The sequence below is a fragment of the Genypterus blacodes genome, unplaced genomic scaffold (genome assembly GCF_046128005.1).
Source record: "Genypterus blacodes isolate CSIRO-AG114 ecotype Tasmania unplaced genomic scaffold, CSIRO-AGI_Gbla_v1 ptg000152l_1, whole genome shotgun sequence".
Taxonomy (NCBI): domain Eukaryota; kingdom Metazoa; phylum Chordata; class Actinopteri; order Ophidiiformes; family Ophidiidae; genus Genypterus; species Genypterus blacodes.
Window position 1 is genome coordinate 988887 of NW_027466954.1, and position 70459 is coordinate 1059345.

The 70459-nt window shown below is 43.1% G+C and overlaps 5 protein-coding genes across 7 annotated transcripts in view; 3 read left to right on the forward strand and 2 right to left on the reverse strand.

The window, feature by feature from the left end:
- Positions 1-1797, forward strand: part of cybb (cytochrome b-245, beta polypeptide (chronic granulomatous disease)) — a 6752-nt gene extending 4955 nt beyond the window's left edge. The window contains exons 11-14 of the mRNA XM_076165866.1: positions 1-42; positions 146-292; positions 376-500; positions 612-1797. The exon at positions 1-42 is cut by the window's left edge and continues 121 nt beyond it. Coding sequence (XP_076021981.1) covers positions 1-42; positions 146-292; positions 376-500; positions 612-729 — 432 coding nt within the window. The 3' untranslated portion in view covers positions 730-1797. The remainder of the gene's footprint in view (positions 43-145; positions 293-375; positions 501-611) is intronic.
- On the reverse strand, positions 1466-4212 carry dynlt3 (dynein light chain Tctex-type 3). Its single transcript, XM_076165867.1, has 5 exons — positions 4023-4212; positions 3658-3699; positions 3276-3399; positions 3033-3110; positions 1466-2909 (listed from the first exon to the last, which is right to left on the reverse strand). Exons 1-5 carry the CDS (start codon positions 4047-4049, stop codon positions 2836-2838), a joined length of 345 nt encoding a protein of 114 aa, XP_076021982.1. The 5' UTR covers positions 4050-4212; the 3' UTR covers positions 1466-2835.
- Positions 4213-17784: 13572 nt separating this feature from the next.
- abi3bpb (ABI family, member 3 (NESH) binding protein b) lies at positions 17785-46453 on the forward strand. Of its 3 annotated transcripts, XM_076165971.1 has the most exons (20): positions 17785-18035; positions 25404-25579; positions 29870-29938; positions 30062-30194; positions 30975-31156; positions 31347-31387; positions 33608-33647; positions 34350-34427; positions 36929-37003; positions 38798-38863; positions 42203-42265; positions 42357-42485; positions 42685-42774; positions 42916-43125; positions 43244-43349; positions 43584-43663; positions 43872-43901; positions 44071-44229; positions 44387-44509; positions 44666-46453. In XM_076165971.1, the coding sequence occupies exons 1-20, from the start codon at positions 17953-17955 to the stop codon at positions 44779-44781; spliced, it is 2049 nt and encodes a 682-aa protein (XP_076022086.1). In that variant the 5' UTR covers positions 17785-17952; the 3' UTR covers positions 44782-46453. The 3 variants fall into 3 exon arrangements, with proteins under 3 accessions (XP_076022086.1, XP_076022087.1, XP_076022088.1); XM_076165972.1 differs by lacking the exon at positions 36929-37003; XM_076165973.1 differs by lacking the exons at positions 36929-37003; positions 38798-38863.
- A 16583-nt stretch (positions 46454-63036) lies between these two features.
- Positions 63037-67706, forward strand: ftcd (formimidoyltransferase cyclodeaminase). Its single transcript, XM_076165865.1, has 14 exons — positions 63037-63144; positions 63577-63760; positions 63858-63986; positions 64113-64201; positions 64699-64878; positions 64972-65109; positions 65322-65453; positions 65940-66001; positions 66149-66275; positions 66379-66540; positions 66882-66925; positions 67103-67241; positions 67332-67427; positions 67522-67706. Exons 1-14 carry the CDS (start codon positions 63091-63093, stop codon positions 67603-67605), a joined length of 1620 nt encoding a protein of 539 aa, XP_076021980.1. The 5' UTR covers positions 63037-63090; the 3' UTR covers positions 67606-67706.
- Positions 67707-68035: 329 nt separating this feature from the next.
- LOC143012665 (protein NLRC3-like) overlaps positions 68036-70459 on the reverse strand; it is a 5241-nt gene continuing 2817 nt past the window's right edge. The window contains exons 3-7 of the mRNA XM_076165914.1: positions 69812-70459; positions 69547-69720; positions 69219-69392; positions 68913-69071; positions 68036-68788 (exon numbers count right to left, since the gene is read on the reverse strand). The exon at positions 69812-70459 is cut by the window's right edge and continues 1192 nt beyond it. Coding sequence (XP_076022029.1) covers positions 68725-68788; positions 68913-69071; positions 69219-69392; positions 69547-69720; positions 69812-70459 — 1219 coding nt within the window. The 3' untranslated portion in view covers positions 68036-68724. The remainder of the gene's footprint in view (positions 68789-68912; positions 69072-69218; positions 69393-69546; positions 69721-69811) is intronic.

The window sequence follows — 70459 nt, forward strand, 5'->3', positions numbered from 1 at the left end:
TACAAATACAACCAGAGCAACAAAGAAGTCTTCACCAAAAAGGTGAGGAACACCAGAACATGCTGGGATTCAGCTCCGGGTGTCAGCAGCTGCATCCTGAAGGTTTGGTACAGCAGCAGGTTAATGAAATGACTGTTTGATCCAGATCTACTTCTACTGGCTGTGCCCGGAGACGCAGGCCTTTGAGTGGTTTGCAGACCTGTTGCAGTGCCTGGAGGGTCAGATGGCAGAGAAAGGCCTGATCGACTTCCTCAGCTACAACATCTACCTCACCCGCTGGAAGGAGACAGAGGTACAACACGAGGAAGTCACATGACGCCTACAATGACTTTATTATGTTTTACTGTCGTTTATTGTTTTATCACGTCCCGTCAGGCGCGTCACTTCTGGGTTCAACATGAAGCAGAGAACGATCCCATCACTGGGCTCAAACAGAAAACCCTGTATGGAAAACCCAACTGGGACAAGGAGTTCACCACCATCGGGTCTAAACACCCCGGGTGAGAATCTGGAACACAAACAGATCAAACACAAACACACTGATACTATAACGATCACTTCCACTGACAGTTTGCTAAATGATGAAATGGTGTTCTTCTTCGTCTACACAGAACTAAAGTGGGTGTGTTCCTGTGCGGGCCAGCCAGACTGGGCAAAGACCTGGAGAAACAGTCTTTGTCCCACTCAGAGAGCGGAGTCAAGTTCATCTTCAACACAGAGAACTTCTAAAAAACACCTTCCTACACTGCCGGACCACACTAGAACCACAACGAACCAGAACACCGAACCAGAACCTCAACAACAAACAACACTGCAAAACACATAGATCCTTTCCCAGGAGGCAGAGGAGGTTTTGGCTCCTGAGGTCATTGGGTCAGACCACGCAGAATCACTATTAACACATGAATTAACTCATTTAGTGATAACAGAATGAACATTTGTAAAAAAAATTAAAAAAAATAAAAAAATCTTAACACTTAATGTTTTCAGCAGTAAGTTGAAGTGTGAGTGAAGCGATTTGCTTGAAGTCATAAATGCAAACACTCAAGCATTTATACACACGTCAGTCTGCTCTAACAAATGCGAAAATGCTGAAGTATGTTTGCTGTTAGGTCATTTCTTATTCCAGTTACTTCCAGTATCGGGGACTTTCATAACAGTAAACATTTTGCTGTTTAATTTAATTTAAAATAACTTGAGTAACTCCAGCTGTCAAATAAATGAAGTAAAAAAAGTTCCATATTTCCCTCTGAAATGTAGAGAATCTACAGACTGCACCTTGAAGCTGTTTGGTTTCAGTGTGACGGTCGGCTACTCGTCACGTTCCTTTCACATTGTGAAAAGATGCCATTGTTGCTCAAAAGTGGGGAAATCACCTCGCGGTGTTCCCAGTAGTGCCTCGTTCTCCTTTTGCGTTTCATCAACGATGCTTTCAAAAGGTTTCTTCCTATTTTTCCGTGGCACCACTCAACATTTCTCAACTCAACAAACAAGATGTTACTTTGAAAGGGCTACTGATGAGACTTTAGTATTATTAGTTAATATTTCTTGTGACTGAAAATGAAGATCAAAAGTTTTCGGATTTCACAATTTTGATTGTACTCTTATTGTTGTAATGTGCAATGCTACGCAGAGGAAGGATGATGAAGAGAAGAAACAGGAGTAAACATCTGTAAAGAGGGATGAAGAGTTCTGCAGGTGTTACACATGTGAAATAGTTTGACTGTATTTTTTATTTCTGTGTTTTGGGCGTTTCAATGCTTATTAAAGCTCTGCCACTGTTTTAGTGTATTTTCACTTTTTGAGTATTTTCTGAACTTTAAAGTCTTCTTCCTTTCATCATAAAAGCTCAAACTAATAGTTTATCTGTCAGCACGGCTGCTTTTGGAGAAAACCTGTAACATTTTGCATTTAATGTGGAATAAAACCTTTGTCACACAGAAACCTGATTTCTGAAGTGTGAGCTCCAGTTTACTGAGAGACTTTGAGCCTCTGAGATGTTTTTCCTTCTTCTTAAGTAAACTGAAGTCTTTTTATGAGCTCAGTTTACTTAGTGAGTTACATGAAGTGCTTAGTCATGACAGATTAGCTGTTTTAAATAAGAATGCTAATGTTTTAGATGTAATCATTCAGACAGTTTGGATTTCTAAGCACAAAAACACGTCAAAATCTTGTGCATAGAAGATTAAATAGGAATTATGAAGTTAATCCTGAGGTTTCCCTGTAAACTGCTGATATTCTGACTTTGCTTGAGCTGAATCTTTCTCTCTAAACCTTCGAGCCTTTCAGTAACTCCATGATCAGAAGGAAACCTGAGAAGTACAAAGTCAGTAAGAGTAAGACACTTTCACACCAGGTCTCTATGCAGCTTATATTTATTCAATACTTATCCTGTATCAGATTTCCTTAGGTACATTTCTTAAATAAGGATTAAATGAAATCATACATATTCACTAAGCAATACATGTGGCGTTACAAACAAATGACTTAAAGCTGCTGTTTATGGATAAAAGTTTATTTTCTGCCGTGCTGCCGGATGAACTCAGTCTGTGTATCTGTGATGTCATCCCCATGCAGATGAATGCCAAATGATAAACACACAAATATGATGATGTCACATGTTTCTGCCAGAAAAAGTGACGAAACAAAATCCAGCCGTTTTCATCCTTGTGCAGCTTTTTCCTTGGCCTCCCTGAGAGGTCAAAGTTCAAGCTGCTGTGAAAACACAAGCAGCTCATTATTGATTGGCGACTGTGGCAATTGGTCGCCACCTGCTGGATGAGGCTGCAAGCTGCAACCCCCGATCCCAATCACTGCAGGTGGAACGTGTGTGTCCTATGCGATGGCCACAGCGAACACGCTGACCACACAGTACATGGTCCGGTTCTCCCATCTGACTGTGCAGCTTCCTGTGAGGAGACAAAAAACAAACAAAGATGGAATCACAAGATAAAAAAACACAAGACAGAAAAGAGGACGAAACAACAAAAGAAGAGGGGGGGGGGGGGGGGGGGGGGGGGGGCTGTGCTTACCATCCATGTTCGTGTCCCAGTAGCAGGAGTTTGCTGTGTGGAGTCCTGCGCCGCTCTTCTGCATCACAGCACACGTCACTGCACAAACACAGACAAAGACACACTTTCATTTTCTGCACTAATTTGGCCTCTAGACTGTCACCTGCTGAGTCATGGAGTGAAGAATGGAGACCATCACTGGACTACAGAGGCACATTTGGTCAGAAGAGCAACACACACACACACACACACACACGCACACACCTATGTACTTGAAGGGTTTCCCAAGTTTGATCATCTGTGTGAGGGAGTGCTCCACAATGGCCGCCGTCCATTTGTTCACCTGACTTTGGTTGTAATCCTCTCCACCAATCGCCTTCTCTATACACTGAGAGACACATACACACACACACACACACACGCACGCACACACACACACACACACACACACACACACACACACACACACACACACCAGTCATGTGGATGTCACTGGTTTCTTTACCACCAGAGGCTTAAATGAATAAAAACCAACAACAAAACGAAACAATAAACTACTTCTTTGCCTTTTTATGTTTTATTTTTGACTTTATACATTAATATACAATCTGCTTTCTTCGTACTATAAACTTTATACTTTTGTTACCTCTTTGACGAGGTTATCCGCCTCCTCTGTGTTGAATGAGCCCTGGAAAATACGACATAATAACAGTTTGACTCACAGAAACATATTAGTGTTACAGGAATTTCTCTCACAATTAAATATCAAGTAAATGAAGTTACATGAGACGTAAACAACGTTTAAACATAGAAACAGAGCATCACAGCGTATATATGACGTCACACCTCTAACAAGCATAATAACGTTAACTCCATCTCACTATTAAGCACTTTGTAATCAATCAATCTGACTGAATAAACGTGTCTGGTTACATATTTGATGTTACTACAGTGAATTGTTGAGCTAACATGGGTGCGGCTAGCTACGTTAGCAGCGCTCGGGAGTCGAACCTCATTTCCGTTTTGAAATTCCTCCATTCCTGCCGCCTGCCGACGCTCCTAATGTGGGAAAAGTCTTTAACGTTTTAATAACAATTAGGAAATACAGGAATGTTGTCAGGAAACGGCCGGGACGAAGTGATGCGTGAAGAAAAACAGAGAGATGACGCTGTGTGCACTGACTCCCGGTGGTCTGTATCAACTGGAGACCGTTGTAACTGGTGATGCAGGTGTCCAATCCAATGCCTGTTTTGTATTTATTTAAATGGTATTTTATAGCAGAGGCGAATTTACGCAAACCTGCTAGCTTGGCGGTGTAACCGTTCTCTGATATTCTCTAACCCGACGTCTCTTTATTTCACAAGTTCAAAGTAGTTTTGTTTACATTTTAAATCAAAGAGAGTCGTTCAGGCTTCGACGGGGCTGTTTAATGGGTCTCTTGCTGCATCGCTTTCTAGGCGGAAGTCACCGGATATTATGGTCACTAGTTAAACCATAACATGTGCCAGGCGACAACAACCAACGACTGCGCAAAGAGAGTAAAGCAAAAGAGAACGCGATTCATATACACTTCCACCTGCTGGAGTAAAGATGTAACTATACCATCTTTCTTGCACTTCATTCCTTAAATGCTAAATGTTATGTACAACAACAAAAACACCGTAATCCCTTTCCTGTAGAGTTTGTTTCTTGGTTGGAATTATGTGGTTTTCCTTGTATGACAACACAATAACAAAGGCGTCACCTTCTACTTCTTCTCTGTGTAAACAAACAGAAAAGTCTCAACACACTGGCAGATTTTCACTTGTTTGAAATAATCTGACTTTCAGGACTCAATAACAGGTTAAAGGAAGAAAGAAAATAGAGTGAATCGTCTCTAAACAGAGTGTCAGAGTTTCTTCATCTCCTGTTTTTACAGAGTGCAGAGTGACGCCTGTCAGGCTTTGGGGGGCCTCGAATTCTTGTGGGCCCCAAGCAGCCGTATAAGTAGCCTGTTTATACAAATGAGCCTCAGCCAGGGGGGCTGTCGGGGCGCTCACCTGACTCCAGGCGTCAGACAAACCTATGTGGACTTTGCTGAAGGCGGGGCTTCTGTCGACACCTTCTGCTCCGAGCGAACGCTGAGCCGGCGATGAGGGAAGCGTGGACGGGCGAGCTCAACAGCCGTGACGGTCTGCTCCTCTGGCAGCCTTTACGTAACTCCTCGCAGGGAGGGATTCCACAATGAGAACCAGAACCAGGCCCTGCACCCGTCTATTAAACCCTCAGCCATCTTGCAGCATGCGCACGTGAATGCAGGCTTTACAGGCGTGTTACCTTTGATGGAGCCCTTGGGCAGGACAATTATATTTTAAAGATCTTTTTTGAACTAATTCTCAGACCTATAAAAGCGTGTGTGTTTGTGTGTAATTACAGCGGTGCAGCTCCTCCCCCAGCTCCAGGCTACAGGGATCGTCTTGCACAAGAAGCGTTGGACGCCTTTGTGCCCTAAACCTGGAGTCTGGAGGGTCCATAATGTCAGTGTATCCTCCAGCTGAGATGTTTACTGGCTTCATTGAACCACATGTCGTCAGATCTACATGTTCACAAGCCCGAGCTGTCCACAGGGGGAAGAAGAAAAAACTCAACATCACTTTTATAAACGATAATTACAACCACACACACACACACACACACACACACACATACACACACACACACACACACACACTAACACACACAGGCCGCAACCAAATGTTTTGGAAAAGAGTGAAACCTACACAGAGATGGTGATTCTTCCACAAGCGTACCTCCCTGCGGATGTCCAATCATAATTGTGAGTATAAATCCTGCCAAGGCGTAAGATTAAGATCGTCCTTCTGGGAATTTGTCTTTCCCATCTCCTCCCATCCTAAAAAAACCTTCTGCACTGCAAAAACTCCAACACAGAAAAATGAGAAAGTCCTTCATCACTTTAGCGTAGCAAATTCTCTATGTTGTTTTTGATTGCAGAGATAAAAAAGGAAACATTTTGAAAATCAAAACCATGCAGGAAATTCCATGCAGTGTTTTTGGTCTGTGCAACGATCAATGCGAAAAAAATGGGTGAAACATTTCCGCGGAGGCTTCAACAGATCACAAATATACAAGAATACACATGAAATGTTGCGTAATTGGAGACCGTGGATGGAAGGTGGATTTCATTCTGATTATAGTGCTTAGATGTTCGAAAAAAGGATTTATTGCCTCAATCAGAGCGTAGGAGCCAAAACACACACGTTGAATGAAATGTGATTTATTTGCTGACAAGTGATTGCACGTTTACTTGCACTGTTTTTGACAGAAAATTAGACAAATATTCAAATTAATTCCACGTTTTGTCATTCAAATGAAGCAAAGCAAACTTGTTGTTGCCAGTTTCATTCAGTCATTTTCACTACATATTACTTGCAGGACGTCCCAACTCCCATTCTAAACTTCATGAATGAAAGTGAGGCGGGGTGACATTTTCAGCCCCTGGGCGTGTTTGACCTCATGGATGCGTCCCAGCTGTATTCACACCTGGCTATGTGTGACAACGATCCAATCACAATGTGAGCCAAGCCTCGTGCACATGTGCTCTGGCAGATCAGGCAGCATTCCGATCACAATGTGAGCAAACGGAGCCTTGTTGTGAGAATATTTGTCTTGTTTTCTGTGATGGAGATTTTTTACAGTGCAGTTTCTGTTGGCAGGACTCGTTGAAATTCACTCTCTGCTCAAACAATCAGGTAGGAGACATTTGGACCCCGGCCCGGCCCGGCCCTCGTCCACCAGCTATGTCTGTTGGAGTAATCAGATTCCTGGAGCAGAGGGGCCCCGCTTGGACCGCCCGGCTCCCAGCGCCGGTCCCTGGTGGCGGATCCTGGGCCAGCGCTGATTAAGTGATGTCTTTTGGAAGCCCCGTTTGGTTGCGCTTCAGCCTTTTGTTTGAAATTTGAAGGAAAATCTCCATGAGAGCAGATGGCGTGCACGCAGGACCCAGCGCTGCTTTTCCTGCTCGCTCCATCTGAAATCAGTCTGAAAGCAATAATCCTCAAACCTTTTCACATGAATAAAAGAATGATTTGCTGCTTTCCATCAGCAGTCAGAGTGCAGCAGCGCTTTAACCTACAACCAACACACGGCAAGGCTTCATGTAAACAGAAGCCACAGCACACGTCTGTTTAAAATTAATGTACCAAGATAAAAAGAAGCTGCACAACATCAATAGCAATAAGATTTGATTGTTCATGCAGCAGCTCTCAGCATCACAAAGCCTTTTTATGTTGCACCTTAAATCAATTTGGCTTCATTTGTCTCCTAAAAAAGCTGCACTGCAAAAAAAAAATGACAGTACAAAATATTGACATTTCTGGTAAAAAAACAAGACCTCATAATATGGATGAATAATTATGAAATAATTATTATCAATAAAGAAGGGGTTGGTAACATTTTATCATTTTGCATTATACATTTTTTTGTAAATAACACTTTTGGTTGAATTTTTACTGCAGCAATTTTCTTTCTAGACTTAATACTTTTCTAACTCCAATATTTAACTTCAGCATTTCTCTCTAAGATGCAGTGAACAGTGAATAACCTCAGAATAGAAGCAATTACAGCACTTAAGATGATTTAATTGTTACTTTGCAGCTTGGCCTTTCCATCCATTATGAGCCACCACAGAAGAAGAGCAGGAAGTCCTAACGTCCCTCTGGTTTCATTTAATCCTAAATGTTGAAAGTGGAATGTGGGACTGTGTGTTGGGGTGCTTAGGGGGGTTTGGGGGGGTGGACTCGTGTTTCTGTCCTGGATTATGTAACCAGGTTTGATGGATCGCAGGCCTCCGTCAGCGACACGCGGCCGGCCGAGGTGGACTCTCTCTGGCAGAAACTCTCCTGGCAGGTCGGCGTGCAGGTCAAGGCTGGACTGCGGCTGCTTTTTAAAAACGTGTCTCTATTGTTTCGACAGGTATTTGTCGGTAACTGGACGTCCACATGGCGTCCTCCATGCCGACACGTGATTCATTAACTCGTCTCACAACTCTCAGCGGTCTGCGTCAAACTGAATCACTTCCCGTCTCGACCTCCCTCCATCTGGTTTTCCTCTCACTGCTGGAGGACCACCGCATCAACAAACCACAACCACTCTGACAGATTATGGCAATTATGGGAATTGTTGATTATTTTTTGATTTATCGTTTGGTTTATAAAATGTCAAAAAAATAGTGACAAATGCCTGCCACAAGCTACCAAAGCCAGAGCCCTCACAATATTAGATTCATAACGATATGAAACAGAAAAATCAGCAAATCCTCAAATAAGGGAAGCTGTTAGATGCTGCAAGGAGTCTGGAGGACCGTCTCCACGGGGCTCTTGGGGTTCTTGTGAGGATATATAAGTCACTGAAATTAGGTTTGACGCCACTGTTCAAGTACTCCAGCGATAGGTTGTTACATTGGTACTCTTTGGTCAAACACAGCAGACACAGGTTGAGACACCAAGACATGTTGGGAACAGCACATGATTGGCTACAATTGAGTTTTTTTGCCAGCCAATCACAGCTCATCTTTACTGAGACAAATTCACAAGCTCTAGTTGAAACCTTCAGGCTGCACATATTGAGAACAGCAGTGATTCATCCTCATTGTTATTATGATTCTAACAGTTCTAGCAACCAAACAGGGAAGTGCAAAATACCAAAACCCTTGCAAAAGTACACAGGTTCTGCTTAATTTAAGTTTGAAAATTTAAATGAATTTCTGCTCCAATATATCAGCTGAGAGAAGCTCAGACCAGATTATGGTTCAGGTTACGCAACAAAACCAACATTGTTATGGCTCTGGAAAGATGCAGTTCACTTCCTGTACTCTCTGGACCGCGGGACGTGAACACCCGTCTCTGGTGACTCAGTTTCAGTCTTGACTATATTCTGCAACAGCTTGAAGAGATTCTAAAGGTCTTTGCACAAGTTGTAAGAGTCCCTGAGGAGCTCTCTGGCACTGAAGTCCCGAACTTGAACATGCAACCATCCAAACAGCCAGACCGGGAGTTTCATTCCACAATGAGATATCAAACATCACAAATGTCTTGTGCAAAAATTGTTGCTGGCATGACGGTCAAGTGAATTATAGCTTAGTGCTAAACTTATGTAACATTTTAAGACCAGTGGAGGCAAACTGTTGCACTTAAGAGTGTGCAGTGTTTTAGAGAAAGTGACAGAGGGACTTTGGATGGAAATCCTCAACATTTGTCTCACAACTTGATTAAATCAGTGCTTAATCTTTTATTAAGGTCGGTGATTATTTCACAATTCAGGACCTACATGATTCAACACATAAGCCAAAGCGAAGCAGGAACAAACGTGATGCCAAAGGGGATCCAACAATTTGAAAAATTATGTTTTGGTCCAGCGTTGTAAAACTGACATCATAAAAATATCAGTATTGATTAGAATCAAATATAATTGTGTTATTGCAGTTTGACCGCAAACAAGGCTGTTTTACAGTCTCAGTCTTTATCTGGCCCAGCACCAGTTGGGATTTTCCTGGGGTGATTCCCCATCATGCACTGCTTCACCCCCAGCTTGGGGGAACCATCTGTCCACTGCACTCTGTCCCACAGCTCAGCATCCTTTCACGCTCCAAGGAGCTCAGCGAGGAGCTCAGCTGCACACGTGCAGCCAAACTGTACTGCCTTTTCCTCTCTGAATGTCAGCGACATCACTCTGGATGCCGGTGGTTTTCTGATGTGCAAGTCTGGCATGTTAGAGCTGGAGGTCACGCCAAAACCCAGAGCCCTGCTGCACACCAAGCTTGGTGTTGTTTGTAATCCGCTCACGCTGTGCTGTGGCTGCCAGAGCCATTCATCATGATGTGGGCAACCCTGGGAGCAGAGCGACCCACTCTGTGATACATAAGAGACTCCCAGAAAATAGATTTACGATGTTTGACCTCTGGCTGAGATTACAGCAGGCACGTCATCTGGGCACGCTGCAAAAACACAATTCAAGTGTGAAGATGTTGTTTTTTTGAAGATCTTGTTTCTTCTGGGAGGTAAATCATTTTATCAGGCAGCAGCTGCTCTTCATTATCAGACGCTTATAATCAGACGCAGATAATTGCTCTTCAAACCACATTAATTTTTGTCAAACGTGGTTAAACTAACATCTGTATTTGTGTCTACATTTATTTAATCACAGGATTCACAACAAATCACAAGAACGTTTGGTTGAGCACAGAACGCTACAGGAGGATGAACACCAACATGAGCACAACCAGGGGGAATCAGAAACACCATCTAGAGTCCGTTTAGAGACTTCCTGGTGGTAATCTGGGTTCTCACTTGTATGTAAACAATGTATTCAGCACGCTTAAAAGGTTTTATTTTGAAAATCCGACTGAGATGTGACATGAGAGTGAGACATGATTCACTCTCATGTGAATCATGTTGAGTGAGACAACTCTGAATCTCTACAGGATTCTTCACATATACCATAGTTGTCTGTCTTCACCTCCGGCCATTTGTGACATAACTTATCCTCCTCCTCTTCCTCAGCCACCAGGCCCAAACTAAACAGCTCCATTTATCTGTCTCTGCATCCACAAGCCCCCAAATTGACTCCAGGTGTGCTACGAAGGTCAGCCGAGTCTCTGTTTCCCCCTCGTCTTCCTCCGTCTTACGTTATCAGCCATTTAGCGGAGACACGTGTGTCAGCTTCATGTCCCTGCAGGTCTCGGGTTTGGTGATTTAAAGCAGCTGAGATTGATCCTGTGTGTAAATAAACACGAGCGCGCTGCTGTCGGATTAACCCGAGCCGGCTGAGGAAGACTTTATGGGATGAAGAATGAAGGCGTATGTTCTCACTGACGTCCATGTGCTTTTTGAAAATGTACAGCAGGCTTTTTAACAGCTCTCGTGGGCCAGCGGGTCATAAAAATTCACTCAATGTATAAATGAACACATAAAATTTAAAGTCAGGGAAAAGCTCCCAAATCCCAATTGTATAATTTATTGGATGACACTTAATGTTTCCAAAAAAATAGCTAATGCCTGTAAAGACGCTGTTAACAGCCATATGTCCCCTTTTTACTGATTTACACTAAGAAACCCAATAAAACACAAATCCACACACACAGATGTTATACACACAAACAGACGAGAGTTGTTGATTCCTGCTCTGAGAAAACACTGATGATTGTCATTTACAGTGGGCAATGATCGCAGCTTTTGAGATAAACATCTACAGATCTACTCTGCAGATCACTGACTGCTTTGGGGCTGAGATGTATCTGTGAAATGGTTAGAGCAGATGAAGATTACAGCTTCTCTGTGGTGATCAGGTGCAGATGCGTTTGTTTTTCAGAGAGTTAAAAGTCAAACAGGTTGAAACAGCCTTTAGCGATCAGGCTGCAACAACGTGGAGACGAATCCCAGAGGTCATTAGACGCTCTCCAACTCTAACAGCCAGCAAAAGAAACACTTGATTGGAACTGTCGCAAAACCCACATGGCAGATCCACACTGCACTGTTTGTCTTTAGTCTCTTTTGATGTCTCTGAGTAAGACCATTAGTCAGACTCAGGCTAAAATGAGAGCAGATAAAAGAGGAGGTCCAGGTGCAAATGGACCAACATCACCATCAGTGCTCATCAGTGTCTTTGTGATCTTTTGCTGCTCAACTCTGCGATGATTTCTGGTATAAACATGTAGGATTGCATGATTAGCGTTGCTAATGCTACTTCAGACTCGCTAATGAGGTAGCTAGCAGTTTGCCAAAGCTGTTGTAGATACTAAACACGTCAGACATACAGATATTGTAATATGCAGACTTTTCAGAAAGCTTTGGGACAGAACGCAGGCTGAGGGACGTGAGACTGACAACCAGCATGAGGGAGTGAATGGATACGCTTGAGTAGACGGGACGTAAACAGGATTTACAATTTATGAACACAGCTCATGTAAACATCTTGGTTTGGTCTAACGACTGTGTAAACACAACTACAATGAGATACACTGGGAAAACTGCTTGTCCACTCTCAGCTGAGACTGTAGACAGAAACACCAAATGTTTTCTCAGGTCAGCTTTGAGTCTGAATGTGCTACCAGAGGCTGAAGCGTGAATAAAGCTGCATGGAAACGGATCAACAATGTTCTGGACCAGGCCTGCCCTCCAGAGACTTTGGCTTTGGAAACCAGTTGCTCCTAATGCTTCGTGTTTTTCTTCGTCTTCCTCTCCCCTTGTCATGTTCTTCCCAAGGGCTGCCTTGACGGATGAGTTATGGCGGATAGGAAATCCCCCCTCCCCAAACAAACCTGGCCAGGGATTCCCTTGTTTGAGGAAAAGAAGACTTGGACGGCTGAGTGGAGAGAAAAGAGGAAGAAAAGAGAGAAAGAGGGGAGTCAACAGAGGGATGGAAGGAGGACATGATGGAGGACGAGGGCTGCTTGCGTTGGGGAAACCCTGGATGCTGCAGAGGTGAGAAGCTGGGAGATTGATGTCCTGCGCTGTTGGTGATGAAAGCGCTCACAGAGATCTTCCCACTAATGGATTCCACAGTAAAAGCAGTACCTAAATCTTCATGTCAAGGCTCCCCGCATGACCCACAGCTGACATGACCCACAGACCGCCGGTTTGAGAGGTGGAGATCACACGTAGACCGGCTTTGGTTGGAATGTGAGGATCAATGCCACTGGTACGTCGTGTGCTGACCTCACATCACCTTCATCCATGATTCTACACAGGCTCCTCATACTGTAGATACGATCATCACTTTTGATTTCTTTACGTCATACGTGGGAAGAGTCTGGCACGGAAGCGTCTGAAGCAGTGTTATATGGTAGAAACGTCTCTCCCCCCTCTTCCAACATTAAGAAGGTTGCTGCTTCCTCTGATGTCAAAGACAAATGGGTGTGTGGGCTGGCTGATGCTGGAGGAAGAGGTTCACTGCCACGAGAATTGTGTTCAAGATCATATCAAAACTTTCCATTTCAACAAAATGACATGTCAGTTGAGTGGACTTATTTATCAAACATATTGATCACTAACACATGGGAGGCAAATAAGTCCAAACATCATCCAGATGTCATGCCTGTGTCTGTGAGTGAGTCAGATGTGGACAGACTGAAGGTGGAGCCGAAGATTGGTCACTTCAAGACTGCATCTCTGCTTTTTGCAGATGATGTCGTTCTGTTGTTTCATGAAGGTCCAACACACACTGGATCTGTTTGAGGTTGAGATGTGGATCAGCGCTTCCAAATCTGAGGCCATGGACCTCTGCTAGAAAATGGTGTGTTGTCCTCTCCAGGTGGGGAGTGGGGTTGCTGCCCCAACTGAAGGAGTTCAAGTACGTTGGCTCCTCTTCACACTTCTAAGATCAGTAATTTCCTTCAAACTCTACATTTGGAATAAAGATAAGGTTGCGGTACAAGTGAAGAGTGATGTTGTCCACGGAGTGTCAGGACTCATCCTCAGAAACAGGGTGAGGAGCTCAGACATCAGGAGGGACCTCAAAGTAGAACAGCTGTTCCTTCACATTCCTTCACACAAGAAGCCAGCTGTGATTTCATTCTTTTGAAATGAATCGTCAGTGAAAAAGGTTGTGATGTTTGCCTGATGGTGTTGTCATGAAAAGCTGACTTGATGCAAATGAGGAAATGTTGTAGTAACACAGAACGAGGCGGTAGCAGGGCTTGAGATGACTGTGGGAACGTTTGCGTGACCCATCACTCTGTCCTGGCAGTGCAACCTCACTAGTTCCACTGTGAGGCACATTAAGATTTTCCAGTAGGATGAATGAGTTATGTTGATGGTCTTGTGTTTTTCTTCTCAGGGTTCGACAATGAAGAATTCCCCCAGAATTCCCCTGGGTTGCATTTTCATTGTAACCTTATTAGTGTTTTTCTTCTGAGGAACCAACCCCAAAGAATTCCCCAAAATTTCCCCACACAGCCTGAAAATGTTTCCTAGGAACAGCAGAACCTGGACTTTGCTGCAGATGAAGCGTTCTCGCCTGGATGCAGAAATGTTTCTCCCCTGCAACTTTGAGTATTTCCAGGTGACCCTGATCATCTGACATCTCTGTCGCCAGGGGCAACACACGTCTTCCTCTGCATAACCAGGTTTTTTTGGTATGTTTTTTTAAATCCCAGGACGGATGAGATGCAGGGATGGATTACAGCACATGTTTCAGAGCTTCACATTCATGTGGATTTCATTCTGCCAGTTTAAGAAAGTAGATCCAGTTTCACAGTTTGATTCATGTCGTGGTTGTATTTGCTTTGTCGTTGTTGGTTAGTGATGAATGTTTAAATTGACTCTTTACAGTGGGGGAGCAGAGGAAGTTTGCAGGTTCAGATTGTTTTCTTCTTCTCTTCACTTTAACTCTTAAAGCTCTTCAACTTATCATGACCCTAAAAAGCAGAATATTAAGTATTAAAGCAGGAGGGAGGATAAAGTTGTCAAACTGTACTGCAGTTGTTGTCTTGAGCAATATAATGTTGGTGTTTCGTTGACGTGAAGACGATGGCACCCTAGCGCGTCTTTCCTCCATTGCGTCTTTCCTCCAAAACTTCCTCTTATCCTTTCCTTGTTTCCTTCTTTTGTCCTTCCTCCTCTCTGTCTTTTATCCTTCATTCATTCCGCCAGTTCTCTCATCTTCTTCTGTCTTTCCTTCCTTTTTGTACGTTTCCTTTCACCTTTATTCTCCTCATGTCTTCATTTCTTTCACGTCTTTCTCCTGAGCTCAGTTATTTCCTTCCACATGTTATTTATTCCTCAGTTATCTCCTCTTCCTCCCTTGTGTCCAGCTGCTCTCTCCTTCCTTCCTTCCATTTCTTTCCTGTCAGATGATATAAAAACATGAAACACCGGTGGGATGAAGCACTGAAACTCTGTGGATGACCTTTTCCTGACAGGTGACACCGGAGAAGACCAGTAGCTTTGAATAGAGCAGCCATGCACTTTTATTTTGTAGGACGAAGGCGGGCACATTTGGCCATATTGTTTAAATTTCTACTGCAGTGGAGTGAAAAGTGAAAAATGAAAACAGGCTGTCAGTTTTCCCAGCATGCCCTGGCCTGACGGAGCGCAGATCTGCCAGCTGATGACGTAATGCAGTATAGTCCACTTTAGCAAACACACACACACACACACACAGTGAGAGAGAGAGAGAGAGAGAGAGAGAGAGAGAGAGAGAGAGAGAGAGAGAGAGAGAGAGAGAGAGAGAAGAGAGAGAGAGAGAGAGAGAGAGAGGTTTCATTTTGCAGAGGTTTGCTTCCTGCGAGCCAAACCAAAATCTTCAGTAATTAATTTGATTTTTTTTTAATATGGCTCCATTTGTAGACGTCAAATGCTGACTTGGCGTTGCCGTGGAAGCAAGGCCTCGTTTGTAGTCTAGTGAGTGTAGTTTTTAAAGACGTTTCTATAATCAAGTAAAACAAACAAAAAGTCAAGCTAGACAATTATTTTAGAATTTCTGAACCCTTTCACCATGAGTCCCTCGGGGCTTCGGGGCTATAAGTGTCTTACCCACATGCACACGATGGTTAAAAATGATGAGGAGAAAGAATGAAGTTATATTAGAAGTGTGTGATGATAATGGAGCTGATATGACCTGATGTGCTGCTCTGCCTGGTGTCATAGTGGAGCAAAGTGAAAGGTTCCTTCTCCCTGCAGGATTCTAACGTGGTACGTTCCCAACTTTCCAGTAGAAAAAAGTGTATTTCATGCTGTTGTTTTCAGATTAAATATGAACAAATCTCTTGGAAAGAAATGCTGCAGTCAAAGCTCCACATGTGTGGAATAAATACCCGTTTTAGCAGACAGTTATTTGTGTTATGTTGATGGTGTTTATATTTATTTATATGAGCTGTAGGATTCTTGTATAGTCTTCCAACCAGTCTAGAGTCCCTGTGATGTAACACAGCTCCTTGCACGAGGCCTCCTGCTCTTCCTGCAGCTTATTTACAACGCGCTGAGACCGGATTTCTCCTCATCTGATCCTCAGCCCGGAACATCGATTTACCAGCCGAACAGGCAAACCCAACCTCCCTCAGCCCGAAGCAAAGAAAGCCAGAAGGAAAGAGAAAAACTAATGCAGCGAAGGTCTGAGATGTTGAAACAGCTGCTGTGTTTAGTGTGTCCCATAGGTGCCTCGGCGTGGGTGGGTGAGACGGCACATCGTAAAAACACGTACGATTACAAAGACATCAGGTGTGACCGCCGGGCTGTTTTTAACATTTCTGCCTTTGTGCTTTTTGGCCAATTCACCTGCACAGAGTTTTATTGAGTGCCACTGCGAGACTGCACTGCAAAAACAGGATCTTACTCAAAGGACTCAATCTACTAATAAGCTCATCAAGCCCCGTGGGCACTACATTCTCTGTTCCAGTTGAGGTCAGTAAGGCTCAGTAAAGTCTTCAGTCTGTTTTTCAGAGTGGACTGGAGGGTTGACACATTCATACATTGATTTAAGAGTCAGACTTCAACTATTTAGCTGGATAAACCAATCATATAAAGTCATTTTCAGTTTAGTTTCTTTACATTACAGTTACTCAAATTTTTAGCTTGTTTGTAATATTTTTGGGTTTTTAGATTTTTTGCAGTGCACAGGCGAGTGTTTGAACACGTGCTGTCACACGCGACAGGATGGAGGGAAGGCGTGGCGCTGCCGTGTTAAGCTGCTTGGGGAAATAAAGGAACATTCATGATTTCTTTTGCTGCTCAGGACCATGGACCAGAACCTCTGACAGCTGCTTCGCACTCCTGAGCCCAGAGGAGCGCCATGGAAACAACGTGATGACTGGAGAGGAGGCGTTAACCCCTGAAACATGGACATACAGCTGATACATGCAGCCACAACGCTCCCCACTAGGGTCTCAGTACAAACATTCATGTATTCTCTCTAGTCACTAAAGACAAGAATTAGCACCCACATCACATATCTAGGTACGGGCTATGACTACACACCCCTCAGTGCACAACCTTACCAACAAAAGCATCGCTGAGGTCATTTGTCCTTGTACAGTTCCCTCCATGTCAGCAGATCACGCTCACTGTCTGCTTGGGATAATTGAGCAACTATAGCTGACGGGCTCATTTGGCCGTACACCATGGTTGTCCTGGTCGGCACACGCACATGGAACGCCACATGGTGCGCCACATGGTGCGCCACATGGTGCGCCACATGGTGCGCCACATGGTACATCCTACGCAACATCCTACGCAACATCACACAAAATCAAAGCCAAGTTGTGGGGTGTAGTGAACGTTGCAGCCTGTAGGAGGCGCTATCAGGGCACCAGACACTTGACCTTGAGTGAATTAACAGTAATTTTCCCAGAACCCTATTTTTAACATTAAAATATGGTGTTAAGAAGATTAAAAGACTTGAATGAATCCGTTCCTGAGAATAAAACTTGTTTTGTGTCATATTAGTGGCTGTTGTGGTTATTCTCCTTTTTTCATTTTGACCACAAGCAAACCGCAGTGGAAAACAACACTTTAAAAAAGAGGGAGGAGTGAGGAGAAGTGATGATGAGAGACAGACAGAAAAGAGAGGGAGTGAAAAAAAGAGAAAGAAACTGCATGTTTGGAGTCCAGAGTGAAAAAAAAGAGAGCGAGGGAAGACACACACACACACACACACACACACACACACACACACACACACACACACACAGAGTAAGGGTGCGTGAAGGAGTGTGTAGGGGCCGGATGATGTCGCCTAGGCCCCGCCCACCTGCAGAGCCAGGCCTATAGATGCCGGCAGCTCGTTGGTCCTCATCTCCACACCTCAGAGGACGTCCGACTGCTGAACAAGTCCTAAGACCTCCTGCCAGGAAGAAGCTTAGTGAAGTTGTCCAGCACCTGGTTGGTCGCTCCTCTTCATTCTTTGTCTTTGTCTTCATCCTCATCTTCATCTCCAGTGAAGCGTCAACCTCATGGCGAGCATCAGTGTCCTCCTCCTCGTGCTTGGAGGGACGATTCTCCTCAGCTGCATCCCTGCACAGAGGATCAGAGGCAAGTGCACTGGAGGGGAGGGGAGGGGAGTAAAGGAGTGACAGAGGGGAGTTAAGGGGTGATAGAGGGGAGTTAAGGGGTGACAGAGGGGAGTTAAGGGGTGACAGAAGGAGTGCAGGGATGACAGAGGGAATAAAGGAGTGAGAGAGGGAGTTAAGGGGCGAGAGAGGGAGTTAAGGTGTGACAGAGGGAGTTAGGGGATGGCAGAGGATGTAAAGGAGTGAGAGAGGGAGTTAAGGGGTGACAGAGGGAGTTAAGGTGTAACAGAGGGAGTTAGAGGATGGCAGAGGGGAGTTAAGGAGGAACAGAGGGGAGTTAAGGGGTGACAGGGGGAGTTAAGAAAGAAAAGAGAGGAGTTAAGGGGTGACAGAAGGGAGTTAAGGGAGGGAGTAAAGCAGGAATGGGGGAAATTAAATTGGTGTCACTGAAATAAATGTGTGTCAAAGAATAAAAAACATAAAGCATAAATGAGAATTAGATAAAAAGGCAAAGCTGCTGATGGTTCCACATCAGCTGAGCATCAGAAACTCTGACTAAGGGAAATAAAACATCTCACTTAACTACGGACAAACACACAGAGCAGCTTCATAGGGCAGCTAACATGAATGTAAATAAAGCACAAGTGTGTATCTGTGATGTAGATCCCACAGACACACACATGTATCGTGTCCATCACTGTGCTGCAGTGTAAGCCACAGAAACGTGTTCTGTGTGTAAGAGAGCACATTGTGTGTGTGTGTGTGTGTGTGTGTGTGTGACAAAGCGATTCTATACTTCTGTTTACAGCACATGTGGTTCCGTTCAATGCAGAGTGTGAAAACGTGAGCGTTCCCCTGCTGCATTTGTGCAACCGATGCGTTTGAATCCACTGTGTGTGCAAGAGTGTGTGCAGGCTGTGTGTGCAAGTTAGTGTGCAGGCTGTGTGTACAGGCTGTGTGTGCAGGTTGTGTTTGCAAGTGTATGTGCAGGTTGTGTGTACAAGCTGTGTGTGCATCTTGTGTGTGCAGCTTGTGTGTGCAGGTTGTGTTTGCAGGCTGTGTGTGCAATCTGTGTGTGCGATCTTTTGCTGAGTGTGCCCCTCTGGCTCATAGTTTCCTCCTGTTTTAATTACAATAAGGCGTGCTTGTTACGGAACATCTTTGGCTCATAGAAAATCAATCTAAACAGCAGAGAGGGGTGGGGGGTGGGGGGGAGGAGAGCGGTAGAGAGGGAAAGAGAGGGAGAGTGAGGGAGAGCGACAGCGAGAGACAGAGGGAAAGAGACAGAGAGGGGGGGTAAGAGAGAGGGGAGGGAGGGACAGAGGGAGAGACAGAGACAGAAAGAGAGAGAGACAGAGAGACAGAGAGACAGAGAGAGAGAGACAGAGACAGAAAGAGAGAGAGACAGAGAGACAGAGAGACAGAGAGAGAGAGACAGAGACAGAGACAGAGACAGAGACAGAGAGTCTCTGTGTTGTAAGCTTCAGGAAGGTGATGAGCATGTTGAGCGTCACTTTGTCTTCGTTGCAGAAAAAAGTTGGGTTTTCTTCAAACACGTGACAAAGATCAATCAGTTGTAGCTTCTTGTGGATCCTGCAGAAGAGATCAGAGCGTATGAAGGAGTTTGGTGCCCGGGGGCGGAAAAAAAAAAAAAAAAATGCAGTTGAGTTATGTAAGAGGATAAAATCCCCCTGTTTGGGACAGAAAGAGTCTGAGTGACACGGCACGCTGACAGCTCAGATGGCATTACCTCACGTGGCGAGGCTGGCCAAAAACAACAGAGCCTATAGCAGAGAGAGGGGGGGGGGGGGGGAGCTGTGGTTTATGCTGTACTCTATATCTTCATTTAGAGCTCAAACTCTACTGAAAGGATTGAATTTAGATCCTGATAGAGATCTTTGCATTTGGACGGATCATTTGTCAGTTTTGTTGAGACTTATCGGATTCTTCTTCTTGGTCTTTGGTTATGGAATTTCATTGAAGGCTTCAAAGTGCAGAGCCGCTGAGGCTACGCTGCGTCTCAGAGGTGTTCAGGGTCTGTGGGAAATCGAGTCGTCGGTGTAATCTTATCTTTCTACTGTCCCGCCGACATCCGTCCTCCTGATATCACACACAAACAAGCTGCTATCAGAGGGCGTCCTCCAGTGAGTGTGTGTGAGTGTGTATGTGATCAGAGCAAAGGTCGAAAGGTCATGTGCTCATTAAAATGAAAAGGTTTCACCCGCTGGGGCCCAGGCAACTTCAATGGAAACCTGATCAGTAGTTTTGTTCTGTTATTCAGTCATCTACTTGAAAACACACACAGACACACACACACACACACAGACACACACAGACACAGACACACACACACACACACACACACACACACAGGCATGATAAATATGCATTGAAACACGAGTCCATGCCTGCAGAACTGAGAGAGGAAATGAATACATGAATGTTTACACATCAAACACAACTGAGACACATGTAACCTGCAGCCCATCCATCATACAGTGTGTGTGTGTGTGTGTGTGTGTGTGTGTGTGTGTGTGTGTGTGTGCCATCCTGCCAGTGTGTGTGTGTGTGTGTGAAGATGTTGAAATGTGTAGCTGTGTTTGAGGTCATCCATCATAAGAAGAAATATGCATTTGTGTTTACACTCCAGAGCTCTAAAAGCTCAGCTGGCACCGGCTTTCAGTGCTCAATCACAGGAGAGTCGCCACAATTCTGATTGGTTGCTTATTGTTCAATAATTAATAGGCCACCATTTGATTCCAACAATAGTCCACAATCAGAACAATCAATGATAAAACACAGCAAAACCAACATACGCTCCTTAAAGAAGATTATGACATCCTTCCTTTCCCTTCCTCCCATTGGATGACGGGATGTTGGCTCATGGTTTCTTACTTTCTGTACTTCCGTCCTGCATTATATGTCTCAGTGTTGCTCATGTGCTGTTTTAGCAGAACTGACTATGTTCTGTAGAGTATTTTCTAACTCGGTTGTTACATTTTGAAGTATCTTGTCATGATTTAAACTGGGGACCAGATGGTGGCGCTGTATTAAAACTCAATAGCCATGAAGGTGCTTTCGTGCTTTCATGCTTACACACCTTTGTTTGATGCCCAAGCGAACTTACTCCATAGTTCGGAATCGCAGCTTGAGGTTTCCTTTTTTTGACTGAGTTCCATCTGCTCCATCTGTCTCTCTTTGAGACATTTCAGTGGGCGGATGTCCCAGAATCGGAGCTCAGAGACACTTAGAACAAGATTAATGCAACACAGGGTACTTAGACGAAGAAAAAACAACACGTTGGTAAGATCAGTAAGTACAGAGTAAAACCTTGTGGCGTGTCAGAATTGATTGTCAGACTTAAGGGAGCTGGAAACGTATCTTGTGGTGTTAAACGTTGTTACACGGCTGTGTTATACACACAGACAGAGACCACACACCTTCCAATAGAGGCTTTGGAATTATACCATGACAGGGAGTTGATTAAGAGATACACCCCGACATCCAAACCAAACATTAAAGAGTAAGCTCCCCGGAGGCTACACTATACACTAATATGTACTTATTAGCTTCAACTGTGAACGAGAAAAACACATCTATAGATAAACATTCCACAGCACGGGCATTCATTTTGTTGAATGCCAATTACGCAATTTTGGATCACGAGCCAAAGACAACGCGCAAATCATATGTCTCCCACACGAAGACAGGCACTGTGGCGTAGAGAGCAATCAGTGATTAAAAAGCTGAATGAATGGCCGCTGTATGTTGACTGAACAAGTCAACATACTCCATAGTTTCTTTAGCCAAAGCTCTTTCATCCAAGTTTTTGCTACAAACTAAGTCATGGTGGATCAATAAAAATGGTTTGTGATGTTGCTGCAGTAAGTGTAGCACCAGTTACCACTACATTAGAGAGTTCAAGCATCAAGCATGTTTCTGGATGAACAAGTGACTGAAACAGAGGAGAAAAAAGGAGCGATGGCTGGTGGTGAAAACATACAGATGTCCCCCTCAAACAGCAAAGTGAGACGTTAGCCAGGCTGTTAGCACAAAGGATTTTCTTCATATCCTGCAGGCTTTTTGCAACAGAGTTAAACCCTCTGTTCCTCTGCAGGCAATAGAAAGCAGACTGACACTGCAGATGGCTTTCATGTCGAGTTTTATCCAATCCATTCAATCAGCTGCTCTTGGAAAGCTCTCGATGGGCCTAACCGCGCTGCCAAGAACCAGCTAGCATGATTACACATGTCCAGCGTGCGTGTGGACCTCTGTGTAGGCTTTTCCCACACATTTCTGGAAGGCCTATGGGATGCCAATCTGCAAAACAAACAGGGACAGGGACCAACAGGATGTACCTGTAACACGATGCGTCTCTCAGAAAATGCAGGAAAGGTGAAAGACTGAAGATCTTTCTGTCACTTTGGTAGCACATGCTGTTCCTCACAGCGTCTCACATCCCCATTGGCTGGAAAAAAGGTCTCAATGCCTAATTAGACTTGATTGCTTTGCCATGCAGCAGCCCGGGGCTGCAGTGAAAGTTCATCAGCAATGAAAACAACATCTGATGGTCTGCGATGACAAAATGTACTGCTGATGGAGTTCAGCTCTGTTTATTTGACTGAATATTATCTCCTGTTGCAGCTTTCAAAGGGGAATATTATGGTCCAACATGCGTCTGAATTGGATTTGTGTCCATGCATCTGCAGGATCTGGAGTCTGAAGTGACTTTTTGTTGTTGCCTTTCATTCGTAACTTGAAAAGCAGCAAAAATCTTTCATTTGGCCTGTGAATTATAAACAAGGGTTTTGTTGGTGCTAATGTTGCACAGGCTGGATATTAAAGTCTTATTTTTCTTAATGAGTTCAATGTTGGTTGGATAGAAATCAATAAATTTTTATTTATTTTTTTGATTTCCGTTGTGTTAACAACAAATACTGAGAATCCCCATAATGCCTTGTGGAGAAATCAGGGGACGCAGTGTTGCTGGAAAATCTGTATTTTTACATTTATGCACCCCAGGCAGTCTCTTGTTATTTCTGGGAGACAGCAGTGAAAAAAAGATTATGGTCTAAAGTTCCAGTATCAGATAGGAACAGTGATAAAAAGCAGCGGTATCCTCCTGGAGCCGGGCGGAGCAGCTGCCTCGGGTTTGTTTGACTGCAGGGCATCGGACCCTCTGAATCCTGGAAAAATAAAAGTCTTTATAGCTCCTGAAAAACCTGGTGGGACCAAAAGCGCTCTGTACTTGTTAAATTTTTATAACATACGTGCGATAAAAAAACCCAAGCAAAACAGGGGTCAGGTTCTGCTGCTGTTGGACCCTGAACATGTTCATTAACGGCTCGTCAAGAGGCAGAAAATCATAAAAATGCACATAAAAGACAAAGATATGGAGAGTTTGACTCCCAAATGAGATATCCATCTTTCCAAATGATGGAAAACGTAAAAGAGAGAAATCAGTGGAAAATTGTGGAAAAGAACTGACCCTCTCTGAACTTCCACAGCCTGAATCCTCTTCAGATCACATTGCACTGATATTAAAGGCTCATTTTTACAAGCTGTCCCTTCTCCTTTAGTATTGTCTGAAGCACAGCCATCTGAACTCACTGCTACAAAGAAAATACAACTTGATAGTAGCAAAAAAATTCAATTTCTGGAAGACAGTATGTAAATATACTGCACATGGATATTGAGTCATTCAGTAACTGAGTAAACTTTGCCACTTTAGAGGCCTCTTAAAGCAAAATACTGAGAACTGCTGACATTTTCCACATGAACAACTGCTTATCCAACATTTTCCCATGATGACAGAGCCTCTGGGACATGATGAAGACATCAGTGAAAGCAGAGGTCATCCTCAATCAGCTCTTTGGGTCTCACTTGTTAAATGTCACCAACGTTTGGGCATTTGGGTTTATAACCCAACCATGCAGATGATTGATGTTGGTAATGACAAAGATTTTCACATGTTTTTTCCCCAAAGCACCCACAGCTGCATCATGCTGTTTTTGAAAGAAACCATATTTTTTTAGGGGAACTTTTAAAAGCTGTGTTAAGCCAAAACAGCAAGTCACATTGCAAAAACTCCAAAAACATCAACATCCAAACAAGTGAACACTGTTCTTCTCAAAGCAGTGCCTCCGTCTGTGGGAGAGGCCGTCAATCACACTGCCGTCACATTCACATCCTTACCTCACATGACCTTTTTGCACTGGATGGTTCAGTGTCAGCAGCAGAATTATTACCAGTATTTTTTATTATTATTATTAATAGTAGTACAGTAGGTAGAAGTATTAGTAATAGTATTAGTACCCTTAGTTGTAGTAGTAGAAGGATTAGTGGTGGTATTAACCGTTCTATCCTGAAGTTATGGTTGGTACATGTTGGGACCTTTTACAGTGGAGGTTGCAGCAATAACAGAAGGAGCAGTTTAGTATTATTTGTAGTACATTGTGACGATATATTACAGTACCTGTTGTTTCCTCAACTGGAAGTTTGAAGCTAATTTGAGCCAAAATAAACGTGACTGTGTGCCAAAGCTTAGACGCTTTGACAGGAAGAAGTGTTACAACAAGTCCCTGTGGAGTTTGTGCTTCACTCACTGATACACTGTTCATTAACCTTTAACTAGCCACATGTTATCACAACACAGTCAGGTAATGAGGTACTTTTCTTTACTTCCAAAGCACTTAACTACTTAAGCAGTGCTGGTGTACATTTACCTTTGTATTTCTCAATGTGGGATTGTCATTGCTGTTACTTCACTTCAGCTAATTCTTCACTTTAAGTACTTTTACTCAGGATACTACAGTACATTTTAGAGATAATAATAACTTTACATAATTTACTAATTTACTTAATAGTGAATTTCTACCAAGTTATTGTTCATTGTAATACAGGTGCTTTTACACCAGTTATGGACTTCTTTGAGATCTAAATCTGCAGTATTTGTGGTTAAATTGGTGTGAACTTGTTTAGTTAACATTCAGTTTCCTCAGCATGGAGCCGCAGGCCATTTGTCTCTTAAACTGTTTCTCATGTAATTTGTTGTAATTAGAAGTAGTTTGGCACTAAATGCTTCAGTTTGTACAGTGTTCACTGTAATTACAGCAGAAATAATAAAAACTCAGAAAAGCTGCTTGAAATCACAGCAACATGTGAAAGATTCAGGAAAGCGTTTCCAGATTGTCGGAGGAGGGTTTTGGAAATATAATTTAAAACCCTTTATTCCTGTAAACAGCCTAAATTTATTCGATTACTCGGCTGTTTCCACATAAACTAGAATGCTGTTCAAATCAAAAGGGTTCATCCTCAAGGGACATAAATACACAGAAGGCTTATTAGTCTTTTATGTCCATCTCAACTCCTCCCTCTGTTTTTTCGGCAGTGAGGAGACAGAACATGAAGGTGCGGATCAACGCCACAGGCGACACCATTGTGATGAAGTTTGTGCGGCCCAGCCCAGACGTGAAGTTGGAGGGTTACATCCTGGGCTATGGCGGCAGCATGTTCACCAAACAATTCATCCAGTTGCCTGAGAACGGACAGCCCTACCAGGCCGAGATGGGTAAGACATGCAGCTGTTCGTCTATGGAAGTCCAAACAGGACAATTGAGTCGATAATCAGCTTTAAATTAGCTTACAACTGATTAATGCCAAAGGTTTTGTAAAATGACATGGGTGGAGCCAATTTGACCTTGATCCAAGGACAGACTGAATGAGCCAAAAAGTGCCATATAAATGACCACATGGTGGCGCTAATATTCTTTCTCTATACCCAGTTATCATGCTCAGGGTCACAGGGGGCTTGGGCCTGACCCAGAGGTCAAAGGGCAAGAGGCCGGGGCCCCTGAACAGGCTGCCACTGATGGGTGTTTACACCAATGTTTACTGAAAGATGTAAAGTAGTTTTTTAAGTAAATGTCTGATAAAAAAAAAAACAGTGGATTTCAGTATTTTTATTAAACTAAGAAAGTAAACAAACCATCTTTGAGTAAATGGTAAACCAATTATGTGAAGATTTGCAGCAGATTTGTGACAGTTGCTGCAGGGCCTGAGAAATGCGGCCAGAGAATAATCCACTCAACCATGGTGAAACTGTGGTATCCGTGGGAAACAGTGAGTTCAGCAGAAATCCATTAGGGAAAAGCAGAACGTGAGAGGTTTTGGGATCAGGAGGATTCTCATAGCAGCAGGTGGTTGAGATCCATTTTTTGAAGCTCAGCCAACCAGTTTTATCCCAAAAAAGAAGGGAAAACTTAGGACAGTGTTTGAGGGAAGGCGTATCATTCTCCACACTGAGAGCATTAACAGCTTCACACACCCTGAAACCTGCTCCAGTTTGTCCATCAGCACATTTTTGATTTACTGTTCAAAGTTTGTTTTGCACTGCTGCAGATGTGAGAATATTTGGATTTAATCACTGCAGGACGTTTTCACACAAATGAGCGTGTAAATTTGAGCTAAATCCTCAAGTAACCGGAGAGTTTTTGGACGATTAAGCAATGTTGAGTCAGGCTCATCATCTTTCATAATCTTAATCTCTTTCCTTCTCTCTGTTGACTCTTGTGTCTCTGTTGTCTGTGCTTGTGATGTTTTAGCCACAGTAACTAGACAAACAGTTATGATACGTTGTTTCCACCACAGGGAAACTCTTTCCCGAGTCATTTCGTCTGACGTCAAAGGGCCAGATTCATGAAAATGTACACAGCTTTTGCATTTTGTGTCAAAATAAATTGGCAAGCATTTGGCAGCCAATCAGCTGCCAAATGCTTCAGGGGTCCTTAGGAAGATTCTACAAGTGCTTAAATAGATTTTAAGCACTTGAAAAAGGGTCCTCCAGGAGATTTTAGCGACGCTCTCTGCTTTTCGCCTTCAGTGGTAGGTTCTGGACTTCTTAAGGGAGATTCTTAGGGTCGAGTAGATTCTAGGAATGTTCAAAAAGGTGATAAATCCCAGAGGAAGTTCTAAGGATCCTTATGGAGCTTCCCAGGGTCCTTCTCAGATCTTTGAAGTTGTCCTTAGGTTGAAATGAATATGGGAAGGTTATAAACAATACATCAAATGGTCCTGGTCACCCCACACACAGGGGCACAGCGAGTATGAGAGTAAGATTGGGAAAATTGGCAAAGTCAAAAAAACTCCTGTGTAGTGTGTTGAATATCTTTGTTGGATGCTGGATCTCAGCCCAGAGATCCAACCAGAGCAAACGTTCAGAATACATACACAAGAACAATAGAAGAGATGGCTTTGAAAATGAACTTTGACAAACAGGAGCGCTGTAACGGCAAGTTACAGGGAGTCTGCAGATAAATGAGGGTCAGGAGGTGGAGGGGGGAGGGGCATGTTTGTGCCTGTCAAAGTTCAACAGAGGTACTGGGGTTTGAGCTTTGAAGGTCAGACAGGATCAGACACCTCCCTTTGAAAAGAGGAAAGAAGCTCCACAACACGTTTACTGCTATAAATGTCACGTGTTGAGTCTTTGCATCATAACAGAGGAACATTTCATTCAAATTTGTTCTTGAATCTGTTTGTTCTTCATTCAATTTGTATTGAATTCATCAGCTACAGAATCAATACTACCAAACAGTTGAACTGACTGAACTCTGTGATGGTATCAGCAGTGGTAAGTCGATCCAAGCTGTACCCGCCAATAACCTGCCAATCTTGGGAGCAACGCCCTTCCTGCTTGAATATCAGCTCCAGAGTCTGTGCTTTACTCTTAATCCAGTTAACCCGTTGGGATTTAACCCATAATGCACCTGTGTGCGTCACCTTTCCCTGCTCGTGCCCAGCAGGCGGTAGTCAAATCCTTTTCCTGAAGAGTAAATATTGATGCCATAATGGAAAAATACACTCATTAAATGTTCTGTTTCAAAGAACTAGCAGCAAAATGTTCAAAGGTCCCTTTCTGAATGTCTCCAAATTTAGTGTCAGTATCTGGAAATGAGCAGGAAGCTATTAAATGTCAGACAGCTCGTAGGTATAATATTGTAAGTAGCTGCGTTTATGAAACCTGTAAACAAACCCAATGTTTCCATATACAGGATTCACATTCCTTTATTCTCCGTCCCTTTGATGGGTATGAAAGCCCACGTGTGGTCCCTCTCAGCCTTTGGCTCTGGGCTGACTCACACACTGTCTGTATGGCTTATATGCATTCATGTGATGATCCACTTTGATCCACTTTTAAACCCAAAAAGCTGCCCGGTCCATGCAGACTTCCCCAAATACTTAGCGTCCTTTGACATCCAGCTCTTATTCCTTCATTGAGACGCTTAATTACACTGGACCATTTAGGTAATGGCTCCATGACATCACTGTGGAGTGAAGATCCTGGGGCTGGATTATGGTTCCATTATGTGTCTTCTTCTTCTGTCTTTTCTTTGTATGTCTCACCTGGTCATTCGAGCAGAGGTCTCTACACGAACTGTCTCTCCTAACTTTTATAGCATCATTTTCCTCACATGCTGAAGTTTTAGAGAGTTTTCCACCGCAGTGTGGCTCGGTAGAGGCCCTTCAGACTTTGCCTGTGATATTGGCACAATGATTTGACTTCAATAAAGGGCTGAGCTGAGTTGCTGCAGCTGATGAGGTTGCAGGTTAAGAAGGTGGTTGGTTCAGTATCTGAGGTCTGAGGCTTTGCAAAAGACCAGAAGGATCTCCAACCATGATTCTGGATCCTCTCGGTTCTCACAGACACCGAATTGGTCGTGTAGATGTTTTAGCAGCCTGCTTTTGTAACATTAAGCGGGGTTTTCCCTTCGATCTGTGTATGTGTGTGTGTGTGTGTGTGTGTGTGTGTGTGTGTGTGTGTGTGTGTGTGTTCCAGAAGAGAAAGCGCTGTAATGGTTTGCATGTGTGTGTCTGCTTTGTGTCGGCTTTGGGGGTCGTTTTAATAACTTCATGACTTCATCTCTTTACTTTTCCACAGGGCACTCCAGCATTCCTCACATGTTTCAGGCCACACGGCGAGAGTACATGGCTGCAGGACTACATGTACATGTACATCTATACACTGATACTACTGCCTTTCAATATTTCACTTTAATATGCACTTGCAGTAGCAGTAGTAGTCCTTACAGTTGTAATCGTTTCTGTGACTACTGATCAGAATTAGTAGCAGCAGTAGCACCTGCTGTAGGCATAGTAGCGAGGTTTCATTAGCAAATGTAGCTGAGTAATATTTGTAGTGCTTCACCTTCATGAATGATAATAGCAATATTAGAAGAAGTTGTACTATTTGTACATTAGTAGTAGCAGTGACAGGAAGCTGCAATAGTAGCATAAGTAGTAATAGTAGCTGTAGTAGTAGGAGTAGAACGACAAGCATCAGTTGCAGTAATTAAAGACGTGATAGTACAAACAGTGGTTTGAGTACATGAAGCAGAAATAGTAGAAGTAGCAGTAGTGGTAGTACTTGTTGCAAACATTGAATAGTACACATAGACTTCATCCAGGCTCCGCCTCCTCTCGCCCAACAAGTTAAAAAACGGCCCAATCCGAGAGCTTGCTGACAATACAATCCAGTTTACTGTCTGAAATGAAATTATATCAGCTCACGCTGAGAGTAAACAGATCAACCATAAAGTCACATATGACCCAACCAAAACCAGATTCAACACAGACTGCAGATGCCACCAGTTTGTGTGCATGACCAACTGTGTTTTAATAAATAAACACGCTCATTGTTTATTTACTCTCAGTGTATACAAACAGTTTATTCCATTTCAGGGCATCAAACTGATTCAAATTAAATCTTAAAATATTTATATGAATCAATATCTGATCTGACTTCACCTCTTTGCCCTCTCGCTTTGCTTTTATCATTATTTGTATTTCATTTCTTTCTATTTAGATGCAGAGCCCAAGTACCTGGTGGCCGTCCAGCCAATCCCAACCAACAATGTCAAGAAGCACTGCACAGGTACACAAGCCACATCCAGCTGGCGTTCACACTCAGTTCAGAGTGTGAACGCCATTGTGTGTGTGTCACGTGTCACATGTCATACATGATGCTTCATATGCACGTGTGTACCTGGGTCTACAGGAAAGGTCAACCTGGAGAAGCCGCTCCACCTTGTGATCGGCTCCATCAGCCCCTCGGCGGTGCTCCTATCCTGGGGAAACTACCTGAAGACGCCCTACGAAAGAAACGTCATGAATGAGTGTCTGGAGGACGGGTGAGAGAGAGATACACTGATTTTACTTTAGGAAATATGAAATGTAGAGAGAAAGAGAAGAAGAGCACTAATCAAATGTACTTTAGGGATGTAAAAGAAGAAGAACGCACCACATGGTCAGAGTTGGAGATTGTTTGGATCCACTTGGGTAAAAGACACTTTGACCCACAGAGCGGAGAGCAGCATGTGATCCCTCCAGATTAGAGAGAATTTAATTTGTGAGTAACCAAGTGAATGCCTGAAGACCTCGTCTGCAAGTTGGTGTTTGCCGTGTTGAGCTTCATTATACCAGCTGGGACATTACACCAGCCTCTCTCTCAGTCAGCTCAGGCTATGTGTTGTTCTGTTTTTCCCTCCACCAAACAAGTTGGAGGAACATGTGGAAAGCTTGATGTTCGTGCTGAACGCACGCTCACTTTAGGTGTCATTCCTCCCGGGAAGCGTTCTGGCTGTAGTGTGAAAAACATGTCACCGGGGCAGGCGGTGATCCACTGAGAGGGGACGAGTCAGCCAGTTCACGCTGCCCGCCAGAGTTAACAACATCTAATGGAGAAGTCTGTTACCATGGTGACACGTCCCCACAAACCACATGGGCTGAAGGCTTGTGCATGATTTGGCAGTAAAGTCTCCTGCACCTTGGGTCTTGTTTTCTTGTCAACTTCTACATTTGGCGATGTCACCAAACACAAAGACATTCTCCGATGTGTTCAATTACTTCCAGAGGAACTTTTACCCCTTTTAAATTATTTGTTTTACCTTTGTTGTGTTCTCTCCATCCAGGTTCTACACCATCAGGTACAGGGAGAGGAACAGGAATTGGAACTACCAGACCTGCCCGACCAGCGACACGGTCATCGACAATCTGAAACCCAACACACCCTATGAGTTTGGCGTTCGATCCAACAAGGACGACCGCAGCAGCATGTGGAGCAAGCCAGTCCACCACAACACCAACATGGGCAGTAAGGAAACATCAAAGTCTAAATAAAGCCATAGAAATCTTAATTATCTCTCAAGATTGTGAATAATCCTTGATTAGTTTGTAGAAAATCCCCAATTTCCTCACAGTTTTGTGGGTTGTTCATCAGTGCTTCAGTGTTCTGGTGTTCCTGCAGTGTATTTTGACAAAATCTCTTGTGTTTTCTTTTGCAGATAAGAATGTGCAGAAGCCTTACAAACTGCGTAATCCCTTGGTATGTACAGAATGTGACCACCCCAACTGTATGTCTAACTGTAATCAGTCTGATTTATCAGCTGTGCAGACCTGTGAATGCACTCAATAATGCAGCCTGTTAGACCCGACCGAGTCAAATAAGGTCCATTTAGCTTAAAATCCCATTGATTTATGTTTTGGTTAAATTACAAATGTCTTACACCTCACTTGTGGATTGTATGTCTGGATATAAAACAGCAGTCTGTCATCAGCCAATCAGAATTCTCAGTAGTTGTTCACATGTGAGTCGATCCTGTGAAACGATTGCAGCTCATTATTCTTTTCTTTTTTCTTCCTCACGCTTATTTTACTCAGAACTGAGGTTAAGTTTGTTGCGTAAGTCCAGAAAAGAGAAACATCTGCTTTTTTACCGCTAAACCACCGTTCCTTCCTCCCAAAAACCTGTGACCCCCATCCAATAACTCCCTCCATCCATTCCACCGTCCAGACGTTGCTTTATTACAGGTTAAAGAGGGGCATGAGCCAAAGCAAACACACAGGCAGAAGCTTAACCTACCAAAGCTGAGCAGCACAGGTTGTGAAACTCTTCCCACACAGAGACTCATTACAGAGCAGGTCTAAGCACGATCGCTGCTTTGATTTCATTCTCCATAAAGCACTTTAGATTACAGACTTAGTTTGACTGAATTCACATAATGCTAATCGTAATGGCTAAGAAAGAGTTCTGTTGATACTTTTAGGACGCCAAGCAAATACGTTCCTATTGATATGAAACATCAAAGCTGGTGGCTATGTGAAGATGTAACCTTGAGGGTGGAGATGTGTTTATGAGTAATCACCATTCTGCTGCCATTGCAAGAAAACAAAACACACAAATAATTCCACTCTCAGCCCATCTGGGTTTGGATTGACGGTTCAGGCAAACAGTCCAGATGTTATTTTATGCTGCAGCCTTAGACTGTGTTGAAGCTTTACATCATCGTGTGTTTGCGTGTGTGTGTGTATAAGATAACGTGCTGTTTGAAGGCTGCTTCAGTCTCCACAGAGCCAGAACATACATAACATTTCTATCACGAGTGGCTTCCTGTGGGCCCCTGTGTGTGTGTGTGTAGCACATGTATTTACCATGACATACATCTCCCATGTGGGCGTCCAGGCTGATGTGTGTGTTTTGAAGGTTCAGAGGTCGAGGCCACTTTAAAGTCTGCCAAATGAGTAAATGCTACGTCTGCAGACACTCAGGCAGAAGTGCCTAGAAGAATAATGACACATTAAGATTAGTCTTAATCACGCTGTAGTAAAAGCTATCATGATGGATGTAAAGTCATGTTTATGTTAATGGAACAAACTGCAGAGAATTCTGTATTTTCATGTTCCTTTGGGGCCTATTTTGAAACTCTTGCAATGCTTTAATGAGTAAAAAACACACTGATCACCTTGTGTTGATCACTCCAGCAGCACTGCTGTGCACACTGATACCCCTTCTCTCCACAGGGACTGGTATCACATTAAAGGCTTAAGTTTGGAAACCAGCCTTTTTAGCTCTTAGAGCTTATTTGTTTTCCAAGTGAATTTGAATTTCCTTGTGCAGCTTCACTTTTGTTTGCTGAGTCTCCAACTGTTCTTGACTCACATTGCCAGGAGAACGCTGGCATCCTTGACAGAGCGCTGTAATATTTCTATGCTTGTGAAAATGCTCCTTCTCGCTCACTGCTGGTTGTTTCATATAAACACCCACTGGTATCTCCACTCTCCTGACCCACAATGTTACCTTTCTCTTTGCACCAGACTGTAACTTGAGGACTCTGAATGGTCCGCGGTTTGGCGCCTGGTGGAGGGGAACTCTTCAGAGCCCCTCTACTGCAAAAAACAGTGATGCTCCAGCACAGGCCAGCAAGAAATCTGTTTGTGCGCCACCTTTTCAACTTTAAATACAAACGCTGTGCAGAAATGACAGAAAAATTAAGCTGGTCTGAATCACACAGTTGTTTGTTGGGCTTCCAAGCAATTGCAGAGCTTCAGTGCTGTTTGGTGGAAATAAGGCTTGAGTGAAAACAGTCTGGTTTCTCCTTTAGGCTGTAGCTGTTTGTGCCTCTGCATAGCACCTGACTTCTCTCCTAAAGTTGTAAAGTTCACAGTTTGTGACCTTTTTTAAATCATTGAAGCAGAGCTTATTTTGCGCAATAGAACATAATTTGTGAATCCAGAATGACACACGTATGACCTCTGTATTTTTCAGAAACCTCTGGGACCTCACGCTCTGTTCCCACCTCGTCTCGGTAAGATCTTTTTCTATCACTGCATAGATTATCGTAGCACTTGTTGAGGCAGCTCAGCCATTATTTCTGCCTGACCTTATTGAAGGAATCTGTGTAATAGCTGCACAGGTATGTACAGTCAGCATGTGCTGGACCGCAGTGTATAATCCACCTCCATCTGTTCTCCCAGGCTGTGATAATAAAAAGGAGAATAAACCGTCTGACAGCTATTACTGCATGTTCCAGCTGGTCATAAACAGCTGGAACACCTCTTTCTCCATTAATATTTCAAATACATACACGTTTTACACAATCACCACAGGTTTTCATTGTTGCCATGGTAAACATTCTCTACCTCATTTTCTATGCCTCAACAGTGCCCCCAAACCCCCAATGCTTCAGTCCTTTACACCAGAGAGGCAATGACAAATGAATGTGAACCAGCAAAGTGGGAATTCATACAGGCAAAAATTGGTATAAGAGCACTTTTATAACTTAACTCTGAGCTACATCAACTTATAAAACTTCAATGGTGGAAAGGAGAAATGTGAGGTTTTGGGTGCACCGTGAAGCAAAACTTCTTTTCTTAGTATAGACTCCACTGTGATTCTTCAAAGATACACTGCCTCTACTACAGCCCTCAAAGCAAAGACCAGCAGTTCAGCTTCCATGTTTTAATCTTTTATGATCCTTTTATTTTGTATAATCTGCGTACGTTTGCAGCTCTCCACAACCGGACGCAGTCTCGAGTACCTCTGCTGAAAACCTCTGCCTTCCCAGCTGCTCCCAAGACGTCTTTCGGTGATTATTTTATTCCTTCTTTCAATTCTTCACACCCATAATCTACAATGTTTTTTCCTCTCAGGGAAGCAGAGACATTTCCATTCATTTCCACAGCTACATACTGCAGGAGGGTTAGACCGATATTTGGATTTGATGATAACAACCATAATTTTAGTTATTCAGTGTTCTTGTGTGACAGAGGTGAAAGGTCAAATTATACTTCCTAAATGACACTGACAGCTGATGTAGAAGCGGTTCTTTACGTACTACATTTGTGTGTCTGCATATGCAAATGTGATCCACGTAGTGCAAATCATTCTGCTAATTTGCCCTCATGTTCACATCTATGCATGGCATGTTTAGAGTTTGGAGTTCACCCTGAAAGTTTTCGGAGTGCAGGAGGAAACCGGGGCACTCAGAGGAAACTAAATGTGTCCTGGTTTTTAATAAAGCCATGGAAAACAATCGACATTTCCCCCGTTTGTTTTCTCTTGGCATTCACAAATGTGTCTCCCAGATACTTCCACCTCTGCCTGCATATGTTCACCCCTTCCAAATTGATGACATTTATATAATGTGGACCCTAGTGGATCCGAGCAGCTCCGTGGATGTGGAAAATGAACTTGGCCTTTATAGCACACATGCTCACTGTGACTTTTGGCAGTCGCTACAACAATCCAGGGAAAACAAAAAGCTTAGGTATCAGCCTTTAAAAGCCACATATCACTCTAACCCAACTTCTTTATGTACCTCTGAACACCATTATCACTTTCAATTTTCATAAAAACGCAATTTTCCCCACAGCGCCACCTGAGGGCCGCCAGGAAACTATTCCTCTCCCTGGCCCTGCTGAGCCACAATGGCCTCAGTTGTCTCTGGGTAAAGAGAGAAACTTGTTTTTTTTTCATTTATGCGGCTTAATTCGCAGTCAGACTCCGCCTGCTTGGCTGAGCCCAGTCATGCCGCTGGGAGGGGGCGGAGTCTGTGGAGGGCAGCTGTTTGATTGGCTGCATGCTAGCATGTCTTGAGCACTGAGTTCCAAAGTCAAAGCAAAGCTCGGAGGTGATGAAGAGTAAGTTGAGTTTGCCCCGCCCACGCTGAGAACAGCATCAGCTAGTTCCTCTGTTTGATCCTGCCCTGTTTGCTAAAGGCCGACGCCATGTATCTGTCCCCCTTCATCACTCTTCATTCTGTCACTCCTCTTAACTGTTCCTGAATCCTTTAATTCCTCAGTCTATTCTCTCTGTCCGTCTTCCCTCCATCCTTTCATTCCTGAGTCAGTCTGTCCATCTGTCCTCAGTAGAATTGCTGCGTGGCTGGTTGGGTCAGTCTGCATGTCAAGGCTGCATGTTCAGACGCAGACGTTGTTGGATTTTCCAGCAAGGAAAGACAACACAAGTCGTTCTGCAAAATCCTCATAACGATAAAACCCCTGTCTTTTATTTATATGAGGGACAAGATTATGGGAACAAAAGTCAGGAGATTTCCGACAAACAAGATTTCTGACAAACAAGCCAAATTCATTTGTCATTTGTAGTGTAAAGGACTCAATCATGTTGCAAGCAAGTGAACTGACAATCCTCTGTAAATAACATAGTGTATCACTGACATCACATATTTCACAGCAGGTATTCACTTATTATAATGTCTTTGTAAGTTACAAATGCATTGTACCAGAGCGATGTCAGGACAACGCCACAGATAGGCATATTATGAACGAGTATTAAAGGACAAAGAGTGGAATAATTAAAAAGGAAATCCAGCTCTCTGCTAATCAAGAAAATCAGGAAATCTAGGAAATTCTTGGAGGAAAAACTTGTCTTGTCAGCTGATCTGGTTCCCATGATCGTGCTCCCTCTCTCCTCTTTCGCCCAGAAAAAGCAACCAGTGTTAGAAATGACTCCAACAAGCCGGTGGATCCTACTCCCGCCCCCACACAACTTCTGCCCACCAAAGTCCCTCCCACAACCACCACCACCGCCCCTCCCCCTACTAAATTACCCGCCAGTGGTGATTCGCGTCATGGGCACACTCAGCCCAGAGTGCCTAGCGCAACTGACAAGCCTCAGAACCCTTCCGGTAATTTCTACCTTTCCACCTTCTATTTCTTGTATTCAACCTTAATTTGTTGTCTTTTTTCCAGACGTTGAAACATGTGGAAGAATTTTTAAATCACCTGCATTCACAAAATGCATAAAAAATGTCCCTTTTGATTTGGACAGGAGGGATGTTATGGTGAACTTTGGAGGACATTCACGAAAACAACAGTGTCATCTGCAAACAGTTTTACATACAAAGTTACACTGCTGCTGATTCACACTTTGGAGCTGAAATCAGCTCACAAAGTGTCCCATCTGTTATTTTTGACTGTGTAGAGAGGTTTGAGGCTTTTATGGCACCTTCTAATTAGTCATTTTCACTTTACCACTAGCAGATTTTTATGGGAAATCAGGAGCAAGAACAAGACAAATGACAAATTCAGTTAAACTTTTCAATATTAACCTTATTTTCCCCTACAGCTTTCAGACAATCACAGGATGGATCATCACTGCTAAAATCAGCAATTGCCAATGAGAAGGCCAAAAATAAGTGGGGTAATGATGACCTCATCAAAGCCAATCTTGCTTTTCTCATTCATCCTTTCAGCTTTACAGTAAACTGCTGTGAAAGTTTTGTCCACAGGAATGGCAGCTCACAGCAAGAGTTACACTATTGCAGCATTTGCATGCCGCACACAATCTTACAGTCATGGACGCGTCATGCTACAAAACCTCATCACTGCCTCATATGACTGTTGTTTCCCGAGATTGTGAGCTTTATGTCATGGTGAACAGTTAATCTATTCCATAAAGACAATAAGGAATAGATTACATTTAAAAGATTCCAATGCAATGGTGGGGAAATACTCAAATTCTTTACTCAAGTAAAATTAGTGGAACCTATACTCCTCTGGAACCCTGGCATACTGAAAAGTAAACAAGTCTTAGCAGTAAAATATAGAAAAGACAGTACTCAGACTCTAAGAAAGAGGACAGTTTAATTTCAATCTCAATTGAAAACTTCTCATCTCCAAGACCTTCCTGTTTTCAAATCAAAAATGAAAATAAAAGACGAAAGAAGAGAGGTGCATGAAATAGTACTTAAGCAGAGGATTTGAGTAAAAGGCACTCAGACAGTGCATACCTCCGCCAAGTTTGAGTAGTCCTCCAATCATGACTTTGATGAATTCAAAGTCAACATTGAACTGTTGTTGCTTAAGTAATGACTGCACATGTTCCCCAAGTTTGGTTACAGTAGACCAATTCATTCATGAGATACAATGGGTGTAGAGTTTTGATTGTATTAGGTAAATAGGTTCAAATGTGACAGGCCAAAAAGTAAAAGTGGTCATTATAGCACTACAATCACGCTGACCGTTACCAAAATGTAATGGATTCTTCCCTGGATCATGTCCAACATACCCACCTGTGTAATTGGAATCTGTTAATAACTTTCTTTCAATGATAAACAAACTTGACCTCCTTGGCGGAGGTAATAAGCCTGTCACTAACATCGCTGCTCAGGCTGCTGTCGGCTCACAGACCCAAAAAAATCTCACACCTTAATGTAACAAAGGCCCTACTGCTGTCTTTGGTCTTTTAGGTCCGGAAACAAAAAGAAATCTTGCTCCATCACTGCCTTTGCGGCCCTTGGGCCCAGCTGACACCACAGTCTTCAGATCCACCAGGCCAACGTCCAGAAACTTTCCATTCAATAAAGGCTTCAGACAGCCAGCTAGACCAAATAAGTCGTCCCCGACCTCCGGCGAACTCGGGGGTAATCCTCCCTGTTCATCTTTTCACTCTTGATCTCAGCATTTCTGCTCTCTGCTGTCTAAACACAGAGCCTGATATGGTTATCCAAACAAGCAGCAATTTGTAATTCGAAGTAGCTTGTTGTCAAATATTTCCCCCAGTTGACATGAACACTAAATTCTGAGCTCAGATTTCACAGATAACAGGTTAGAGCCAGGTTCTGTAAGGTACTACTGACACTGAGTCTTCAATTGCTTCTCCTCTGTCTTAACACATTTATTGTTTTTCATTTCAGCTGAAACCTAAAATCACAACACTGTTTCGTATCTGACATCACCTTTGTTTACAGTGCAGTGCTGTTTTCACTTTTGCTGCTGTTAAATCCACTATGTGACTGTGTTTGTGAACTGTACCTTGTCTGCTACATGAATATCTCAGCATAACAACCATAGTGCGTATTCTTTTTCCAGAAATAGAAATCAGAAATAGCAGCAGAAACCTGCTCCTAAATTGCATCCAACAGATGTGTATGGTTGTTCTTCTACAGGGTTCAGATTCTTCTTCCTTCTTAACATTCATTCTTTTCACCAACAGTCAACAGGCAGCACCTCAGGGGCCTTTCCCCGCCTAAACCCGCCATCTGGTCCAGAGCTCGACTTGGTAAAAAACAACCGAAAGACCTTGTTTGTCTTTTTGTCGTCCTCATCATTAACCCACACTCGCTTTTGCAGCATCTTCACTTCCACTGCAGCTCATGTTGGTGTCTCCATCTATGTCGTTCATTAATACTTTTATGTCCGTCCATCCATCAGTCCATGAGTCTGTTCACCCATGCTGTCTTTTTGTCAGAGGTTTGAGCTTCAGCAGATTTTCAAACAAAGCTTTTAGCGACAACTACGTCAAATAATCAAATGGAACAAGGCTGTTTGGTCTTGATTATTTGACTAGAAGTGCCGCAAGAGATTATGTCAGTCTGTGTGTTCCATGTGGTGGTGTTGGTTGGGGATTCTACACTTAACCTCAGGTTTCTTAGGTTCTTATGTTTTAAGTGGCCTCTCTTCTGTAAGGGTTCTTTGGAAGCTGAGCTACAGATGAAATGTTTCTTTCAAGTATAGTATCAGACATATCTTTTGTCAAATGTAAAGATGAAACAAAATTTAATTCTATTTAAGACCACAAAATTCAGCCTGACATATTTGTGATCATTGGAAACTTTAGGATTTGTACAGAACACCCCCAACAGAATGTAATGCAATTAAACAAACATTTTAATTAATGAAAACACATTTTTAGTATAAATGATGATGTTTGTAAAATATAATTATTATTGTTATTCACATGGGAAAATATTGCAAGCTTTGGCATCTTAAAAAGGGATTTTAAAGGGTTTACATCTTGCATGATGTGCATGGTTGTCCTGTGAGCTTGAGCTGGTGTTGGGTTTTGTGTTGGGTTGTCTGTGAATCATTCATCCATTTTCCATTTGTGTCATGTTGTGATTTGTATGTCAAAGGTGTAGTTTCTGTTAAATCAAGGGATTTGAACAGGAAAGTCAATCACTGTGGTAACGATGATAATGAAAAACAGTGGAATGCTCAGTGAGGATTTGGTGTTGAAAAAGTGCAGGGAAAAAGCTGGGAGATGAACAGAAACGGGTTTAATGGCAGTGCTTTTCCTGCTGCAGTCAACAACTCATTGCTGAAGGAGAAGAAGACTGACATGTTCCCCGATGTGTTCCGTGACGTGTACGGTCGTTCAGGGTCCAGTGATGAAGAACGGTTTTATGGTTGGTAACGGCATGAATCGAGCATATGTTTGCCCCGCAACCTGCAAATGCCATGCTGAGACCTGCCAATAGTGCATGTGTTAATGGATAGGTTTGGATTTTTGAGTAAAATAGAGGTCTGTCCTACATTTCTTTACAGTACTTTTGTTTCTATAGTAATAGCCGTGCTATATCATCAATCCTCAGGTACTTTTGATTCTGTAGTGACGACCGTCTAGCACCATCAATCCTCGGGTACTCCCCCGTTCCTGCAGTAGTGAGTGCGTAGAGCTATCAGTCCTTGGGTACTTTTTCTGTGTCTGCAGTAGCAGCTGTGTAGCATCATCATGGGGACTTTTCCTTCTATGGTAAAATCCCTTTGCCATGGTTTAGCAATGAACAGTCCCAACCAAATAAACAAGGAATTTCCCACAAAAAAGATTGTAAAATAATCACTAAATTGGTCAAACTCAGACTGCTGAAGCTTCATTTTAGCTGCAGTTGAACTTTGGAACGCATTTTTACACAGACTGTGGATTTTGGCCCTAAATTTTAACGGCGTACTAGAGAGGGATGGACGGTTAGTACTGGAGGAAGGATTATAGCCACTAATGTCTCATCCAAGGTACTTATGAGCACTAAGTATTATACCAAGGCAGACTTTGAAGAATCCAAACCTGTCCTTTAAATGTCCAAAGTCAGATCCTGAAGTGGACCCTCATGAGTGAGAGCTTGGGTCGAAGGCTTCGGAGGAGCCTGTGGAAAAAATACTTTACTCATGGAAACTATTGGCTCCTCTGATCTGATCGTTAGCTTCTTTTTCAGATCCTCATAATGCCAAGCTTTGCGCTTTTTCAACCCACAGAAATCTGAAACATAAACTGTTCCGCATTAGCTTTGCCCTAATGAACCCGGAGGTTGGATTGGACCCTTTAAGTCCCATTTTTGCTGTCTATGGTCCACGTGCTTGAGCTTGTGCTTTTTGCTTGTTCGCCAATTCTGATTTTTGCGAGAGCACTGGATGAGCTTTGTGCATTGCTGCAGACGTGCCAGGGTTAAGACAAAAGTCAAAAAGACAAAAGAAAAACAAACAGCATGGCGTGCATTGGCCATTTTTCATCCAAATATGGAAACAGTTGTTTGCCTTTCATTTCAGTATACTTTGTCTGTATAAAAAATAAGCCATCCGGATATTTATTTCATTTTGTCTCATGCTGTGATCACAAAGCAGTCAGAGTAATTACAGCACAGTTTCCACTATCACTTTCCAATATAGAGACTTTTGATTCATCCTTTTCTAAACACTGCTTAACATCCAGTGGTTCCATTTTTAGGTGATACAGAACTCTTTATTTATGTCAAAATAATTGTATTTAAGAGAGAAATGTTTGGGAATAATAACCTCTTTTGCCAAGAAAACAGAAGAGGTTTGTGACTGAAGCCAAGCATGTATAATTTCAAACAAACTATATCCAAGAATAGCAAAATTCACCAAAGCAATGCTCCAAGCAGACTGGTGGTTTTTCAGCCATCGTAGCTATTTACACTGAGCTGATTGAGAGGAATGCGTCTGTATTGTTTCATGTTACGAGCTAACATGTTTCAGGATTCCATCATCTTTCATGTTTCGGGTTTTGCATTTATTCTATTTAGTGCTGGAACCAGATCAATTCCTTGATTGTGAAGAATTTTGGCTTCTCCTCAAATGAGAATGGGGGGGGGGGGGGGGGGAGAGAGAGAGAGAGAGGCAGTGTGGGGGATTTGGGCTGCATAATTGGCTGCAGGTTGCACTTGAGCCTTTGGTGGATTTCAGAGAACCAGTACCATTATAAAGTCGGTGGAATTACGCAGAGTTCTTCATGTTGTCAGGTTCATTTGAGCAGGCCTGATTCGTACTCTTGGTGAAAAAAAAAGAAATTGATTTTCCACTGCATTAGAGAGTGCCCACCTACAAAATAGAGCCAGAGCATCTCCCCAAGCTCAACTCTTTACCTTATTTAGACAAGAAAGATCCACACATCACAATCTGGTTTAGCAGAGACCAAATACAGCCATGTACCACTCAGTTAAGTTCTGTGGTGCTAAAAGGAGTATTCCACTGTTTTCCATTAAACCTGTAAAAACTTCTCACATGTGAGGAAAGATTTTTCTCAACAGCAAAGTTATTGGACTGGACAAAACCTAAGAACATTAACCAGGCCTATTAGAACAACACCCTGTGCTGTATGTTTCAGGATCTCGTCCATCCATACCCATCAACAAGAAACCAAACCTGGTGGGAAAACCTGGCGAAACAGGTAAAAATGTGACACACAGTCTGAGAAATCCATTTTTATTGAGAGGTCCTTTATAAAACAACTGTGTTTTGCATTATGTCTTTCACCCCAGATAAAGTCAACAATCTGAAGCAGACAGACAAGCTGCCAGTTCTGAAACCCAAAATCCTACCAGCAACTGCCAAACCCACCAAGCAAGAACGGAAAACGACCACGACCACAATCGCACCGACAATTACACGTACAAACATTTAGACATATAATTAAGAAATGTTCTTTTGTTAATTAAATTTTTTTTGTATCAAGTAAAAAACCTTCTAGACTGTGGTCTAGCCAATAAGTCTAACCAGGTTCAGATAACTATAATAGAATAGCTTAATTATCTTAAGTTGGTTATTTCTTCCTGCTATCTGACGAGTTGTTTGTGTGTGTCTTTGCAGCAAATCGTTTTGAGCACTGGGAGGAGTCAGACCTGTTCAAGCCAGAGCCCAACTCTGATATTGACGCCATGGGCAAGAAACGATACGTGGGTAAGAAAAAAAGGGTTTAATCATACAACATGAATAATAGATAAAATAGATTAGATAGATAGATTTGAACTGGGTACAAGTCCCTATTTCAAACTCAAAGAACTAAACCCAAACCCCACCCCAACACTCGTACACCCGCAGCACCTCATGTCGTCTACCAAACGGGGAAGAAACCAGACGAGCCATGTTCCATCACTTCCTCCCTCAACTACTTCCCTGAAGATGAAGCAGGGGAGGCCAGTGTGACGGCACCACCAAAATCTCCACCCTCCAACCTCACCGTGGTGACGGTGGAAGGCTGCCCGTCCTTCATCATCTTGGACTGGGAGAAAGCTGACAATGACACAACTGGTAGGAAGGGATACTGGAATTATCCGTTTTTGCTAATAACCATTTCACAAATATCCTGTATATTACATGACATTAAGAATACCATATTGTAAGTAAAAGAAATGCCTATTTTTCTCAGAGTATGAAGTCATCTCCACTGCTAAAGGACCTGATGGTGAGAAGATCTCCATCCTGACCACCAACCAGACTCACACCACAGTTGAGAACCTCAAACCGGAGAGCAGGTACACTCAATTAAAACTGTATTTGCACTACAGCTGTAGCACAGTTTGGATTTTGCGCCTGTGTCTGATTTTTTTGGTAGGTTCTTTCCAGCGTTTTCTTTCAATTGTCAACGTTTGATAGCAGATACCCACACGAACAAAGGAGGGTTCAAATTCTTATAAGGTTAAAACTAAATAAACACTTCCCTCACTCTCTCTCTCTCTCTCTCTCTCTGTCTCTCCCTCTCTCTGAAGATATGAGTTTAAGGTGAAGCCAAAGAACGAGCTTGGTGCTGGTCCATCTAGTGAGCCGGTGTCCTTCAACACTGAGTCAGGTACGTTCAATTCTACAGCTCAAGCTAAACAAATTACTCAAATGTATTTCTTTAAAGTTGGTACAAAAAAAGATAGATCTGAAGATAAATAATCCCTAATCTTGTGAACATAGAGATTTCAAAACTCTCCGGTGTTGAGTTCAAGGACAGGCCAAGATTGTTTCAAAAGTGCGAAATACTAAAATTTGCTTTCTTTTCTTTTCTTTAGCGGACCCACGTGTTAGCGAGAACGTTTCAGGTAACCTTCTGTTCTGTGCTTTGGACATGGAGACTGCTCACACCTTGTCAGAACATGGGTGGGGCAGTCTACTGCTCTGTTACTGACCTTTGATCTCTCAAATGTTCCTAACAGCAATCGATACAGCATTTTCATGACATAAGAACTAAAAATGCTTCTTTCCTTCCAGGAAAAGATGCCATTTGGACTCAGTTCCCCTTCAAGACGGACTCATACTCTGACTGTCACGGTAAACAGTACATAAAGAGAACCTGGTACCGAAAGTTTGTCGGTGTCCAGCTGTGCAACTCTCTCAGGTACAAAATTTACCTGAGTGACACACTCAATGGTAAGTACAGACACACACGGGTTGTTAGTTAAACCATAGTAGCACTACAGTTGCATGTGAGCGTAGACACTCTGTGGATCATTAATGCCTTCACCATGTCCATATTTTCAAACCAAACTCTTTATTTCCAAATAATACAATTAATATATATCTGCAGGTAAATTCTACAACATCGGAGACCAGACCGGCTTTGGTGAAGATCACTGTCAGTTTGTTGATTCTTTCCTGGATGGAAGAACAGGCAAACAGCTGAGAGCTGATCAGCTGCATTCCAAACAAGGTGAACAAAGTTGTGTCAAGCACTTCACCAGTAATGTAAAATCAATAAAACAATTCCACAAAGGTCACAAAATTTCAGTCAAGCAGCAATGAAAAGATGGTATTTATTGCGGGATAGAGTCAAATACCTTTGACATAATTTCTTTGGTTATTTCAGGTTACTACAGAGCCATGCGGCAGGAGCCTGTCCACTTTGGCCAGATAGGAGGACATTCTCACATCAACTATGTCTCATGGTACGAATGCGGGACTCCCATCCCCGGAAAATGGTAGAACCTCCCATTCCAACACATAGTGGACCCCAGTGGAGCCCAAAGAGAAACGTTGCACAGGATAAGATGGTGACAGCAGAGAGTGTTCTTACAAATCTGCCGGACCTCCAATGTTTCTCCTAAAACATGTACAGAACATACTTGTCAGGGAATTTGTAACGAGAGAGCATTTGTTTTTTATATGCAGTAACAAACATGCCTCATCTTTACTATTTATCAAGACTAAAGTGTTAGAAGAACAGGAAGATGCGTAGACGTGCGGTTACTCCTACACTGTGGCCTAACTAACTCACACTAGATTTATTATTTTTGTGTTGAAATAATGGGAAGCTGGCTCCCTGGAATACTATTTTCATAACGTGTGAGGTGTTATTTATCAAAAAGGTCTTTGATCACATTTCACGAGGCCAATAGGCAAGAATTCACAGGATCTTTTTTTGGGATGTTATGCAGTGCTTCTGCTGTTACTTTGGTGTTGATTTTCAGAACTGTTACCTTAAAGTGAGTGAAAGGTTTTTAGTTTAATTACAACTACAGCAAAGCATGCTAAGCATGCACCATCCTAAACAAGTGGCAGCTCACCGATACAACCAGTATACGATAGGAAATACCAAAAACTGCTGAATTACACAATAGGACTGCAGGATGTGGAGAGAAACTCGCAATGCTAATATCAATTAAAGTGTGCATGTGCACTCTTCAAGTAAAGGCCCTACTACTCATACAATAACAGACAGCATATGTATGTTATCCTGTTCTAATCAACTCAAAATATGGCAGTCAAACCACCAGTGTGCTAGCTTTAGCTTTAGCTCTGAGCCCACTGTCGTCTTTGGTATTTTTGGAACTTTGGAAACGCTAGAAACACAACCTGTAGTCCTTCTGTCCAGTGCGTGAAATGAATCATTATCTGGAAAAACAAAAGGGATTGCTCCTGTCTTTATACCTTTGAAGTTAAGGTCTACGTCTAAATTACAAACACAGTTGATGTGTTTGGCGGGCACATCTTGTACCAAAGCGAGCTGCCTCTGTCGCCTTGGCTCCTTAAAATGGAGGCAGTACAAGGCTGGATGGAGGCTTCTTCACTTGCAATTTGCACAACAGAAATGTATTTATATGTATATGGAGGGAATGTATGTTTTCAATCCATTTTTGCAGATGTATTTCGCTCACCATGGCCTTTTGTACTGTAGCTAGTGCTCTTTGTCTTCTTGTTGCCTGGTGCTGAAACAGGGCCGGAAGCTAAGTCTGAACACGAATGTTTCATGCTTAATGAATCCCCCAAAACTTAAATGTTTGAACTTTCTCTATTTTACCAGTTAATATTATACAGTATGTAAATGTTGCTACACGGTTATACAATTTTCTTATCAGATCTAACATAATTGGCAAATTTGCTATGACGTGCAATGTAGCACAGTACTGGTTGGGTAGATTCTTTCTGAACATAAACAGTTGTACTGTGCCTTTAACTCTGAGCTGGAGCCCTGACTGTATTCTTACATAGGCCTGATCATTATTATATTATGAATCAGGGTAATGTCATTTAACAAAGAAGAGTGATTGATAGGAAAAATGGGAATGTGTGTAAACATGAGACTGTGCTGCTCGTGTGTTTTCTATATACTGTCATTTCTATATCGATTATCAATAAAGACGTTTTGATTCCTTTTTTTAATTGCTGTTGTCTTTTTTAATTCCACATTTATATTCAACTGAACCAAACACATATATTGTATATTAGTGGATCATTTTGGAACAGGGAAGCTCTGAAGCTCTGTGTGCAGTGTTAATGTTGGCAGCAAATTTTGATTTGGACTAAAATTACATTTAGTTTTAGTCATCTGATTTGAATTGGTTTTAGTCGGCTACATGTACAGTAGATTTAGTGGACTAGCCAACATTTTTCATAAAGGGAAAATCTGTCCATCTTGAGTAGTTAAATCCCCGACTATCAAATTCTGTCAGCCCATGTCTGTACATTAAGTAAAGCATGAATTGCCCGTCCCATTTAAGGGCACTGCAGGTAGAGTTCCCCCCCCCTACAACCTACAACCACTTCATTCTCACCACCACCACACAAGCAGTCCCCTCTTAGTGGCAGCCAGCAGCACAGAGTGTTAATGCATGGCCGTCTTGAAGAAAGTGAAGAAAAGATTTGGGGGGGGAGACTTTGTATGTGCTGCAGCGTTCCATAGCACATACCACACCGACACGTGAAGTCATTAAAATGACAGAGCAGAACATTTTGGGGGATGATACTATGTGTGCAGCCTAGGTCCTCCATCCTTATATTACCTCCTGAATCAAACCACAGACCCAATTAGAAACACCAACTGGGATCTGGTGGATTACATCAGTTTTCCACCGGCGCAGACCGCCAACGCCGACTCCAGCACAGGGCATTTCTCCGAAAACCACAGGGAATGAGGGTAAAGATCGACTTTAGAAGCTTTTATTACCCACTCGGGGGAAGGTTATGCACTGTGGCCATGGCAACTAATGTCAGATGGCGGTGGATTATTCCTGCTAAGAGGGAAAAATCTGTCAGGTCCTGCTCTGCAAGGAGTAATATGAAGGTTTATTCACCACAAAGGAGGGAAAAAGAAAATAAGAGCAGGAAATTCTGTCAGAATCAGAGTGAAAATGATGCTGCTGGACCGTCATTCTGCTGCTGTGGTCACTTCAGCTGTGTTACGTAACACACCGAGGGTCCCAGTGGGCCCCAAATACTTCAATTAATGAGAAAGAGGATGAAATATAGGGGAGGTAAGGGCCTGTTTTCAACTGATATGCCCGACTGTAAAAGTCTGGGACTGCAGGGAAAAAATAAAGACAGGAAATATGGAGAAAATATATGATGTAACAACGTCTTATGAAGTCGTTTCTGTCCGCTATTGAGTCCTGAAAGTCTGCAGAGTCTGCCAGTGCAGTGAGATTATTAAGACTCATTTCCAAAACAAATCAAATGAAATGAGTTGCCAGGCTCTGGGAGACCACTGGCCAACAAGCAAGAAAATCACACTTTCTAGAGTTTGGCACTTCTACTGAGTCAAGTAAAAGAACAAATCAAGCGTAATTTATTTTTCTTGATGAGCTGTCAGCTTGAAGGTTATACAGAATACAGACATTATTAACTTGTCATCAGAAAGACTAAAAAGTTGCATAAAATAACCCTCAAGAACACCCAATCTGTGTGTTATGTTGATTTCTAAGATCTTGTAAATGTAAATCTTAAGGCACAACGTCACAATTTGTTCAAACCATTGCACAGTCCTGATTATCTGCAGGGGTTTCTACACTAAAATAACTCTAACCATTAGTTTCTTGTTTGTGGCTTTCTAGCATTTATTGTTTCTTTAGCGTGACATTAGCTGCTCTTCTTGTGGATTGATATGGCTGCTGTATAACTGCCTGCTAGCTTGACGTTTGAACGTTTATCACACACAACAGCTTCACTGATATCATGATCCGCTATGCCAAGCTATATATGATACAATACTTGCTCGCTACTTAGCTTAGCAAGTAGTATATAACAGTTAGTATAAACAGTTAGTATAAACTCTATTTTCCAAAATGATTCATGTGTTTCATGATGTTAGGTAGTCAGTCACAACTGTTTACTTGTCTAAATTCATGGCGCTTCCCCTGGCCTTTGGTTCACCAAACCTTTTCTAGCCAAGACCACAAGACGTCATGTAGCCGATGTTATGCTAGCAGGGGATCACACTCTGCACAGGAATGTTCAATACATGCTTGGATTTTCAAAATACTGCCCTCAAAAATCACCAATATTTATAAATGTAACATTTAGGATCTAGATAAAATGTTTAAAACTGAATTTAACGTTGAATCATTTTGATTTAACAAGCACACATTTATTTCTAAATGCGGAGGAATCACGCTAAAGTGAAACGACGGCACCTGAAAAGGGTAAATCATCAAGATGTTGTCAATGTGTCCCTGCTGTGCACACTGCATGCACACCAAGCATTAACATACAACACAAACAACTGCACAAGAAGGATATATTTGTTTGGCATCTTTATCAAATCCACTCTTCAGACTTAAAAATCAAACTGGACACCTTACTGAGTCAAATCAAGCTCACTTATTTTTCAACGTCTGAATATCTAGTGCACAATATTTTCCTTGGAGAAGATACATTTAGTTTTCCTCATTTTAAAGCAGGATGCAGAGAGTTTGTTTTTTCTGTTTTTACAGTGCACATGTGTCCGTTTGTCCTTCTAAGTGTCTGTGCACTAATTCACTGCAATATGGAGAAAAGATGTCAGTGGTTTTGGCTGTCTGGCTGTTCCCACCATGCACGTGTGAAGCGGGTGGATATGTTGTGATGTGGGTGGGGTGTGTGTGTGTGTGTGTGTGTGTGTGTTTGCACTAGAAAAAGTGTCTATCGTAAAGTGAGTTTGCATTTTATTGAGCCCAGAAAGTCGGTTTTTGTGCCAGCGTCTGCCAGAAATATTTGTCAGCATCTGGAAACAAGGCAGAATCTCACAATTAATTCTCTTGTTTGAAGAAAATCGGACTTTCAGGACTCAATAACAGACCAAGTGAGATGGATATTTTTTGTAGTGTGTGTGTGTGTGTGTGTGTGTGTGTGTGTGTGTGTGTGTGTGTGTGTGTGTGTGTGTGTCTGTGTGTGTGTGTGTGTAATGCGTAATGTACTCCATTCTTCCCATTTTGCTAGTCCAGGAGCAGCGAGGCCACCGGGGACGCTCTGGTTTCAGGAGCACGTGGCTTCAGCAGAAAGTAAAAACCTTAGTGACCCAAACACATCACTGCTGGTTAAACAGTGTGTGTGCACATGCTTGTGTGTGTGTGTGTGTAAATAGACAATCCACTGACAGGCCTATTTTTACTGCTATTTCTTGTTGTTTTGAGTGGGGAAGCTGTTAACACATAATCCATCCACACCTGATATACTGTACATTCTATTCATTCCTTTCAGTCCAACCCTGACAGACACACACACACACACGCGATACATTTGACCTCTGGTCATCGGTAATCCTAGCACGTGTACTTTTGTATCCCGGTGGTGTGACTGGACCAAAAAAGTACATTATGTTAAAAACAGGGACTCTGGCTCGCATTCCCATTTTGATGTCAGATGCAGGTCAGAGAAGTCCATCACCAAATTCATGCTACTTGGGTGTAATCAACCACAGTAACAAATACTATGCAAACATCTAAGGCAAATCTAAAGGTGAAACGTTTCTTAAACATTAAGGAGTCAATACAAATTGTTTCTAATTCAGATCAAATTTCAAATAAAATTCTAAATACAATTACAAATGTTTTTAAAATTCTGCCATGGAAAATAGTGCACAATATATAGAGACTGTGAAAGGAGACAGTGCTCAGGCCATCTTCAGGCCTAAGCACTTACAGCGCAGCTCACATTTATGCTCACATGTATGCTCACATGTATGCCCACATGTATGCACACATGCATGCTTTGTAGCATTAATGGGACAAGAGTTGAGTGTTGTAGCTTCAGTGTGGCAGTAAAGTGCAGAAAGCTGAGATGTAACAGCTGCAAACAAGCTTTGACACGCTGCTTGCCAAAGTCAACACTTCAGGTTGTGAAAGCTCGCCTCACGTTTCTCTCTCCTCCTTTTTTCTCCTTGGGTCTCCGCCTTCATAAAGCGTGTGGTTGCGGGGGCGAGCGGGCCACAGCGGCTCCAAGCCTCGTCCTGTAAAACTTAAACGCTCCCACATCAAAAGGCGGCAAGGCTCGTCATTGGCTGCACAGACCGGGACCTGGACTAATTAACAAGGCCTTTAGACTCTATTATTACAGCGCCGGCTCACACAAACACCAGAGCACATGGCACCGAACTCTCACAGCTCAGTGCCAATTAGGTTAACAAGGTTCTGTTATCCTCGGGCCAATTAGCAGTGAACACGGGCAGAAAACAATTCCATTTTCCTATCAAGACTCAGCTAACATGGAAAATAACTCTCATTTACACAACTCTGAAACTCTACAAACCCTAAGGCTGTTACAGTGTGTTTAAAAACAACAGTCAATTTAATGGACTAAAATCAGGTTTGGATTCAAATCGTCATAGTACATGTTGGGTCAAGTCGCAATTAAACGGCACTCTTGGGTCGGGTTCAAGACTTCAGGCCCAATTTAAGCTGTAATGTGCACGTACGTGTCAGCTACATTCTGTTGTAGAACATTGCTTTATAAATTGCAAAAATTGAATTCTAAATTTAATACGATCTTACACATGGTTATACTACAAATCAGTTTCCATAGTTACTGGATCTTCACCTGGTGAAGGAAGTGACATCGCTTCCGACATTTTTGAAAGCACAACCTCACCAGGTTCAGGGCAAGGTTCCTCAAAACATGTGGGGTAATAATTAACAGTCAATTTCACAAAAGTCCTTTAAACCCACAATGTTTATGAGCTATAGGAGTGCACGTGCCTGTGAGTGTGTGTGTGTCTTCATGTTTGAGTGTTACCAGACTGTTTGAGGCTCAGTGGGTTGTGTCACACTGCCATATGCCTTGGGCTCAATGTTGACATCGTCTCCTTCACTGTCACACATTGTAAAACAACTACAGCACATGGCACACAGGCCTTCAAAATAAAAGCCAGACTGAGCAACAGAAGTGCTCCAATCATCTCGTTAACTAATTGTAATAATTCTGCTATGGGAAAATACTGCATTACTCTAATAATCCCATCAAAACCCCTTACAGTTTTTGTGGATTATTTTTCACATTAAATTCACTTGGAAATAAACCCCAAATAGTGGACGTTCAGCTCACAGAGGGTTAAATCTCTTTAATATCATCTTTTATAGTTAGACTGGGTTTTTTTCTTGGGTAGACAAAGACAGCTTTGTCCAACTCCAGCCGGTTTCCCCCTTTAAAAAAAAAGGAAAGAGGAGGATGAAGGTTATATAAGCCTTTTCTCTGGCTGCTTCAGGCTTCATCACCGTGATGTGTTACAGGTGCTGCTCAGCTTCAGTGCTTTGGCAAGAAGAGATGACTTGATTGCCTCTTCTCAGTAACAGCTGCTCATATCAGCTGAGGAAGCCGCACTGCAAAAATATGACTTACTACCAGAATCTTTAGTTTGAAGAGCCACGTTTAACCCTCACTCCTCCCTACCCCTCCCTCTTTCCTTTCCCACCTATGCTTCCTTTTCCTCCATCATTCCCTGCTTTACATCCTCTTCTGAACGCTTTCTCATCGTCCTCCTTTACCATTGCACCCCCTCACTTCCATTCCTTTGCTTTTCCCTGCCTACATTTGTTTTTACATTTCAACTTCTTTTACTCATTTGTTAGACCCTTTTATTTACAGGAGAAATGGAAATACTTCTTCATTCGTAGACAGTTGTGTTGTGCGTCATGTAGTGATCGGATCAAAACTATCCAACTTGAGATTCTACACCCACGCAAAGGTTTTATTTTTGCATGGAGTTTATTTATTTTGCAATAGAGTTTATTGTGGTTCAGTGAGTGCACATGTGTGCAAAATATGGTTACAGTTGACTAATTCATTCATGAGATACAGCACTTTTTGTCAAATGAACCACAGCCAGTAACATTTTCCAGGAAATTGTGTCAAAACAGTAAGGAATATCAAAAAACATTGACCCATTGACATTGTGACAACTGGGCTAAAATTATGGTTATGGTTAAAAATTATAAAACCTTATAAAAATTTAACCTCAAAGCGATGACAGCGCCACCATCAGGCTGCCCAAGGATCCATCAGACAGCCAGAGTGCAGCTTAAGACCCATATATGTTACAACATATAGGTTGTGAGACGGGGCTGCTTGTGTTTGTGTAAAGGGCTCAAACTAATGTTGTCAACTTGGCTCCTCTGACTCTAGGGATTGTTGGCTAACTGTAAGTCAATGTTTGCTAAAAAATTTTGGGGGGGGAGGCAGTGGCTCAGTGGGTAGTGCTTCCGCTTGGGAACCAGAGGGTCGCTGGTTCGAGCCCCTGCGGAGGTGCCCCTGAGCAAGGCACCGAACTCTCAATTGCTCCCCCCTCTGCGAAGGGTGGTAATGTAATGTAAGTCGCTTTGGATAAAAGCGTCTGCCAAATGCTCGTAATGTAATGTAATATATTGGTATTTGTTCCATACATACTCATCATAAAAGGAATGCAACACATTATGATTTCTACTACGCTCTGTGTTCATCAAACGACTGTGATTGGCTGCCAAATTCTTGTGGGCGTGGTCTATTGGAGGGTCATAACTCCTCAACGCATTGTCCAATCACAACCAAATTTGGGGATACACGCAACAACCCACTGATGCCATTTGGCCTACAGGTGGCACTATAGTTGGAGAGTGTCTTATTTTAGTAATCTTATTGTAATGAATCTCTCTCTCTCTCTCCCTCTCGCTCTGTTTCAATGTGTGTGTTTTCACTTTCGACCTCTAAAATGCATACATACATCCATCATATGAAAGGTGCAATACAAATACAAACCATTAGTCAGTGAGTTATCCTTTATGTTTGAGTGAGTTCTATCTTTGCAGAGTGTAAAGCCTCTGAACTGTCAGGATTCTGAGTCGCGTAGTAACTGTGGACGAAGGCAGTGGCTGTTAACATTCATAACTCACCATTCGCTTTCGCTAATTCGATGTTTACGAAGGACCAGGCCGACATGATGCTGGGCGAGCTCGTCTTTCCCACCCTGTTCACCACAAATATCCACTCAGCACTCCAGAAGCTGACAAGACCCAAACCTGTTCCAAGAAAGAAGGAGAAAAAAACAGCAGCAGTTTCAATGAGGGCGTTTTTTGAGGCAGTTTTTTCCATTATTTTCCCCACTTCCTGCACAACAAAGCTCTGAGACTGTAAATGTTTCATCACTCCCCTCACACAGCGCCACCATGCTGCCAGGCAGTGACAGATAGCAGACGTCAAGACACCTTTTGTTTCTGCGAAAGGAAACGCGTATGTATGTGCTTGGCAGAGTGTGTGAAAATAAATTCTGGGGTTCATCCAGGCTGGCTGAGCGTTGCCTGCATGGAAACCAGTGTGAGGGAGTTCAATGACTCGATTGTCTTTTCGGAAATTCATTCTGGGACAATGATGAAATACATCAACTACTGCTCACTCCAGCTTATACAGTACCTTCTCCTAGGCCGAACTAGCAAAGGTTTGCTTGATCTGCCTTGCATTTCAAATACACTCCAGTATCCACAGTGAAGATACTCATACAGTGTGGAATAGTGCAAAGTGCAAAACGTCCAAGTTTGGAATGAATTAAAAATAAATTAGAAACACAGTTTTATTGGAGATTCGGAGGAATAAAGTGATTTCAGCCCCACAGATGATCCAGACTGTCTCCAGCTTTATTTTGACAGAAATGCTGAAGAACATTTTGATCCTTTGTTGATTTGTTGGTTGATTATTGGGATTGTTCGTTTATTGGGATCTAAGCGAGGATCAGTGTGTCCAAACATGTTGACCCCAGATCAAATTTCTCAACAACTTCAGGATGTATTTGCTATTCATAATCACGGTTTGAGAGTAGCACCCTGAAACACGTCACTGCATCGTCTGGTTAAAACTGACACGTTTCAACATTTATGACTGTTGAAAATGCGTTGAGTTCTATGCCTTGCAGTCGACCTTTGGTTCTCCCACCATGCATTGACACAAATGTGCACCAAACACATGTCATCTGTACCCAGAGAGAGTGCGCCATGGAGTGGTATCATGTTATGAACTTTGTTACGCCTGGAACAAAGAACAATAAAAGTCTGTGGCTACAGATATGGAGCGTACATGAATCTGATCCATGTACAGTGACAACAGTAAGTCCATACTGAAGACTGCTGTGAGACACTTACCCTATCTCACACCTGTAACAAACGTTGACGATACCCACCTGATTCTGGGATACAGCATTCGTAGGCGTAGACACTTTGAACGCTAGAGATATTTGACTGATTCTGACTTTAGGGCACATCAAAAAAATTGCCTTGTACAGTAGAGCCCATTTGAGGTTAATGCCTGAAAGGTTTAAAGACATCCTGCAGCCCTTCTGTCACGTGTGCGAAATGATTGGTACATTTTCCTGGGGAAAGAAATAGTCACTTCTGCCTTTGAGTTTAAGGCCTAAATATAGACAAAAATAGATGTGCAAGTCAGGAATAGCACCACACACAGACCATATGGAGGATTGCTTTGACTTCTATGAAACCGCAATAAAATCTGTCTAGCGTTGTTAGCAGAAGTGTGTGGAGAACGAAGTTATGATGAAAATAAAGAACTGCAACACCTCAGAATTAGAACTTTTTTAGGCTCACTAATTATCTGTCAACCCTCATGTAGCAATTGGTTTTAAGGCCCTGCATTCCTAATAACGTGACACATCAGCCAAATTTCGTGTAGTGTGGATGTGCACTTAGGATCATCATGTCATCATAAAGAACCACAGATGCCAAGACAACACACTATAGGACAGTAAACGTTTTGACGAGGAGGCGGTTACATAAGGGCCGACAGAAACAACAGTGATTGTTGAACAGTTTCTCCCAAATGGAAAACATGTTTGAGAGCCGGAGCAGCATGGAGCACTGCCAGGAACATTTCTCTGAAAGAGTGGAGAAAAAACATCTCATCCCATAAATGCTCCATAATCTGCCACTTATCCCTCCAACATGGCTCCAACAGGAACGCCGTGGCCTTTAACAGTGTTCATGCTGTCATTCTCACTCTGTCACTGAAACACCGTCACTGAGCTCCCATTTGACCTCTAGAATACACACTACAGAAAAACAACAAGTTTGTTCAGAATGTAGAGAAATCATCACTAGTGCAATACTACCCCAAGCCAGTAGGGGCGCAGGGTTTCCTTTTATTAGTGGATCTACCAAGTATTTGTCTAGCAAGCACATGGATTCAAACATAATGATTAATCAGCTAAAATCATTGTGAAAACCTTTTGAAATGGACCCAGACTGGTGTGGGATTTTCCACCAAGAAATGTCCCCCTTCCATTACCACACAATGTAAGTGAGTAAGAAAAACTCCCAAAATGAGACGCTGTTTGTCCATGTTATCATCGAAAAACAAACATTTTTTGAGTAAGACTCGTTAGGTGACTCATAAGTCTCCCAGCAGACCACAGTGTTCTCAGCATCCATCATTGTGTCAGTGTAGGTGTCGTTTTCTCAGACAGTGGGCGATGTTGTTTTGGAAGGAGACCTTTAAAACATCACGTTTGTGGCTTCGCCGGCGTTAGTCCCAATCTAACTTTCCTGAGCGTTCTCCAAAAGCACACGACAGGTTTTCTGAACTTTATGTTAAGCAGAAACTAGAGCGGCCATGTTCCAAGTGTCAAACTGATGACATGTTGGGGGAAAATCTATTTTTATCGCAATAATCAGCACCAAGTGGCAGCTTCAATGGAAGAAGTGAGTGAAATTCAGACATTAATCTGATGCCATTAAAACGCTTGATTCAGAGTCCAAAAGTCAAACAAAGAGCGGCTTCATCACAGGCAGCGAGGTCATGGGACTGGAAGCTTCTCTTTCAACCCCTTCCAAAGGTGCTGGCTCAAGATTAAGGATGGGACATCTGGGACACAAAGTTGCTGTGTGTGGGACAATAGAAAAACATACATCGTCAAAAATTAATTTGAGTAAAAAGCATTACGATTAAATGAAATTAGCATGAAATCACAAGCATATGGGCTAACCAATGCATGCACAACATGACAGGTTCCAATATGTAACCAGTTGGCACAAGTTCTGCCCCACAGAACCAAAATGCAGAGAGGTGCAGAGAGATGTAGCTGCTAGCATCCAACAGAGGAGCAGCTGTGCCGTGGTTCAGTAGCGTTAACGTTAGCTACCTTTGTTGGTTTGCAAATTATTTTGTTATGTAACTGAACTGCACACAATATTTAATGATTTATCACATACTAACCTTTACTTAGAAGTCTGCTAGCTACAACAGACGCCATAGTTAAGTAAGCTAAGTTAGCTAACCATTTAAATGAATGAAATGTCAATGTTCTGTGTTTGTATGTTATTAAATTAGTCCTCAAAATATTCCCGTCCACCAAATAAATGAAAGGAAAGACATCTGAGACTTGATGAAGTGATGTAACTTACTGAAACCAAGTAATTAAAAGTAAAGTCCCACAAAGTCGAATAAAACAATTCTGACAACAAAAGATCAACACCGGCTGACTGCACAAGTGGGTCAAGCCTCAAGTCTCAAGTCTGCACACTAGGGTGACCATTTCCATAACACCAAAAAGGAGGACATTATGCGGCATATCAGTAAATTACCATAGTGTACATAGGACTCTGGTATTCTCTCATTTACAATACAATTTTGTGTGGTTTGAAGATGTTTGTGTAGCTGAATAGGAAAAAATATTAATGAAAAGTCAAAAAGTGTTTGTTCACAGTATTTGAATTTATTCAATACATTGTGGTGTTCAAAAACTGACCACTGAGATGAATCTTTTGTGCCACGAAGCATAACATGTGTGGACTCAAATGTAAAAAACAAATAACAGGTAACATATATAATAATAAAAAAATGCTTTTTGAAAAGCATAAATAACCTTTTATGTTAACAACAAAGGAGATTGTAAAGAAAACAACATTTACATTCAACTGCTCAAAAAGTATAGCATTTCTAAAGTGCTTCAGTCACTTGTCTTCAGTGTCTTCATCTGTGTGTGTGTGTGTGTGTGAGTATTTGGGTCTCTTCACATGTAGCAGCTCAGGAGACAACAGCACCTCTGTCATCATGGCTTCCAAGCCCCCACTGCCCCTCGGCCTGTTTATATCCTGCAGGGACTGGTACAAATAACAACATAGCAAGAATACTGTTATCAACCTTCAAAAATCTGTATTGTTTTCAACCCAATAAATATGAATATTTCATGTAGCCCCTCAGTGAAATCATAAGACAAGTGTACTCACCAAAATAGTTGATTGTCTATCTGCAATACTTCTGTTCTTTCCTGGCTGCATCCAACAGTTTTTTTTGTTTCCAATGAACTTCTTGTACACCTCTGTGCAGTATTAAGTGAAATTGACACACACTTGCAGAGCCTTGTTTACGTTTTTAACCAATGATATAGCGGATATTTATCTGACACCGCTCTTAGCCAATCAGCGGATCCGACATTGCGGGCAAGTGGACGCCGATACGGGTCCGTTTTGCGGGTCCGCTTCGGAAGCCGCGATACCGGACGTCTGGCCACCCTACTGCAAACTCAAATCCTTCATCAATGTCAATTGATCAAGCCCTTCACAAACACATTAAACAAAATGAGGCGTTTATCTTTTACAGATTTGTCAAAAAAAAGTCCAGATCCTTACCACTGGATACAACCCAGGATTTATTTTATGGTCTATTTTTTACAGTGCAGCTTTTTAGCTGCTTAGCAAAAGACAAATTGAATAATTTGGCCTGCAGAGAGTTAAGCAGGAAGAGAAGTGTAATCCTGTGGAAACTCATCCTTTGTCCCGTTAATAACTAAATCCCCAAGAGATGAATGTTCCAAAGCAAAAACTGCGTCTTGTGTTTCTGTCATCAGTAGCGTTATGCAACAGCTGGCTGCCATCATGCCGACAGCAGCACTGACACCAAGTGTTTGTTTGAACAAGCCAACGCAACATCCTGCTGTGTGTCAGTGAACGCACCATGGGGAGGGCACACAGCCAAAACACACACTGGGACAATAAACTGTTTACTTTTGTCACTTTAGTCTCAAATATTCTTACATCTCTCAACAGTTTAGATGATGACATGTTTATGTATATCCGATTGGTCAATATACAGTCTACCTGCTGCCGCCTCACAAAGCCCAGCCACTTTGGATCACTACACTAGCACGTCTAGCTAGCTACAAACTAGCATTGCCTTGTTGTCGCTCCCCGTCAACAAAATGTCAGGTGTTCAAACTAAAAAGCAACAAGGCACCACATTCACTATGTTGCCTTTCACAATAAAGGTACAAGCGCAAATTAGGTTTGATTCTGAATTGGCTTCTACTAGTAGGTTCGACTGTCCTGCCATTGTTGACGTAGCAGCACAGTTGCTAGGCTAGCACAATGGCACACATACAGTATATAAGACATACATACACACATATTATAATTTTATACAATTAAAAAACTAAATGAATGAATGAGTTTCCATTGGGGGTGACTGTTTGTGTGAAGCTGCTGAGACTAAACAGAGCTGCAGCTCACCAGGCGGCGAGACGTTCACTGTTGTTTCAGCTGTAGCATAAACTGAATTTCCAGTCATTTTCCTCAGTCTGACGGGCTGACGGTCTCAGACTGCACCTGTACAGTGACGTCAAACCGTTATTCCATCCCTGAATTCCTCCTTTTTCCAAAAGATCAACCTGGACCTGCCTTCCATTACACATCATTGAACGAAAAATACACACTTTTTTAAGGCCTTTTGTTGTTTTTTTACACTCACGAGGAAGCAGTTATGCAACCGAAGCTAACAACCAGTGACAGGAAATCTGAGCGGGAGCAGCGCTTCGGCGGGGAAACAATCAGAGGGGCACTTGTTCTCACTTAGGACTGTGTTTCCCATTAAAAGCTGCTCAGCCAAGTCCAGATCCTTTCCAGTCACTGGAAGATACGTTTTCAAAGAGACACCTGCTTGACGAAAACTGTTCTGGACCTCTCTGATTCTCAAATCAGGCTCTGTGAGTTTCCTTTCTGCCTCCCTGGAGGAAAAAGGTGGTTTATTACCTAAAACTCCTTCAGTCGTTGGTGCCAGAGCGTCATTATGAAGCCTGAGTTTGGCTTCTCCTCGCCCTCCTGACCTTCTGCCTCCTGGAAATGACGCATTAGTGCAACCTCGTAGACCTGGCTGGAGGATTTCAGCACTGCCAGCTCACGTATTGTGCAGAGAGGAAATGCAGCTTGCATACTCAACTAAACACACTCCCAATGTGTGTGTAGGGTTGAAGTTATGCACTATAGAGGCCTCTAAAGTAGAACGTGGATCAATAAAGAAGGCCTAAGTTGGATTGATGTTTATGATTGATGATTTAAGACAGAAAATAGAACACTGTCAATAGTTGACAGGAGTAAAGAATGAAACTGTGACCGTGTGACTCCTGTAAACTGATATCAGTATGAGATTGTTTGGCTCCTGGGTGTTTTTAACACTCTCAATTAATGCTGCTATTGTGCAGCCAGCTGCAGTGCAGACAATAAATACGATGCTATCATTTCAAAAGATACGTTTCCCAACTGGCCAATTTCCCTCTGTAATGTGCCTTTAAATCTAATCCCCTCAGTGGCAGTCGTCATCCTCGCTCAGCGTCAGGTTCAGGTTTCGGAGCACAGAAGACGTGGAGCCGTCCTGGCGGAGCAGAGCAAAGCCGAGGTTAAGAGCTGTCAGAACTTCTGCTCTGCCCCGGGGGCTCAACCGGCGGCGGGGGGGGGGGGGGGGGGGGGGGGGGGGGGGGGGGAATATTTATTATCCTCTTATTGTCAACACGGATCGTATTCTTTGTACCTCTTGAGTATCAGCTCCAGCCAAATGTTGTCCATGTGTTAGCCACCTGCCCCCGGCTGCACACTGCACGGGTTTATTAAGAACACGTTAGAAAAGCCGGTCTGGGAAAACGCTGCTACTGTCTGTAAAGAGCTTAAATTAGAGTTGAGTAACCGACTGAGACGACTCTTAGAGGAGTTCAATCAGCACGGCCCTCTGCGGTGTAATGGCTTCCCTCTGAGAGACACATGGACGTGCCATTTTCACTTAAGCACCACAACTGCTCAGTCAATTTACCACATTGTGCTATAAGTGTGGAACGCATACACAGACACAGAGTGACAGACGGATGCATTGATCAGCTGATCGCATTCAGGATTTTGGGAAAACACCTCAATCCTGCCCAGAAGTGTTAGCACTTTGCACAAGCATAAACTGTGGAAAGTTAGACTCATGATCACAGAATTATATCATGCTGCTGTAGCGCCACCTATAGGCTAAGTGACACCAAATACAGCAAGACTTTAAGTTGGTATGTGCATATACCCATTTGGTTGTAATGCTTTTTATGCCCCTATGATAATATCCAAAAAATACAAACTAATAACTTTTGTTAGTCAGCATTATATCTGCACGCAACTACTAACTGCAGGTTGTCCTTAATCTCAGAGAGTCAGCAACAAAAACAGAAGCTCTGGTAGGTTAGTGTGGGTTTGTGTTTGCAATTAGCACTTTATCGACACAAATTATCAAAATGAGAACAGATGCTGAAGTTCACTGCTCCAACCGCCAAAGATCCAAAACCAAAAGACAAAAGGAGAAAACATTTCCAGTGTTTGGGTGGAGTTTCTTTTGTGGCTTTTGATGCTTCCTGTCAAAGGATTAAACCATCCGTATTAAAGACTTAATCTGCAAACAAGTTACACCAGGCGCTATACACATGTAGTGGGAGGGAAAGTTTCCATAATACTCAACTAAAGAACCACAAACTGGTCCCACAAGGAATTCTGGGAAATGTAGGATATGACTAAGTGCACTCGAGGTAGTGCAGGCAGGTTGATGGGAAAACGGGTTCGCCACAAAAATGCGATCACCTCACTCCATCATGCATAACTGCAGGAGATCGCAGACCGATGACGGATCCACGAGTCCATTTCTCAGCCTGTCGACAAACGCATGAAATACGTGGGAGAATAAGAGCGAATATGACAGCGGCAGTAATGGAAGAAACAGGGCCGGGTTCTGATGGCTGCTGGTGGATGCCGTGCCTGCCGCCTTTCCCCCCCGAGCAGCCTGGTTAGCCATAGAGCGCCGCTGTGCCGAGGCCCAGGCCAACACAAACACGCGGTGGGGAAAACCAGCGAGAGACGATGTAACTCAGGGCATGAAATGAAATGAATAAAACTCATGTGATCATTTTTCATACGCTGATTTAACCTTCACCACAGCATGTCCGGGTTTTCCTGTGGCTTCTTCTAAATGGCGATCCTTTGCTTTTATTTCATTTGATCTAAATGAAGCGAGGATCTCTGGCTTCAAAGCAGGGCAAAAGCAAGAAGAAAAACACAAAAGAACTTTTGTAAAATAGCTCAAAGGAAGGAAGATTGGACAAGATTGAGCTGTAATAGTTGACCAAAGTGAGCTAGAATAGAGAATATTCCACCAAACTGAGCAACAAGGAGAGGGAACATTAGACAAAGTGAGCTGATATTGGCCATTGATTGATCCATTGATATGCCGCTCAATCTCTTATGTAACTTCTTACTGCTCCTGAGTGTTGATGGTCTCCATGGTAAAAAATCCCAAACAAGACTCAGGCATTGTGGGTAATAACAGAGCAAGGCCTTTGGATACAGCTGATTGTCTTTGCTTCTTTTCAGGCGTGACGGTAATGAAGTTGATGCTCGCCGTTCTGCCAGCTCTTCAAAATAAAACTCCTCACAGTAAACAAAGACACAAAGGGTTAGTGAATCCCTCTGCTATGTTACGTAAGAGGAGGAGCAGATGATCTCTTCCAAACCGCAGGTAGGTTTGTGTGTTTATGGCCTGTTTCGTGTTCAGGGAAAACCACGCAGCAGTATAACAGAAAAGGACTCAGACCATGAAGACGCATCCTCTGCTGAGGAGCTGGAGATGATTTGGAGAGGAGTTATCAGATCCAATCACGTGGCCTCCAAATGGGGGCGCAGCCTGCCAGGGAACAGAACGCTGTGAAAAGCATCCACGGCTTTATTAGCGAGTCTCCTCAGATGGTGTCCACTCTGAATGGGTCAAAGATTTCCTGGAAACCAGTGAGAAGATCCATCAGAGGGTTCGCACCAGTTCATCTCATCTGCACAGGCTCCAGTGATACGCATAACTCTACTGTCGCCATAGTAACTTAGTCAGGTAGATTTCTGCACTGGAAAACATAGTAAACACATGACAAACATAGCACTGAGTACTTAGCGCCACCATCTGGAGAACTGTCTCATTATTTGACCGGTTTGTGTACATGGAGTTTGGGACAGGATGTAGTGTTTATAGAAAAGAAGACGAAGGGAGAACATGCAGCGCGTCAGAGACAGTCTCTGTGATACTAAAACAATGAGGCATTGTTTTAAGTCTCACAGGAATAATGAGATCTGTCCAGCAAACATGTGGAGTCTGTTAATGATTCAACATCTAGCATGTTTAAGTTGGACTCTGGCTTCACCATGAGAGAGGATTTGCTGTTTTGGGGGGCGTGTTGATGTGAATGTGTGCAAGAGTGATTTTGGAGCGGTTTTCTTTCAGGAGAAGGATTTTGCCAAAGCCATGGCTCAGCTAGTGGAGTGTGTTCCAAACTTCTCTGAGGGTCGAAACAGACAGGTGAGATCTTCAGGCTTTACGGTTCAGTTCTTGTCTGTGGTGCCTAAATTAGTCACGTGTTGAAACATGAATAGTGTGTTTAAGCTCTTTGCATATTCAGCCCAGCTTGGCCCTGTAGTCTCAGTTTGGGCCACATCATCAGAGTAATGGGACCTTTGGTTTAAATTGACGCTCCAGACCCAAGAAGTCTTTACATTTTGGCAGAGAAAACGCCACCATTGAGCATTAACTCTTGCAGAATGAAGTGTTGAAACTATTCCCTTGTTCCCGTCTGTTTCGTGGTTCTAGATTAACCAATCTGCATACACGGTCCACATCTCTGCTTCACAGATCAGCAGATGTGACTCATAACACACACACACCTAACATAAGATACTTCAGCTTCTACTTACATGATGGAGGACTGAAGTTGGATCTTCCCCTGTGTTCCAGGTGATCGATGCCATAGCAGAGGCCATCAAGGGCTCAGAGGGCTGCAGCCTGCTGGACGTGGACCCTGGAAGCTCCACCAACCGGACCGTCTACACATTTGTGGGGTCTCCCGAGGCTGTGGTGGAGGGAGCGCTGAATGCCGCCCGCCAAGCCTTCAGCCTCATCGACATGAGCAAACATTCTGGTCAGCCGTCATCACTTCTCATTTCATAATATTTTATTTTCCTAATGTTTCTTGGGTCTGTTTTTATAGCTATAACACATTGAATGTCCCCTCTCAGGTGAGCACCCGCGGACTGGAGCTCTGGATGTTTGTCCCTTCATCCCTGTGCAGAATGTCACCATGGACGACTGCGTCCGCTGTGCCAACGTCTTTGGCCAGAGACTCGCAGACCTGCTGCACGTGCCAGGTGAGTGTAACAACTGAACACAGATACTGGAAACTCTTTGTCCTCATTTACTCCCACATAGATTCATAATATTAGATGAAATTTTTAAGTAAGTAAAATTCTCCATCTTCCTCTGTTGCTTTGAAGTATATCTGTACGGAGAAGCAGCTCGATTGGAGGGGAGGAGAAGTCTTCCGTCTGTGCGGGCCGGAGAGTACGAAGCTTTGCCTGAGAAGGTAAACGGCTGAGCAAGTCGAGCTGCTGTTACTCATGATTCAAGCAAAGTAAATGATTCTCTGAGTCAAAGCAGAGACCTAACGCCTCAAGAGTTCAGAAACGTTTCTGCCCAACTAGAAAATCTAACTCAGATGAGACTGAGACTGTCAATGACAGACGAAAGAGGGATTATTATTATTAACAGGTCAAAATCAGACACAGGCAGTCGCTCTGTGCTTAATTTTTCCTTCTTTCTCTCTCTTCTTATTATAGCATTTGACTATTTTAAATTTCCACTCTAAAACAAACAAATTAAATCAAATCTCAACATCTAAAACATGTCAGAAAAACATCCGAAACATGTAAACAATAATCAGTCAGACTGAACTCACTTAACCTTCTGGAAAACGAAGTCTTAGAATAGAAATAGTGACATCATAACATCATCTAAGTTTGATCAAAGAAAAAGGTTCTAGCAGGTGTATCAAAGCTTTTTAACACTTTCTGTCTCCTCCAGCTGAAGTCTGACAATTGGACCCCCGACTTCGGCCCCGCCACCTTCGTCCCCTCCTGGGGCGCCACGGTAACAGGCGCTCGCAAGTTCCTCATCGCCTACAACGTGAACATGATCGGCACCAAGGAGCAGGCTCACCGCATCGCGTTGGACATCCGGGAGCAGGGCCGAGGCAAAGGCCAGGTGCATGCTGGGAGATGTAGTGGGCAGATTGTATTGATTGACGTAGGGATTTTGGGCAAATGTAACCGGTCTTTCAATTGTTGTCCCCCCCAGGCTGGTCTGCTGAAGAAGGTCCAGGCTCTGGGCTGGTACCTGGAGGAGGCCAACCTGGCTCAAGTGTCCGCCAACATCCTGGACTATGAGCTGACCCCCGTGCACACCGTTTACGAGGAGATCTGCAAGGGCGCTGAGGTCAGAGGTCAAGTCAGAAAGGTTGCAAGGAATGATGAAAGCCAAATATCTCCTGTTTTCAATTGTTTAGTTTTTCCAGGTATTGCGTATGATTGGTGTGATTGTTGGTTATGAACACTTTAGAGTGCTGGTTTGTGTCTCTGCTGCACTCACTTGGTTGGATGAAGGTTGGGGCTCCGGCTGTACTAAATCTCCCCTCCTGGTCTCTCCAGGACATGAGCCTGCCTGTGGTGGGTTCTCAGATTGTGGGCCTGATCCCGCTGAAGGCCATGCTGGACTGTGCCGAGTTCTACATCAACAGGGATCGACTCTTCATCCTGGAAGAGGAGCACAAAGTCAGACTGGTGAGGAGAAGCAGATTGTTTCTACACTGTATCAGCTCTTCACCACATTGGACATATTCAGGTGGAAATATGGTGAACATATCACTGCAATGATACAAAGGTCAGGGTCACAGGGAAAGGTCAAAGTGTCAGCCCAGCTCTCAAGCATGGCGACTCAGCTCTGTGTCTCTGCTTAATTGGCTGCACCTGTTGTTTATAAACAATCGGCAGCCTCAAAGGAGGTGTGCTTTCGCTGTGACTCCAACTGGTTGTAACTTCTTCATTCTTTCAGGTACAGAAAGTTTTTAGGCTTCAATCTTCATTCAGCAAAACCTTTCAGGAATTGCAATCACAGCGCATTGCCAACCTTATTTTGTTGTAATTATTTCAAGAATTTACCATAAAATAATCTTAGAAAGTTAGATACAAGGCAGTCACTTTCAAATCAAGCTGTTCACCCCTTAAATGATGTTAGATTGTTAATAACAGTTGTTTCTCTGTGACCAGGTCATCAGTAAACTGGGTCTGGACTCTTTGGGGCCGTTCAACCCAAAGGAGAGAATCATAGAGTGAGTTGAGCCTGGATACAGAATGGAACTGACACACCTGGGATGGAAAAATCCAAACGTGATAAAGAAGAAACAATGTTTTCCCTGTAATAATACATAAAGTGTGGCAGGACTTACAGTGGACCCCTGATCTTCTCATGTATGCAGGTACATGGTGAAGACTCAAGAGGACAGAAGCTTGGTGTCTCTGTCCCTGCAGCAGTTTGTTCAGAGTGTTGGCGCTCGGGCAGCCACTCCCGGCGGTGGATCTGTTTCTGCTGCCATAGCTGCTCTGGTACGAGCAGAACGCTCCTGCATATCAGACCAGAAACCAGAACACCAGAAGCTCTCCAGTCCAAATAGGAAATCTCTTTTGTAACTACATGTTTGTCCCACAGGGGGCAGCACTGGGTGCCATGGTGGGGCAGATGACTTATGGGAAGAGGCAGTTTGAAAACCTGGACAGTGTGATGAGGAGGCTGATTCCTCCTTTCCACCGGGCCATGAAGGAGCTGCTGGACATGGTGGACACCGACTCAACGGCATTCAGCAGCTACATGGTGAGGAACCCAAAGGTTCTCTATTACAAGCTGGAGACTCTTTTCCTTTCAGAATCACTGGAACCATCCATGAGGGGGAACGTCATCTCCTCCTACTCTACACTACATTTGCATTTCTAATTATCTTTCTTCTTTACTGCAGTGTTCCTCAGGGCTCAGTACTTGGTCCCGGCTTGTTTTGCTTTTTCTTCATGTCAATGGGTTCAACCTGCAGTGGAAAAGCAATAATTGTGGTTATTTATGGCATCATGCTGATCATGATAGATGTGTGTGTGTGTGTGTGTGTGTGAAGTCAGCCGGCTTTGCTTTGTGTTGATAACGTTTATCTTCCATTGTGACAGGCTGCACTGAAAATGCCAAAAAACACAGCTGAGGAAATTAAGAGGTAAAACCGCAACACTTCAGATCTTAAATATGAAAAAAGATCCAATCAAAAATGAAACGCAGCAACTGGCCAAAATCAGCTGCACTGCTTTAACCACATGGTGCTGTTAGAATATGAAAGTGAGCTTTAACTGTCTGCACATGCCAGTGATATTTTCTGTCATCTTTGGCCCGTAAGGCGAGAAGCTGCCATGCAGGAGGGTCTGAAGGAGGCAGTGAGAGTCCCCCTGGGTCTGGCTGAGAGGGTCACCGTCCTCTGGCCCCATCTTAAAGAAATGGTCCTCTATGGAAACATCACCTGCAAGTCTGATGCTCAGGTACCACACAAGCCAAGCTCTACAGCGCTGAGACCACAATGTTTCATGTTCTCCCTTTATTGCTCTATTTTGTTCCCCTGTGTTTCTCAGGTGGCAGCCAAAGCCTTGGAGACGGCCGTATTCGGCGCGTACTACAACGTCATCATCAACCTCAAGGACATTACAGATGACACCTTCAAAATGGCTGTGGGTGCTTTTATTCTAAGAGTTCTAACTTAACCGTTAAGGCCTAGAACCAGAATGTTGCTTAGGTTTGTGTTTTTGCTGTGCTGCTCCACAGACCCAGCAGAGGGCGACGTCGCTGCTCCAGCAAGCGAAGGAGAGCTGTGCTGCTGTGCTGGAAGCTGCTGAGCAGAGAAACTGAGAGCTGGAGATCCATGTTTTAGCTTGAATATCCTTGTAATGACATACACAAAAAGATTATACTGCATATCATAAAAGAAATAAAGCTGACAAGGTTTCAGCAAAAGGGATTTGAAATCATTTTGAACGTGTCTTGGGAGCATTTACGCCTGCATCTTTACATCGCTTTACCTGATCCAGATATCCTCCAGAAACTAAAGACGCATCAAAGAACCAAACATTAACGGGCCCGGTGAGATTTTCCAACCTGTGGAATCACAAAAAGAGTTTTTTGAAAGTTATTGCAGCTTTGATACTGATGCAGTGTTGGACAACACATCAGTATGGTGGTTTGAAATCATTCCTTGTTATATTGACATGGAGGTCTAAACATCCATATCATCCATGGACAGATGAGATGAATAAAGTATATAAAGTCCAGAAAGCAGCTCTTTAGAATAGAATAGAAACTTTATTGTGTCAAATCACACATGCAAACACGTCAACATGCAAACACGGCAATCTAAAATGTGTCTTGCATGCCCCTCTGACACACACACACACATGCTTTACATCTGGTTCAAAAATTCAGATATTTTCTGTACAGCTTCCTTTCCCCTTCTTCATCTTTCTCACTTGATAAGACAAGTTTCTCTCTGCTTCTTCACGATGACAAGACTTGAAATCATCAAATTATTAAAGACTGATCTTCTCATGTAACTCCTGGCACAACAGTGAATTCTCCAAACCGCCAGTTGATGCACGTTTGCACAGGAGACGCTTCATCATTCAGGGCTGGCAGAGGTATGCAGAGCCAAACCGGATGGCAAACGCAGCATTAAGTGGTTCAGTGAATGTGGCTTTGAAAGTGTGGAGGTGAATGGTGGTGTCGGAGGAGACGCTGTAGAAGGACACTGTGCCTTCATCTTGGTCCACAAACGCTCCCACTCTGTGCAACGCTGGGGAAAGGGGGATATATGTGATTCTGTTGTTGTGGCAGGCGTTGTACACGCCTTCGGAGCAGAGCAGACTCCAGGACAGATCATTCATTCCAAACCCACAGGCAGGATTGCTACCTTTCCTTCTGATTCTTCTGTAAGTCACCGCCACGTCAACCTGCCTGCTCCACTCCACCTCCACCTCAAAGCAACGTACACTTCTTCAGATCGCATATACAAGATTCAACTTCGTCTCCAGGGTCGATCCTGAAAGAGGAAGCAAAGATCTATCAATCGTACTCACTCTCTCTTAAGATAATTGCCAGCTAAACTCCACTCATCATCAGTGACATTAAAGATACTGATAGACTCTGACTGTGCGTCTCCTTACCAGAGGCTCGCCAGTGCCCTGCCTGCCCACTGCAGCATTGCTCTGCCGTCTCCTAGATCGTTGCACGTCAGGTCCAGCTCCCTCAGGTGGCGGAAGTTTGCACGCAGAGATAAGGCCAGATCAACACAGCCAGTCTCTGTGATCAAACACCTCGACAGCCTGAAAACACACACAGATATGAGACCCTCAGCATGCTGCTCTGGAATTAGAGATATTCGAATGTCAAAAATCAGTGTCCTAATGCAGAAGATAGGAGGGATTTCAATGATGCACAGCATAAATCATGTGTATATAAGGAATCCAGACCGTAGAGTTTTCAGAGCACAGTTTGGATTTGCCAGTCCTGAACAAAGCAGTTTGACTCCTGAGTCCTGCAGGTCATTGTCACTCAGGTCAAGCTTTCTCAGACTGGAGGGCTGAGCACTGAGAACCGAGGAAAGAGACCCACAGCTTCTCTCCGTCAGGCTACAGTCGCTCAGGCTGAGTAAGAAATGAGCAACAATAAAAATAAATCAGATTTGAAGGAGACGCATGAGGAAATGCAAACTGGAGTTCAAAGTGTTTGTCTTTCCATTCAGCAGGACTCAGCGTCGAAATGACTGAATAAACATGAAACGTAGAGTAAACAGCTGACCTGAGAGTTTCCAGACAACAGTGTGGACTCAGCAGTCCAGCACAGAGGAGCTCCACTCCTGAATCCTCCAGGTTGTTGCAACTCAGGTCCAGGTCTCTCAGACTGGAGGACTGGGAGCTGAGGACTGCGGCCAGAGCTTCACAGCCTCTTCCTGACAGATTACATGCACTGAGCCTGGATAAAGAAGAATGAATGTTCAGATATGCTGTCTCTCTTTGAATAGACAGCAGAAACTCTGGTGGAACCCAATCCTCTGCACACTTACACAGCTTTACTGGAGGCTTCGACCCTTGGCAGCATACTGAGCAGAGCCTCCTCTGAAGCACAGTAGTTCCTCAGGTCAAATTCCTTGAGTCTTTGCTCTGATGACTGTGAGATAGAGACAAGAGCAGAATGCTGAGAGGGAGAGATTCTGTACGCTGAGGGTTTCTTTGATTTCAGGTAACTCTGGATCTCTTTCACGAGAGAATAGTCGTTCAGCTCATTCAGACAGTGGAACAGATTGATGCTTCTCTCTGCAGAGATGCTCGTCTCAATCGCAATCTTGATGTACTTGATCGTTTCCAGGTTGGTCCATGAGTAACTTCCTGTCATCAGCAGCAGATCTCGAAGTTGCTCTTGATTGGTCTGCAGTGAAAGGCCCAAGAGGAAGCGGAGGAACAAATCCAGGTGTCCGTTTGGACTCTGTAACGCTTTGTTGATAGCAATCCTGTGCACCTCTGTCATAGCTTGTTCTTTGGTTGAAGTCTGAGAGATGTTCTGTGACTCAGTCATTACATTCTTGTTGCTGTTGATAAGGGACAGCACCACATGAAGAGCAGCCAGAAACTCATGAACACTGAGATGGACAAAACTGAACATGTGCTTCTTGCGACCGCGCTCCTCTTTAAAGATCATTGTGAACACTCCTGAG

Bases quoted from the DNA above. Each gene is read 5' to 3' on its own strand.
- dynlt3 (XM_076165867.1), bottom strand. From the start codon at position 4,049: ATGGAGGAATTTCAAAACGGAAATGAG. The intron at 3,400-3,657 runs GTAACAAAAGTA...TGTGTCTCTCAG, and splicing joins CGGATAACCTCGTCAAAGAG to TGTATAGAGAAGGCGATTGG. The intron at 2,910-3,032 runs GTAAGCACAGCC...GTCTCCTCACAG, and splicing joins CTGGGACACGAACATGGATG to GAAGCTGCACAGTCAGATGG.
- abi3bpb (XM_076165971.1), top strand. From the start codon at position 17,953: ATGGCGAGCATCAGTGTCCTCCTCCTCGTGCTTGGAGGGACGATTCTC. The intron at 38,864-42,202 runs GTAAAAAACAAC...TGTATGTTTCAG, and splicing joins CTGGTCCAGAGCTCGACTTG to GATCTCGTCCATCCATACCC. The intron at 43,126-43,243 runs GTAGGAAGGGAT...TATTTTTCTCAG, and splicing joins AGCTGACAATGACACAACTG to AGTATGAAGTCATCTCCACT.
- ftcd (XM_076165865.1), top strand. From the start codon at position 63,091: ATGGCTCAGCTAGTGGAGTGTGTTCCAAACTTCTCTGAGGGTCGAAAC. The intron at 63,761-63,857 runs GTCAGCCGTCAT...GTCCCCTCTCAG, and splicing joins CGACATGAGCAAACATTCTG to GTGAGCACCCGCGGACTGGA. The intron at 64,879-64,971 runs GTGCATGCTGGG...TGTCCCCCCCAG, and splicing joins AGGGCCGAGGCAAAGGCCAG to GCTGGTCTGCTGAAGAAGGT.